This window comes from Hevea brasiliensis, chromosome 7 (assembly GCF_030052815.1).
Source record: "Hevea brasiliensis isolate MT/VB/25A 57/8 chromosome 7, ASM3005281v1, whole genome shotgun sequence".
Lineage (NCBI taxonomy): Eukaryota > Viridiplantae > Streptophyta > Magnoliopsida > Malpighiales > Euphorbiaceae > Hevea > Hevea brasiliensis.
In genome coordinates this window covers 3285652-3352530 of record NC_079499.1, presented here as the reverse complement: position 1 = coordinate 3352530, position 66879 = coordinate 3285652, and the positions used below count along the sequence as shown (strand labels likewise).

Here is a 66879-nt window from a genome sequence, read left to right as displayed (position 1 = left end):
TAGAGCACTGGCACTCGAATTAACCAGGTTAGACCAGGCGTAAGGGTGCCTAACACCTTCCCTTACGTACCCACTATCCGAACCTAGACATTGGGCTATGGTAATGACGGTTGTGGAAACTCTGCAAGGAGTAAGTTGCCATCCATGACCCTCGGAAGAAACATCGAATATGTCGGTTATTACCGGGTGGCGACTCCTGTCTATCTATGCCTTCGTGGCATAAATCCTTAGTACCGTGGTAGTGTTATGGGAAGACGGTACTTACCAGTGGTTTGATTCTATTAGGATTATATGAAGTGCATGTCTAGGAAATGCTGTCTAAGGAGGTGGTACTTAAGTGAGACCATTGTGACTCCACTATCTTTCCTGGGCATTACCTGGTGCATTTTATATAATTCTAATGGATGATATTTCGCCTCACGCCCCACCCCCACACATATTCAAATCAAAAGAGACCTTTTATATTGGAATTTTAAAAATTTTAAAAGAAAAAAAAGCATCTCATTGCTTTACGATTTAACTTAAGGATTCGAATTCTAATTAAAAAGTTAAGAATTTATCTACTTATCAATTAAGGTAACTTCATAGTTAAAAACATAATAGAGTTTGAGACAATATGGGAAAGAGTGAGACTACATAATGCGTTAATAGACACATAAATTTAATTATATATAACACCTTTGAAAAAAATTAAGACTATAATTTGAATTTTAACATAAAATTTTCATTTTGTTAATAAAGATGATATATTAAACTTTTAATTATTAACTTTTTTTTAATTATCCCAAATTTGTAATTAGAAAAAAAATAGAGATAAATTTCGTTAAAATTATATATTTAAAATCTCTAAATTTTATATAAATTCATTAAATTATATTATTTCACAATAAGTAAAATAGCATCACATCAATTAAACTAGAGTAAAACAAAATTTATATTCTTTCTTTTTTTTTTTCCAAAAAATATTGGCAATAAATTGAAATTCTTACTCTATATGATTAATTGAATAATATTTCACAAAGCCAAATGCCTTTTACCTAAATGCAAATGAGCAGAATTCTCAATTTTAGGGAGACATTATTAATTAAAATCCTCTCGACATTTATTAATGCTCACACTTACATTATTATTTTTACAAAATTAAATTAAAAAAAATCTCAATTTTTTCAATTTTATAACACTTCAGTCTTTTAAAATATTAATAATATGTTGTTTCGAACAATATTTTGTCTTTGAGTTTTTAATATTTAAGTACTATTTAATTTAATTTTAAAAAATAAAAATGGAAGTATACGTAGATTTTATTAATATTACTGTTAGAAGAAAGAATACAAGTAATGAAGGAAAGGATTGTGTATTTGTCTGTGTCACATTTACAGAGATATTACATCTATTTATACATGAGAATATGAACTAATTTGGACAACAATAATAATTGCTATAATTATGCTACACAAATCTCCTATAATCATCTGATTCTTTGTAATTATGTTACACAAATCTCCTATAATCATGCTGATTCTTTGTAATTATGCTAACACCCCCTCAAACTCAAGGTGGTATACAGTGCCAACTTGAGTTTGCTTAAGAGATCTGAAGCGGCGGGAGGATGCGTTTTGGTGAATATATCAGCGGTTTGGTGTGACAGAGAGACAGGAATCAAACATATGGTGCCATGAGCAACATGATGGCGTACAAAATGACAATCAATTTCGATGTGTTTGATACGCTCATGAAATACATCATTATGAGAAATCGTATGGCACTTCTATTATCGCAATGAAGTATTGTGGCGGAAGAATGAGTGATACCCAAATCGATTAATAACCACCGTAACCAAAGTAATTCGGATGTAGCATCGGCAGAGCACGATATTGATTACGTGCTAGAACGTGCAACAACAGTTTGCTTTTTGCTACGCCAAGAGATAAGAGAATTACCCAAGAAGAAACAATAACCAGTTGTAGAGCGACGATCCGCCGGATCACCATTGTCCAATCAGATCGAGTAGCGGATAATACTAGGGAGGAGGTAGCGGAAAAGTGCAAACCATGAAAAAGAGTGCTTTTGATATAACGAAGGATTCGAAGTACTGCAGAGAAATGAGTTGAGCGAGGAGCAGACATAAACTGGCTGACCAGGTGAACAGCATATGAAATATCAGGTCGAGTAACTGTGAGATAAACAAGACTCCCGACAAGCTGTCGATATAAAGTAGGATCATCAAGAGGAGTGCCATCAAGAGGTGTAAGTTTGCAATTGAGCTCCAATGGGGTTGATCATGTTTGCTATCGATGATGCTTTCGAGAAAGTAAGTCGGATGCATACTTGGCTTGAGATAGATAATAGCCATCAGAATTTTGAGAAACTTCAAGACCCAAAAAATAGCTGAGAGAACCCAGGTCTTTCATTTCAAAATGTTGATTGAGATAATGTTGTAACTCTAAAATACCAGATGAATCATCTCCTGTTATTATCATATCATCAACATAAAGCAGCAGAAGAACAATACCACTGTCAGTTCGACGAGTGAATAATGCAGAATCATGTGGACTAGAGAGAAAACCAAGTTGAGTAAGAGTGGAACTAAATTTGGCAAACCAGGCCCTGGGAGCTTGTTTTAATCCATATAAGGCTCGCCGAAGTTTGCAAACCTTATGAGGAGAATGATAACCAGGAGGAGGATGCATATAAACCTCTTACATTAAATCACCATGAAGAAAAGCATTTTTAACATCCATCGGAAAAGTTTCCATTTACGAACTGCAGCAATAGCTAAGAGATCGCGAATAGATGTTAATCGGACCACTTTGGAGCAAAAGTTTCTTCATAGTCGATACCATACTCTTGAGTATACCCTTTGGCTACTAAGCGAGCTTTGTAGCGTTCAATAGTTCCATCGAGCGGGTCTTGATTTTGTAAATCCATTTGCAACCAATAGGGGTCATGTTTGGTGGAAGATCAACTAAATCCCAAGTATGAGTTTTCTCTAAAGCCTGAAGTTCATCATTCATACCTTGCTGACAAAGAGGGTCAGTACATGCCTCACGATAAGAATGAGGCTAATGAAGGGTTGAAATAGTAGAGTAACAATGAAAATCGAGAAGATAATGAGGAGTTTCTCTTACACGGGTAGAAACGACGAAGAGTAGTGCTAGGAGGAGATGCAGCGTAGGTCTGGATCAACAAGCGGTCTTGATTCAACGAGGCGGTGTAGTTGGGCTAATATTGAGCACATCACAATCACTGGATCGGGACTTGGAAACGACTCTTTGGAGGAGTCGGTGAAAATAGAGAGTCGGTATTGTGAGTGATGAAATTTGGAAAGAGAAGAGAACATAGTATTTTCCCAAAAGGTAACATGACGAGAGATCGTAACTTATTAGAAGCAGGATCCCAACAACGATACCCTTTGTGTTCAATGCCATAACCAAGAAAACAACATAGACGAGCACGGGGTTCTAATTTGGTATGTTCATGAGGTTGTAAAAGAACAAAAGAAACACATCCAAAAAGTTTAAGGATGGAATAGTCAGGAGGTTATCCAAACAACTTTTCAAAAGGAGATAAATTATGAAGAACCAAGGTAGGAAGGCGATTAATAACATAAGCGCATGAAAAGTGCTTCTCCCCAAAATTTTTACGGACATGAGGCGGAAAGAAGAAGAGTGCGTCTGAGAATCAAGAATATGGCGATGCTTGCGTTGGCTCGCCCATTCTGTTGAGAGGTGTGAGGACAAGAACGTTGAACAACGGTGCCTTGTTGACTAAGAAATCGAAGTAAAGAAGAATCCGATATTCCATGGCATTATGCATTGGAGAATTTTAATGTCACAAGAGAACTGAGTTTTAATCATTTTTGCAAATGTGATGTAAATTTGTGATAACTCAGATCGATGTTTCAAAAAATATATCCAAGTAAACCGAGAATAATCATCAATAAATATTACAAAATAACGAAAACCATTTCTTGAAGAAATAGGAGAAGGACCCCAAATGTCGAATGAATTAAACCAAAAGGAGTGTATCAAGTAGTATTATTATGAGAAAAAGATAATGCAAGTTGTTTTGCAAGCTGACAATTTAAACAATTAAATGACTCAAACTTAGTAGATCATAATAATCCACGAGAAATTAAAGGTTGAATTTCTTGGTAGAAGCATGACCAAGGCAGAAGATGCCATTGGTGAATGGAGGAATTAGGGATTGTAGCTGCAGACACAAATCTCGAGGAAGATGTAAAGATGTAAGCTCAAATAATCGACCCACTCTGCGACCCTCCCCAAGAATCTGTCCGTTTGTGGATCCTGTGCACTGGACACCATGGTGAGAAAAATAACATTTAGTCCTCTTTCACTGGCCCGACCAACGAAATAAGATTGACTGCCAAATTAGGGATATAATAGGTGTCAGGGAGATGAATATTTGAGGTAGACACATGACCGGTATGTGTGATGTTCATTTTAGTACCATTTGCAGTATGGATTGGTGGTAAGGAAGATACAGGTTTTGCAGAAGACAAGAATTTAAGATTAGTGGTCATATGATTACAACATGCGAGTCAAAAGCCAATAAGAATTACCGGAGTGGCGGACATGGCGGCGGGAGAATTAGAAGAGATAACTGTTTGAATAGTGCCTCAAGATCACTCATGGTGATGGCGGTAGAGCCCTCGATGCGACAAGCAGTGTGAGAGGAAGATCGGGCTTTGAGACATTCTTGAATTTAGAATGCCCTCCTTTTGATCTTGGAGGCGTGTGGGACAATGTTCAAGAATATGACCGTAACCATGACAATATCGCATTTTATGGTAGGACAATATGCAAAAGCATGACCAATTTGATTACAATTCTTACGAGTTGATTGCCGATTTACGATGTGAGGATCGAGTAGTTGCAAGAGCGACTTCAAATTGAGGAGTTTTATCCAAAGCGAGGCGAGTCTCTTCAAAAATAATCTCTTGAATAGCGGTTTCCAATGATGGGAGTGGATTTCGATGTAGCGAGGGCCTCGAGCGGCCTCATATTCGATCGAAGAGCCATTAGAACTTGAATGAGATGAAGATGATCTTCACCGATTTTGGCACGAGATATTTGATTCCAAATAGGTTGGACACGGGCAAGAAAATCATTCATGATTGACTGCTTCTTGTTTCAGATTATGAAGAGTAGTCCACAACCGATAATAGTGGGCAAGTCCGGTGGTGCGATATCGATTAGCCAAAAAATCCCAGATTTCTTTTGCAGAGTCATAATTAGCAAACTGGATGTGGATGGATGAGACAGAGGTATTGCGAAACCAGGTGATGATCTGATGATTTTTACTATCCCAATCCTCAAGGCGGTCGACAAATTTTGCATCGGTTTCATCGTTCTCTCTTGTCGTAGCGATGATATCTCCGGTAACAATACGCCAAAGCTTGCGACCTATCAAAAAACTTTTCATTCCTTGAACCCAAAGATTATAGTTAGAACCAGTCAGAACTGTTGCAATAGGTTTTGAAATATCAGATTTCTCCATTGATAACAAGATGAGGAGAAAAAAAAATGGTATAATAATAGGTATGAAAGAATGAACCAGAACAGGTTGTAGAGAGAGCAGAGAGACCCCAAAAAACTAGAAATAAAAGCTTTATGGCTCTGATACCATGTTAGAAGAAAGAATACAAGTAATGAAGGAAAGGATTGTGTATTTATGCATGTCACATTTACAGAGATATTACATCTATTTATACATGAGAATATGAACTAATTTGGACAACAATAATAATTGCTATAATTATGCTACACAAATCTCCTATAATCATGCTGATTGCTGTAATTATGTTACACAAATCTCCTATAATCATGCTGATTGCTGTAATTATGCTAACAATTACCAAGCTGATAAATATACGAAAGTGAATCGAAGTGGAAGAAGAAGAGAAAAACAAAAATCTCTGTGGAATAGTGTTGCTTGAGTTGGATTTTGATCAAGTGCAGCACTTTAACAAGCCATTAACACAATAAGCTTGATTTAGTTTAGTGATTAAAAGCATAACACTCGTTTAACAGGCGTTAACTTTAAATCTTTGCTTATCATTCCCTATGTATGTATAAACAAAGCCATTGACACCGTATTAGGTGAAATCCAAGAAAAGAGAAGAAGAGAAAAATTGTGTTGGATACTGCTTAAATGGTGGTTCAATTCTACTAGAATTTTTTTTTTCGTCTGTATAAACAACTTTAGAAAGACAAAATATGGATTGGGGGTTCAATTGTATAAGAAAAGAAGAAATCATGCATTGGTTTCCTCAAGCACAAACTCATAACGTAGTAAATGGGGTTACTCTCTGGTCTCTATTCTTCACTTTTCCCAAATAAGAAGTATTTGGCTAGAATGGGCAGAGCTTTAATTCCATTCTCATTGACAACCTTTAATCTAGCTAGAAAATTAAAAATTAGATAAATCAAGACAAGATTTAAAAGTGTATATACGAATTTAAATTTAGGAAAAGCAAGATTTTGAAGTATTCGGTACGAATTCTTGAATGATTATAAATAAAAATAAAATTTATAATTGTAAAAAGTTTCAGCAAAGAACAATAAATTTGAGATACTAACACATTAAAATTAAAGCTTAATTTTTTCTGGAGGAATTAAAAGCTTAAATTTGAGAAGCAGACATTTACATTCATAATTAAAAAAATAAAGAAAAATAATAAATTTGGAAATATTAAGACACTAAAGCTTAATGCCACAAAGTGTAATAATCTGGTGGTAGGTCTTTGATGTTAAATGTATTCAATCTCTATTTGATTTAGTATTAATATTTACAGATTAAATATTATCTCCATTTAATATGTGAGTTGTAACACCCCAAAATTTTAAATTTTATGAGCATTTTTGGTATTTTATTTTATTTAAATTATAGGAATTTTTTTTTTGAGATTTTTCGGATTTTAAAAATCGGGTTCGATTTTCCGAAAATATAAACTTTGATGATTTTTAAAAATTAATTTAAAGACCACGTGGCAAAACTAAAAATATATTTGGAGTCTACGTATTTTTCTGAGTTTTCTGAAATTTTTTCGGAATTTTTGGACCTCGTTTTTGGTCCCGAGGCAGAGTAAAAATTCAAAATTTTGTATCTTGAATCGGACCGGTCGAATCGGACCGGCCTTTTCCTTTTTCTTCTTTCCTTCCCCCCGCGCGCGACCTCTCTTCCTTCTCTCTCTCTTTTCTCTCTCCTCCTGCCCCTCTGGCGACCACCTCCCCACCACCCAGTAGGCCAGGCGCCACCCGACCTCCCGGCCAGTGTGCGCCGCTAAGCAGGAAAATGCGCGCGAACTCCCTGAACTCCCTCCCTCGCGCGCGCGGTGTTTCGACTTCTCCAGCCAAAATCCGGCCGATCCGGCCACCAATCGGACCGGGTCTTGTGTCTAAAATCATCTACTCGACGAGAGCTTTCCATAGACACCAAGAACACCGAAATCCATCGAGCGGTTTGTCCGATTTTTGCTCGGGAAGATTTTAGCCCATTTCGACTTTTGGGCTAGATTTCTCGAAAATCGTGAATCCCACGAGAAAACCGAGGGTACCAGTACGCTCCACTCGTCGAGAGCTTCGCGGCGACATAAATTTCGAATTTTTCCGACACCGTTTTTCGGTGGGTCCCACGGAACTTCGCAGTGTTTTTCTGAGCATTTAATGAGCTTAGAAAATTCTGAAAAATTTATGTACTAACCCCCGTGTTATGGGCTTCGTGTAAGTATCCTCAATTCACGGAAATTCGACAGTTGACCGGATCTGTGAATTTCCGGCCAGACAGACCCGTTACCGGAAAAGTCTCCGAATTGGATCGAGGTTTTGGCTATCCCCCCATTGTCAGACGTCCCGAGCGCGTCCCCGAAGTCGGAATCGGCAAAGGTAAACCCGAACCTTGCTTTTTCGTAATTTTCTAGTGCTTAAATAGGATTAAAAATCCATAAAATGTTCGTGGTAGCTTAGAAAATTATGATTCTTTTTGCAATCGCTTAGTAATGTTGCTAAGGACCGCGGGGCAAAGTTTTAGAATTTTTAGAACTTATTTGGGCAGTTTTTGCAAAAATGGTCAATTATAAGGACTAAATTGAAATTTTATATATTGTGATGGATGATTGATTTAATGGGCCCAGGAGGGGCTGTGTGATGTGATTGAGTTGTGGATATATGAATTGTGAGTATAGAAGTGTATTTTGAGCCCTTTTGCAGGTTGGGTATGTCCTAGGTATAGGGGAGACTCTGCCGGATTTTCGGCACGACTTAGGACGTATTGGTCTTTTTTTTTGTTTGTATTGAGTCAGATTTATTAAATGATTGTAATAAAATTATCAGGTGAGCCGGGACAGCCTTCTTCCTCCGCCCAGCCGCCTCAGTGACCACCGTCAAGTCTGTGAGTAAAAAATTAATTTTAATTGTAATTTCACTATTATTATATGTTCAAGCATGCCCATGCATCACTTATATGCATATATTTATGTAGTTAAACTCTAGGCACGAATTATGTTGCATTGATAACTGTTAAAGTGTCATGATGTTGTTGTGGTAATTTGGAGCAGCGTGCGTGCGTTGGTGTGCGTGTGATGTGGTGTGGACTATGGACAGGACAGGTAGTCACGGCTTGAGTTCTTCGCTGGGACCCCCGATTTGGTTTATTAAGCGAAAGTCTGGCTTGAGTTCTTCGCTGGCACCAGGTTGGATTTAAGAGAGCTGTATAGGGGATCAGCTCCCATATATTATGATTGATGCTACGGGTGCGTGAGTACTCCAAATTACCTTTTTGATGTTATGATGTGAAAATGTTGTTGATGTTGCATTTCACTCTACATGGTGCATTAGTTTTAGATAGTTATAGAGATTATGGTTAAAATTGATATTTTACTCTCTGAGTCGAACGCTCACTCCTGTTCAAAAATTTTTCCAGGCCACAGGAGGATATTTTTGAGGTTAACCTGCTTTCTCCCTCGCAGGTCGATTACTAATATTTGTATAAACTTGTTAAATCTTAGAATTTCCGCATGTGTTAGAAATGTTTATTTAATTTGGGTCTGTAACCTAAATTATTATTTTAGACCTGTAAACTTAATATTATATGCATGTTTGATGGATTGGATGAGGGAGCTGAGCTCCCATTTATTTTTTATGCTGATGAGTATGTGGAGGGTGAGCTGAGCTCCCCAATTGAGTATTTATTGTGTTTACAGGTCGGGTGAGTCGAAAACTCCCCGTTGAAAAGTCCATTTTATGGCCAGACTCTGTCCGTTTGGTTTCTTGAATTTGGGCCCAAATGGGCCTTAGAGTTGGGTTAATGAACAGTTAGGCTTACTACGGGCCTCGGGGGCTTTAGGCTGGCCCAGGTCCTAGTGCCGGTCCGGCCCATGGGTTGGGTCGTGACAGATGTGGTATCAGAGCTTAGGCTCCAGATTCTTAGGGAATGTTTGTCTAAAGTGTTGGGAAGAGTCTACTAGGAGTCACATGTGGAAAAAAAAAAAAAATAGGGTCCACATTCGTCTTGCATTGTCGTCTTTGCTTCTAGTTTCTGCTTCATATATTGTGTGTAAATATGAGTCTATAGAGCTGTGTAATGTGCAGTTTTGAATTTTGTGGGCTAATGCTGCTGAATTTCAGGAAAATGCGTAGAAGCAGGAGAGCCACTTGCACGAGCGGATGTGCTGACGAGGTGTCAGCACAGGATGAGGCGCCTGCCCCGAGGAGGCGGGGTAGGAGGCCTAAAGCTGCTCAAGTAGAGGAGCAGCCACCCCCAGTACAGGATCAGTCCTTTATGGCACAGGGTCCCATGGACCCAATGGCAGCTACTCTAGCTGGGTTATAGAGAACCATCGACATGATGGTGCAATATATGGTCCACCCTCCACAGCAGCAGCAGTCCACCGCACCAAGAGGGGAACCTTATAAACAGATAATTAATTTCAAGAAGTTGGTGCCTGGAACTTATGATGTGTCAGACGATGCATATCGGTTTTTAGATTCCTGACGGCGAGAGCAGTCTGATTGGCTGATAGAAGGCGATAGAGTGTATGCGGCATGTCATGGGGCCTATGCCTGACAATGGATGAATGACTACGTGTTACCGGATGGAGGGTTTGACATGGGCTCGGTTGTGGAACTTTTATCAATCGGTTTGTGCGTAAAGCTTGAGATCGAAGCGGTGGGTCTTTGAGGCCTTAAGACGAGAATGGCAGTGCAGTAGATGAATATGCTCTGCAATTTCTGGAATTGAGCAGATATGCCCCTGCAGCAGTAGCTACAGAAACTATGAAGGTGAAGAGATTTCTAAAGGGGCTTGACAGGAGGTATGCAAACCTGGCCATGATGTCTGATCAGTCTTTTGATGTGGTGGTTGATCGAGCCAGACAGATTGAGATTAGCTATGCTGCGGATGACAGCGGGAGAGCAAAGAAAAATAGAGCAGAGGGTTCCTCAGGTGTCCCTTCCATGGGTACTTCGGACAGTGGTGGCCAGAGTAATTACAGAGGAAAAAGTAGGAACAAGAAGAGTGGTTTTAGACACAAACCTCGAGGATTCATACCAGGGTACGGATCCAGCAGTGGTCACAGTTCAGGGTACAGCAGTTCTGGGTCTAGTTCAGGATCCTCCTTGGCACCTTGTGCACAGTGTGGAAGAGGACATTCAAGACCTTGTTTGATGGGTTCAGGAGTATGTTTCAGGTGTGGCCAACCAGGTCACTTTGCTAGGGAATGCCCCGTGTTCAATGAGCCACAGATGGGGTCACAGGGTTCTGTTGCAAATGTTCCACGCCAGTTGTATCCGGGTGCTTCTAACATGGCAGGCAGTCAGTTCAGTGGCCAACAGGGCCGAGGACAAGGGGGACGTGGATTTGGAGGCAAATCAGGAGGTAGAAGTCGATGTCGGGTTACGCCACTCAGGGTAGGGGTCAAGCTCGGGTTTTCACCCTGACCCACCAGGATGCTCAGGCTTCCAATGCAGTTGTGGCAGGTATTCTTCTGGTCTGTTCTTATGAGGCTCGTGTTTTGATAGATCCGGGTGCTACGCACTCATTTGTCTCCCCTGTGTTTGCCATGAGGTTGGGTAGAAACCCTACAACCTTAGGATGTCCTTTGTCGGTAGCTACCCCACTTAGTGACAACATAGATGTAGACATGGTTTTTCCGGGTAGCCCAGTAGTAGTGGATGGAAAGATCCTCCCAGCAGACTTGGTTCCTCTACCAGTAATGGATTTCGATGTAATCTTGGGGATGGATTGGTTGGCAACTCATTATGCCACTTTAGACTGCAGGAACAAGAAGGTGTATTTCCACATACCTGGTGTGGAAGAGTTTAGCTTTGATGTTTACAGGAGCGTGGCTCCATATAATTTGGTGTCAGCAATTAGTGCTAGAAAAATGTTGAGGCGTGGATGCCAAGGGTATTTGGCATTGGTGAGGGATACATCTATAGAAGGTGTCAGCATGGAAAATGTTCCTGTTGTCAGAGAATTTATGGATGTCTTCCCAGAGGAGCTTCCAGGGTTGCCACCAAAAAGGGGAATAGAGTTTTGCATTGATGTTGTTCCGGGTACAAACCCCATATCAATGCCACCTTACAGGATGGCCCCAGCAGAATTGAAAGAGTTAAAGGAGCAACTACAGGAGCTGCTGGACAAAGGTTTCATACGTCCGAGCACTTCACCCTGGGGTGCTCCTGTTCTATTTGTGAGAAAGAAGGATGGGTCATTGAGGTTGTGTATCGACTACAGACAATTTGAACAAGGTGGTATGAAGAACATGTATCCACTTCCTCGGATCGATTATTTGTTTGATCAGCTCAAATGAGCTAGATACTTTTCCAAGATAGACTGCGATCGGGCTACCATCGATTGAGAATCAGGAATGAGGACGTGTCCAAAACGGCTTTCAGGACAAGATATGGTCATTATGAGTTCTTGGTGATGTCTTTTGGACTCACTAATGCACCAGCAGCCTTCATGGACTTGATGACCTGTTCAAGCCATTTTTGGACCGTTTTGTCATCGTATTCATAGATGACATTTTGGTGTACTCTCGGACCGAGGAAGAACACGTGTGGCACTTGAGGATGGTGTTGCAGACGTTGAGGGAGCACCAGCTATATGCCAAATTTTTGAAATGTGAATTTTGGATAGAAAGCATCTCATTCTTGGGACACGTGGTTTCTAGTGACGGCATTCAAGTGGATCCCAAGAAAATTGAAGTCAGAATCGATTGGCTTAGGCCTACAACGATCACGAGGTGCGAAGTTTTCGGGTTTAGCTGGCTACTATAGGCGTTTTGTACAAGATTTCTCCGGGATAGCGGCTCCCTAACTAAGTTGACCAGGGAAGAATGTTCCATTCATTTGGACAGATATTTGTGAGGTGAGTTTCCAGAAGCTTAAGGAGTGTCTAACCACTGCCCCTGTGTTGACACTACCTGTGAGTGGTGAAGGATACACCGTGTATTGTGACGCCTCCAGAGTTGGCCTAGGGTGTGTTTTGATGCAAAATGGAAAGGTAGTGGCTTATGCTTCCAGCGACTAAAGAGGCATGAGCGAACTACCCCACCCATGATTTGGAAATGGCGGTTGTAGTCTTTGCACTTAAAATGCGGAGACACTACGTATGGTGAAGTGTGCGAGATATACACTGACCATAAGATTTTGAAGTACATCGTCCAATATATGGATGTAAACTTGAGGCAGTGGAGATGGATGGAGCTTACGAAAGACTATGATTGCACCATCGGTACCACCACAGGAAGGCCAATGTTGTAGCAGATGCTTTGAGCGAGAAAATCTTACAGCGATTTAGCGCACATTTCAGTAGAGAAGAGACCATTGATTCAGGAGGTACATGAGTTGATGGATCAAGGTTTAATCCTAGATCTTTTAGATGAGGGGGTATTGTTGGCTCATTTTTCAGTGAGGCCAGACTTGAGGGATAGAGTTAGAGTTTCCCAGCACAGAGACCAACAATTGATGAAGATCATAGAAAAAGTACAGCAAGGTGAAGGTAGTGAGTTTGGATTTGCCAATGATGGCGCCCTAGTGCAGGGTTCTAGGATGTGTGTGCCCGATGTGGACAACCTCAGGAATGAAATCATGCGAGAGGCACACTACACACTGTACAGTGTCCACCCAGGTTCCACCAAGATGTACCATGATGTGGAAGATAGCTATTGGTGGAATGGCATGAAGAGAGACATAGCAGACTTTGTGTCCAAGTGCTTGACTTGTCAGAAGGTGAAGTTTGAACACCAGAGACCGTCAGGGAAGCTGCAAGAGCTCCCTATCCCAGAATGGAAGTGGGAAATGATTACTATGGATTTTGTGACTGGGTTGCCTCGTACCACGCGAGGATATGATTCGATATGGGTAATTGTAGACCACTTGACCAAATCAACTCACTTCTTACCTGTGAAGACTACATATTCTGTGGCACAGTATGCCCGGCTCTACATTCGAGAAATAGTCAGATTGCATGGAGTTTCGGCTTCCATAATATCTGACAGAGGGCCCCAGTTCACTTCTCGGTTTTGGAGAAAGTTGCAGGAGGCACTTGGCACACAGTTAAACTTTAGTACGGCTTTCCACTCTCAGACAGACGGACAGTCCGAAAGGACAATCCAAACACTAGAAGACATGCTTCGCATGAGTGTCTTGGATTTTGGAGGTTAATGGGATGAGCAGCTAGCTTTGGTGGAGTTTGCCTACAACAACAGTTATCACTCCAGCATAGGGATGGCACCCTATGAGGCATTATATGGAAGAAAGTGTAGGTCTCCTCTGTGTTAGATGGAAATGGGAGAAGCGAGGGTGCATGACGTAGATCTAGTGCAGTACACTTCAGAGATAGCTCCTTTGATCAGGGAACGATTGAAAACAGCTTTCAGTAGACAGAAGAGTTATGCAGACCCCAGATGGAGGGATGTGGAGTTTGCAGTGGGCGACTATGTATTCCTGAAGGTTTCTCCAATGAAGGGAGTCATGAGATTTGAAAAGAAGGGCAAGTTGGCACCTCGGTATATTGGACCTTTTGAGGTTACTGATAGAGTTGGAGCAGTTGCCTACCGGTTGGAGCTACCACCCAACCTTTCTCACGTTCATCCCGTGTTTCACATCTCCATGCTCAGGAAATACATTCTAGATCCTTCTCATGTACTACAGCCGGATGTGATAGAGCTAAAAGAGAACTTGACATTTGAGGAGCAGCCTGTAGCCATAGTGGACTACCAAGTGAGACAGCTGAGATCAAAACAGATCCCTATGGTTAAGGTTTTGTGGAGGAGTCAGTTAGTGGAAGAGTGCACTTGGGAGTCAGAACGGGACATGCGTAGCAAGTACCCTTATTTGTTCAATGTATAATCATGTGCTTTATTCTGCCTTGTATAAAAATTCGAGGACTAATTTTCTGTAAGGGGGGAAGAATGTAACACCCCAAAATTTTAAATTTTATGAGCATTTTTGGTATTTTAATTTTATTTAAATTATAGGATTTTTTTTTGAGATTTTTCGGATTTTAAAAATCCGGTTCGATTTTCCGAAAATATAAACTTTGATGATTTTAAAAAATTAATTTAAAGATCACGTGGCAAAACTAAAAATATATTTGGAGTCTACGTATTTTTGAGTTTTACAAATTTTTGAAATTTTTGGACCTCGTTTTCGGTCCCGAGGCAGAGTAAAAATTCAAAATTTTGTATCTTGAATCGGATCGGCCGAATCGAACTGGACCGGATCGGACCGGTCGAATCGGACTGGCCTTTTCCTTTTTCTTCTTTCCTTCCCCGCGCGCGCGACCTCTCATCCTTCTCTCTCTCTTTTCTCTCTCCTCCTGCCCCTGCCGCCGGCCAGCCACCTCCCCTTGCCACCCCAGCCGACCGGCGCTGCCACCCAGCCTCCCCAGCCAGCCGGCCGCCGCCCCAAACGGCCGGAAAACGCGCGCGAACTCCCTCCCTCGCGCGCGCGGCGTTTCGACTTCCCCGGCCAAAATCCGGCCGATCCGGCCACCAATCGGACCGGGTCTTGTGTCTAAAATCATCTACTCGACGAGAGCTTTCCATAGACACCAAGAATACCGAAATCCATCGAGCGGTTTGTTTGATTTTTGCTCGGGAAGATTTTAGCCCATTTCGACTTTTGGGCTAGATTTCTCGAAAATGTTTGTCTCGACTTTCGGGAAGATTGCTTAAATAGGATTAAAAATCCATAAAATGTTCGTGGTAGCTTAGAAAATTATGATTCTTTTTGCAATAGCTTAGTAATGTTGCTAAGGACCGTAGGGCAAAGTTTTAGAATTTTTAGAACTTATTTGGGCAGTTTTTGCAAAAATGGTCAATTATAAGGACTAAATTGAAATTTTATATATTGTGATGGATGATTGATTTGATGGGCCCAGGAGGGGCTGTGTGATGTGATTGAGTTGTGGATATATGGATTGTGAGTATAGAAGTGTGTTTTGAGCCCTTTTGCAGGTTGGGTAGGTCCTAGGTATAGGGGAGACTCTGCCGGATTTTCGGCACGACTTAGGACGTATTGGTCTTTTTCTTTGTTTGTATTGAGTCAGATTTATTAAATGATTGTAATAAAATTGTCAGGTGAGCCGGGACAGCCTTCTTCCTCCGCCCAGCCGCCTCAGTGACCACCGTCAAGTCTGTGAGTAAAATATTAATTTTAATTGTAATTTCACTATTATTATATGTTCAAGCATGCCCATGCATCACTTATATGCATATATTTATGTAGTTAAACTCTAGGCACGAATTATGTTGCATTGATAACTGTTAAAGTGCCATGATGTTGTTGTGGTAATTTGGAGCAGTGTGCGTGCGTTGGTGTGCGTGTGATGTGGTGTGGACTATGGACAGGACGGGTAGTCACGGCTTGAGTTCTTCGCTGGGACCCGATCCTTCGGGGGGTAGTCACGGCTTGAGTTCTTCGCTGGGACCCCCGATTTGGTTTATTAAGCGAAAGTCCGGCTTGAGTTCTTCGCTGGCACCAGGTTGGATTTAAGAGAGCTGTATAGGGGATCAGCTCCCATATATTACGATTGATGCTACAGGGTGCGTGAGTGCTCCAAATTACCTTTTTGATGTTATGATGTGAAAATGTTGTTGATGTTGCATTTCACTCTACAGGGTGCATTAGTTTTAGATAGTTATAGAGATTATGGTTAAAATTGATATTTTACTTTCTGAGTCGAACGTTCACTCCTGTTCAAAAATTTTTCCAGGCCACAGGAGGATATTTTTGAGGTTAACCTGCTTTCTCCCTCGCAGGTCGATTACTAATGTTTGTATAAACTTGTTAAATCTTAGAATTTCCGCATGTGTTAGAAATGTTTATTTGATTTGGGTCTGTAACCTAAATTATTATTTTGAACCTGTAAACTTAATATTATATGCATGTTTGATGGATTGGATGAGGGAGCTGAGCTCCCATTTATTTTTTATGCTGATGAGTATGTGGAGGGTGAGCTGAGCTCCCCAATTGAGTATTTATTGTGTTTACAGGTCGGGTGAGTCGAAAACTCCCCGTTGGAAAGTCCATTTTATGGCCGGACTCTGTCCGTTTGGTTTCTTGAATTTGGGCCCAAATGGGCCTTAGAGTTGGGTTAATGAACAGTTAGGCTTACTACGGGCCTCGGTGGCTTTAGGCTGGCCCAGGTCCTAGTGCCGGTCCGACCCATGGGTTGGGTCGTGACATGAGTAGATCGACTGCACACTTTAAGATACATCTCTAGTTCGGTAGTTATTTTTTCTAGAGGATGAAGTAAATTAGAAACAATGAAATTATTTTAACTGCGAAACCTAAGTCTAAAGAGAACAATCACATAAGAAATCCTTTTTTGTAATTAAAAAAATTAATATTTTTATAATCCAAGTATGTATTTACCTTGTAATTTGAGAAATTTTAATTTTTACACTCTACTTTTTAAAATAATAATAATAATAATAATAATAATAATAATAATAATAATAATAATAATAATAATAATATGTAAATTGTTGGCAGATTGAAATAAAAAAAAGAAAATATTTGCAACTCCTATATATTAGAAAAAAAGAAAAGAAAAAGAAAATCATGCATTATTTTCTAATGATAAGTCTTATTTGCTTGTTGCTGCCTTTATTCCTCTCTTTTCCAGATGGGAATCTGCTGGACTGGGATGAGCATGACTGTACTTGTATTTTACTTTTATTTTTATTTTATTATCTTTAAATAATTAGTTAGAGCAGTAATATAATTTAGTAACAATGTTCTTTTAAAAGGTTCCCACTAGGTCTACCTTAAAGACCCAAAAGCGTCAGGCTGTCCTGAATTAAGAAAACCCCAAAGGTCCCTTGCCTTACCTTCATATATCTGTTGTTGAAGAAATTATTATACAATGGTAGCCCAGCCTAATACATATATATTAGTCTTTGTGTATCTTCATATATCTTCATAAATAAAATGGCATTTAGTCTTAGTATGAGTTCAGGTGGGAGCCAATTATATAAAGAAAATGGCAATTAGTCCCGTTAACAGTTGCTAATTGCAGAGCAGAAGTCCCATCCACGCCTTTGGTTTTTTAATTGTCAGAGAACTCGCTCACAGTCGTTTCCCTGTACTTGGGAGGATTCTCTTCTGATAACAGCTTCTGAATAGGACCATAGAGTCTTGGTTTTGGCTTAGAAGTTGTGCTATAACGAAGTCAGCCACAGATATTCTTGGTTGTACACTGTTTGCCAGCGCCCTATGCATCACGGTTTTAAACTTATCGTTGATGAGAGCTGAAAGATCAACAAGGAAAAAAAAAATAACTATAATATTAACCATAGCAAGCCCAAAATTTATTAGCATGAGATTTATTGATGATGGAAAATTTGTGTCTCCAGGCCTAGAAATCTATATAGTTGTGAGCATTTCTTGACATAGACCTGTAGTCAGATACTATCCAATGTTAACCAGTAGAGCCATTGGCCTGTGAGGGACTTCAATCCACCGATTCTGATGGAGAACTTGCAGGCCACCAAATATGGTCCTGTAGAAGCACTGTGAAGAAGCCAATATCTCCATATATATGCTTGCTTGCGCCCAAGTTTATTTCTGGTCGGGTCATGCTCTATAGTAATTTCCCAGAATGGCAAACCCCTTACTGCAATCCATGCACGTCCTTCAAGTGGTTTGGATTCAGACCAGAGCCTCCGAAAATAATTCAAGCAATAAATTTCCTAATATCATTACTTCCTTGGAGATCTCCATTCGTGCATCTCTATAATACATAATTCTTATTATAAGTAAAATACAACTTAGCATTTCAAAGTTCAGTTTATGTCAAATTCATCTCCAAGCTCAACAAATTAATAAAACCTGCAAAAGAAACAGGTCATTCTCGGTTGTGATAGCCTGATAGGAATAGTTCCAAGCCTATTGACTTGCTTGCAAAGCGAGTGGAAGCTCCTAGGCCTTTCTCAGAGCCCTTAACAACGCAGGCCCCAAAACCATACCAAGCAAATCCCTAGTTGCGCTAGTAAAGGAAGGGGACGGACCATTTCGTCAAAGTAGCAAGATGGTAATAATTTCTAAATTAAATTTATAGATGACGTTGGATTAATGACTCAATAATTGAATATTTATTTTGTAATATTAATATTTAAAGTCCTCCTCATATATATTCAGCTTTGAGTATGAACGCACTAATTCTTGAGGCCTGTCTACAATATAAAATAAAAATGATAAAAAAGGATATGGATTAATTAATTAAAATTATTTTATAATAATATAATTATAATAAAAATAAATGGAGGAAGGAAGGAGGAAGGAGCATCTGTCTTCTTGAGGATTTTTCTCGGAGTTTTTACGCAGAGCTCTAATTGGCCCAACTTTCTTCTTGCCAAAGCAAAAAATATATAACGTTTCTTGTCCAGTGTTTCTTATCCAATCTTCTATATATAGTCCTTCACCTTCCCTCATCTAGCACAAACTATTTTCTTTTCACTTCCAATCTCATCAAACCTCTGTACCTCAGAGCAAACAGCAGACATGGCTAATGGTGATTCTCATGATTTTGCTTCTCTCCTCTCTTCTTCTGAGAGGGATTTCCTCATTCGAAACAACGGTGATCAGGTCACCTCACTCACCCTTTCTTTCTTTCTCGTTATTGTCTGATTGATTGTTGTTGTTGGTGTTGTGTGGGAAGACATATACTTTTAGTTTCTACCTGACTTTGTTTTTACTAGGTTTCTTTCTGCTACGTGAGATTACTTGTATGAAGACTGTTTTCTTTGTTTTTGTGAGTAGTGATTAACGGATTTATTTGTATTGATTCTCTGTGTAAATAGTAGCAATCGTTTCGATTGATTTGAGTTCTTATTAGTGTCGAAAAGTTTAGGCCAACTTAATAAACTCAGATTTTTGTCGATTAGAAAAGGGGGGTTGATTACACTTACACTTGTTATTCGATGTTTGAGGGCAATGACTATTTCTTGGGGAGACTTGTGATCATTGAAATTTTTAAACTTGAAAGTTTGGTCTATCCCTTCAGCCGAACGCTAGGTGGGATTGGATTCTCAACTGTGCAACGCTTTGAGGAATGTACTTGGATGGTCTGTTGAAAACCTAGACTAGAGTTAAAAGTAATTATAGATCATTTTGAGCTCCAATTGTGTATAAAGTTTTAACATTTGCTTGATCATTCTGTCAAGTATAAATTAGTTTTGATGGACTCAGTTTTATTAGGATTGAACCATGAGAGTTCTTTTTTTTTAATTGGTTTTATAAGCGGCCTTGATTTTAGTTGACTAGTGAATGCATATCTTGCATTTAAGCAAGAAAGGAGTTTATTAACAAAATAATTACTGTAGCTTCAGTTCATGTTGCTGGGATGAATGAGGTGTCATTTATAAAATTCTACACTTTACAGGTTAAGATTGACAGCTTGAAGGGAAAGAAGCTGGCATTATATTTTTCAGCATCATGGTGTGGCCCATGTCAGCAATTCACCCCAACCTTGGTGGAGGCTTACAATGAACTTGCACCAAAAGGTGACTTTGAGATTGTTTTCATCTCAGCCGATGAAGATGATGAATCATTCAAAAATTATTTTTTGAAGATGCCATGGCTTGCAATTCCGTTCTCTGATTCAGAGATACGCGATCACTTGGATGAGCTATTCAAGGTGCAGGGAATACCCCACCTTGTGATCCTTGATGAAAGTGGGAAAGTTTCATGTGAAAGTGGTGTTGAGATCATTCAGGAGTATGGAGTTGAAGGTTATCCTTTTACACCAGAAAAGATCAAAGAATTAAAAGAGCAAGAAGAAGAAGCCAGAAGGAATCAACCTTTGAGATCTATCTTGGTTTTCCATTCACGTGACTATCTAATTTCATCCGATGGAAAGAAGGTTAGCTTGATTATTAGGCTTGTTATTTGAAATGCATGAATTTGTGTAGATGGTCTGATATCCATTAGTTTTCAGCTGACACGGTGTTCTTTTCTTTATGTGGTAGATACCTGTCTCTGAACTTGAAGGGAAGACAGTAGGCCTGTATTTCTCATTGTCTTCATACAAATCGTGTGTTGATTTTACTCGAAAGCTTGCTGAAGTTTATGAGAAATTGAAAGCACAGGGAGAGAAATTTGAAGTCGTGTTCATTTCACTGGATGATGATGAAGAAGCTTTCCAGCAATCCTTAGCAAACAAACCCTGGTTAGCATTGCCTTTCAAGGACAAGTGCTGTGGGAAGTTAGTCCGGTATTTTGAACTCTCAACTGTGCCCACTCTGGTTGTTATTGGACCAGATGGAAAAACTCTCCATTCCAATGTTGCTGAAGCCATTGAAGAATATGGAATTCAGGCATACCCTTTCACCCCTGAAAAGTTTGCAGAGCTTGCGGAGATAGAGAAAGCCAAAGAAGCTGCCCAAACCCTGGAATCAGTTTTGGTTTCAGGGGACTGGAATTTTGTCATTGCGAAAGATGGAGCAAAGGTAAAATCCTTCTTCTTAAATGCTCAACTCTATATAAGCACCATCTAGTAATATCTCCTTTAACTAATTTCATGCCCCACAGTTTGAGGTTCTCAATTTCATGCTTTTGTATTGTGGCTAATGATAAACATTTGTCTTCTGTTTCAGATTCTGGTGTCTGATCTGGTTGGGAAGAACATGCTCCTTTATTTCTCAGCACATTGGTGCCCTCCATGCCGAGCCTTTCTGCCTACGCTCATTAAAGCATACCAAGAGATTAAGGCAAAAGATGATGCATTTGAAGTGATTTTCATCTCTAGTGACAGAGACCAAGCCTCTTTTGATGAATACTTTGCAGAGATGCCATGGTTGGCACTTCCCTTTGGAGATGAGAGGAAGGCATCATTAAGTCGCAAATTCAAGGTTCGAGGCATACCCATGCTTGTAGCTCTTGGGCCAACTGGCCGAACTATCACCAAAGAAGCCAGAATGCTTGTTATGCTTCATGGTGCTGATGCTTATCCCTTCACTGATGAGCATTTGAAGGAGATGGAAGCAAAATATGAGGAGATGGCAAAGGGGTTGCCTGAGAAGATTAAACATGCACTTCATGAGGAACATGAACTAGTGCTTGCTCGTCGAATGGTTTATAGTTGTGATGGATGTGGCAAAGGAGGAAATATCTGGTCCTTCTACTGTGAAGAGTGCGACTTTGATCTTCATCCAAAATGTGCACTGAAAGAAGGTGAGGAAACTAAAGATGATGAAAAGGATGAATCAAAACCTGGAGAAGGATGGGCCTGTGACGGGGAGGTCTGTTACAAAGCCTGAGAAATCAGTGTTTTAATGTTTTTAGCTGAGCTCAACTGATCAATAAATATGTAAATATTCATGTGTTTTTTTCAGCTTTTGCTTGTTTTCCTCTTATAGTATGCTGATCTTTGAAGGACACCTCTGCTCATATGCTTTGGAGGTATCTCTTGAGATGAATCTTGTGTATTACGTTGCTATCAATGAAGTCATTTGCATTAAAAAAATTCCTGCCTTTTCCCTCATCTCTGTGTGCTCATGGAAGCAATGTAGTAGGGCTAGTTAGGGGTTCCGAACAGGTGATATGAGTTACAAAAAAGGGTGGGTGTAACAAGATACGTGTTGTAAAAATCCAGTTTGAATTTTGTGAGTTGAGCAAGTTCCCCTTAAAAAAAAAAATCAATGCCAGCACTAGGATTCAAACCTTGGACTCATGAAGAAAGCTGCAAGTTTTCTCTAACATTCCAAGTTTCATGTAACAAATGGTACTCATATTTGTTTTATATAATATATTTAATTTTAAACTATTAATCTTTGCTTTTATTGATTTTTTGAAACTTTTAGGATCCGTTTAGTGTTAATATTTAAACTATTGTTAAAGAAAAAAAACCTTAACACTTTAGTTAAAAGAAAATGAGCTGTCCGATTTTCTGATGATCAGGTACGAATTTAATCTCTTCGAACCTGCAGGAAAGCTGTAAAATATTTAGAAGAATAACCTGAACAGGTAATGAAAACACCTGAGAGTTGATAGCCTTAATAACCACTTCTTAATCTTCTTCCAACATGACTTTTGATACACCCAGAGATGAAGCCAGAAGAGGGGCTTCCTTGCAAGCCATACTTTCCAGAATAAAAGGGTCGAAAACAGCAGGATACAGGATAAATGAGGCATCTCCGATCATAACATGACTTGTAATGTCCCTAGCTACTGCTGCTATTACCCCCTGCTATTTCTTTGGTCTACTGTAGCATCAAAATTCAGTTTGATAACGTTCTCCGGGGGAGGATTCCAAGAGGTAATTGGCTGCACTAGAGGAATGTGTGGAAGAGGATCACTTGAAGCTGTTAAAAGGAATTCTCCTTTATAAAGTCTTTGAAATGACTTCTTGCCAAGTCAGAAACTGCTGGTTGAAGATGAGAGTATTTTTTGCTTTCCAAATATGCCAAAAGAATAAAAATAAAAGTTGCTTGAGATCAGTTCCCTCTGGATGGTTGGAGAGAAAAGAACACATGTTTGTCCAGCAATTCATTAGATGTACCGTTTACTAAGGATGACCGAAATCTCAATGGAGAACTGACACAAATAGCAGATACTCGTGGACAAGTTGTATAGATGATTTCAGATATTAATATTGTTTGAACAAAAACTGTAATAGTACTGATAATTTGATGATGAGATTTATCACAAATTTGAATTCAATGGGTGAAGCGAATGAATGGGCTGAGGGAGTAAGATGGGTTTATTCGAGATAAGACTAAACATTGCTAAAATGTTAGAATTAATTAATTAGTAGTTAGTCCTTTATTGAAAGCTTATTAAATTTTTTATAATATTTAAATATACGACTGTGATTAGATCTATTTATAAATAAATTATTAAATTTATTTAATGCATATATATTTTTATTAAAAAAAATGTGAGTTTTATTTTGTAAAATTCAAAATTGAACAACTTGTTGTGATTATTAGTTGGTGTATCATTTCTATTTTCTATTTTTTATTTTTTATTTATCAAAACAAAACCCTTTAGAGTTGTGCCCTCTGCCAATGGAATTGACTCAGACGTGAATAAAAAAAAAAAAAGACTTGCTTGGATAACTTAGCCACCAAGTCTAAAAAATCAAATAAAATAAACAACCCTCAATTAGCCCCGGAGGTACAACTTAATTATTCTTAATTTTTATCCTATTTAACCTAAAAATTTTGATTCATATCCAATTTAAGTATAATCTCTCAAATTTATGTCGCAACACCATTTATTTTTATTTTTTTTTAAATTAAAATATTTTTTATATTTTATAATTAATTAAATTAAAATATAAAATATAATTTTATTATTTAATATTATTAATTAAAATTAAATATAAAAAATATTATTTTTATATTTTCATATAATTAATTAAAAATAAAACAACAATAATAACTATACTTAACTAATTATAATTATTTAATTAATATTAAAAAAATAATTAACTATGTTAAAAAATAAAAAAAATAATTAACTAAGTAATTAACATTAAAAAAATAGAAACTAATAAAAAAAAGTAACTCACACATCAAATGGTGAGTGAGTTATATATTCTTTAATTTTAAGTAAAATTAAATATAAATCAAAATTTTAATACTAAATTAGATTAGGAGTTAAAATATATTAAATTAGAGCTCCCTAATAAATGCATGAACGAATTAAATTTTATTTAAAAAAAATTTAAATGTACTTAGCAATCTAGTAAATAAAATAAAGAAGAAAAATATTATATTTTATGATTTCTTTTATTTAATATTTATTTTATGAGATTCACATATTAAATAATTATATTTTATATATTTATATTTTAAATTATAATAGATTAAGATTGTTTAATAAATTAATATTATTTAATAATGTCCGGATTGTTTAATTTAGCTTTAATTGAAATAATTTTTGGGATGGGACATAAAGAAGCTTTGAGGTTTATAATCCTCCACTAAAAAAAGGCCAACGAGAAATTAGATCATGCAACTTCAGACTCCGCTGTGCAAGTAAAATAAGTTTCGTTCACAAAAGTCTCCCCACCACTGTGGAGGAGAAAGAAATTTGTTGTAATGGTGTTTGAAAAATGAAGAGAGAACAAGAAAAGTAAAATTGTGAACTGAATCTTAGCCGTCCATTAGATTGATAGTTATTGCGATTTGGATATGGTAGCACCTTGTTTGAAGGAGTTCATGGGGTAAATTACCAAGGGGGTGATAATGAAAAATTAAATTACCAAAAGGGTGTGGATTGTAAATTATTTATTAAAAATGGGTGAAAGTTGATGACTTGACAAGCAGAGAGAGACTCAATTATGATCAGCGTCTATGGACTAAAATAAAATTAACTTAATTATGTAGACTAAAATGAAAAAAAAAATAATTCAAAACGAAGGACGCTACTCTAGGTAGTGACCCACGCTGCATTTTTAACCCTAACAAGAAATTATAATGAAAACAGAAAAAAAAAAAAATCTACTGTAAGTAGGTGCTACCATAGGTAGCGACCAAGTCAAGGTGTATGGCGTAAAATGCAAAACCAAGTATCATTCATGCAGAAGTGAATTGAAAAAAAAAAAAGATTGGCGTGAAAAAAAAAGTGATCTGAAAAAAAAAAGTCTGGCATGAAAAAAGAAAAGTCTGACGTGAACTGAAATGGGCAGCTGGGCGCTACCCATGGTTGCGTTTAGCTGTATTATCTTGTCAACTAGCCAGACTCTACCATAGGTAGCGTCCAGCGGTGTCCCTTTCAAATGCAATCCCAACACGCACAATCACATCTCGCATTCCCTCATGTCCCACAGCAAAAGCCAGATAGACTCTACTTATAGTAGCGTCTCTCGCCCTCTATATAACCCTCCCTCTCAATGTCTCCTTTTATTTTATGCACCAGTTCTCTCCAATTTTTGAAGGTACGTGTATTGTGCATGTGTGTGTGTGTGTGTATATATATATATTTTTTTTAATTTATGTATAGTGATAATTTTTGTAGTAGTTAAATATTTTTTAAAATTTAATAATGAAATAAAATATTATGTAATAATTATAATAGTGTGGTTAATAATTTGTATTAGTAAAAATGAAAAAAATATTACTAATGAAATTTAAATATTATGCTGTAAAATTTAAGTTAGAAAAAATTATTAGGTTTAGGGTATAAATTTATGTGTAAAGAAGGTAATAAAATAGTTAAAAATAGGAAAAAAAATAAATTATTAATGATTTGAATATATATTTAGAAATTTTTAGAGGGAAAAAAATAGGATGAAATTAATATGAATGTAACACCCCTCTTAGAATTGGATAGTATTATCCGCTTTGGCCCAACGGACCTCACGACTTTATCCTTTGGACCACTTCTTTGAGGCCCAAAAGCGGGCTATCCAGGTTAGAGGTTTGCCACCTTATAAGGCCCTTCACTTTCCCCTCCCTTTCTGATGTGGGACTCGATTCATTCCTGCCTCTTATTTGGACAAGGTCACCAGCAAGCCTTATGCCTCCTACAGGATTGCTCCAGTCGTGATCTTCCTTTTTGCACGGAATGTTACAGGCCCACTAGCTTCTGCCTGGTTTGTCCCTGAATCACACCGTACTAAGAGAGGTCGACTCTGATACCATATTATAACGCTCCTCTTGGAACTGAATAGTATTGTTCGCTTTGGCCCAATGGACCTCACAGGTTTGTCCTTTGAACAAGCCCAAACGAGCTATTTAGATTAGAAGTTTACCACCTTATAAGGGCCTTCACTTTTTCCTCCCTTTTCGATGTGAGACTCAATTCATTCCTGCCCCCTATTTGGACAAGGTCATCGATGAACCTTATCCCTCACAGAAGCTCGCTTCAGTCGAGATCTTTCTTTCCACACGGGATGTTACAATGAAATGTAATTTTTTAGTTGTAAATAATGAAAAAATATTAAAAGTAAAATAAGTTTAAAAAAATGATTAGGTTTTTCTTTTTTGTAATGTGTATTATATTATTTGGTAAAAGTAATTAGGTAAAATGTAGATAAAGTAATAAATATTTTTAAGAAAAATAATATATTATTTTTTAGAGTATTTAAAATAAAATGAGATAAATTAATATTATTAAAAAAATTAAGTTTGTAGTATAATTGTCATATATTATTAGATTTAGGAAAATAGGATAAAATCTATATATGTATTATTTTTTATGTGTAATAAATTTAATAGTGTGGTAAAAAGTTTGTATTAATAAAAATATAAAAATAAAAATTATTATTAGTGAAAATGATATATCATGCTGTGAAATTAAAATTAGGAAAAACATGGGATGCCTTCTAATATTTCACACTAGCTGAGGGGCACGCCAAACGAGGAAATATTTCTATTGATGTGCATTAGCCTTGGTCGCTACCATATATAGCACCTTGCTGCACGAAATTTTTTTAATTATTTTTTGTATTTTCACTTCAGTAACTTTCACGCCAAACGAGAAAGAGAGAATATGTCAAACGTGTGCCTTGGTTGCTACCAATGGTAACACCTACCTGCAGTGGATTTTTTTTTTTTTTTTTCTGTTTTTACTTCGGTAGCTTTCATGCTGGATGAGAAAAGAGAATCTAGTAGACACATCTTAGTCGCTACCTATAGTAACACCTATCTACAGTAGATTTTTTTTTTATTTTTTATTTTATTCTCATCATAATTTCTGGTCAGGGTCAAACATGCAGTGTTGATCGCTACCTAGGGTAGCGTCTTGGGTTTTGAAATTTTTTTTTTTCATTTTAGCCCACATAAATTAAGTTAATTTCATTTTAGACTCTAAACGTTGGTCATAGTTGAGTCTCTCTCTCTCTCTCTCTCTCTATATGCCAAGTCATCAACTTTCACCCCTTTGTGGTAAATAATTTATAACCCACCCCTTTTCGATAATTTAATTTTTCATTATCACCATCTTAGTAATTTGCCCCACTTCATGCGTCGATTAAACACATGGATTCATTACATTTATCTAGACCAATTTATTATAAATTTAAGATATAAAATATATGATAAAATTCATTTATTAAATACATAAGTCTTATATTGGGTAAAGAATTTCCCTATATTTCATTGTCTCATAGGAAAGAAGAACCAACACACATACCAAGTCTACCTATTGCTTCTGAGAGGAAAAAAATGGCCAACGAGCTCATTGGTGATGTTTCTGTTGGGAACTTAGAAGAGTTTTTACAAAATTCAAACACTGAAAGATAACAGATAAGCACAAAAGTTTTCTGCTAGAAACTTCTCTCTGCTATGTCTTTATTTGATACCAAGACTGCCTATTAAATAGGCAAAAAAAGATAACAATAACAAACTAATTCAGAAAAATAAGGAATCACTTAACATCATGCGCATGACTCAAATAACAAAAAAGAAAACATGGAACACAGCAGGAAAATAGGAACAGAAAAAACTAAAGTTTGAATCAGTTCTCAACACCCCCCCCCCCCCCCCCCCTTGATTCAAACTTGCAGACTCCAATATGAGCTCTTAAGTATTCATGCTTGCTTATGAAAAGTGACTTTGTAAGACTATCAGCTGCTTGCTCATTTGTACTGCAATACTTCAAGGCTATTACTCCATCTTTTACAAGATCGCGAATAAAGTGAGCCCAAATGTCGATATACTTCGTTCTTCCATGATGGACTGGATCTTTTGACATTGCAATTGCAGCCTTGTTGTCACAAAAAATTTCAGTTGCTTCTTTTTATTCCTGACCAAGATCTGATAAAAGTCATCTCAACCAAATTGCTTGACATGCTAATGAAGTTGCAGCCACGTATTCAGCTTCTGAGGATGATAGTGCAGTGGTTGCTTGTTTTTTTGAGCTCCACGAAATTGCTCCTGATCCAAGACTGAAAATGTACCCTGAAGTGCTTTTCCTATCGTCCATGCAGCCTGCCCAATCACTGTCAGTAAACCCAAGTAATTTGTGATTTGATTCATAACCATACCATATACCAAAGTCAATTGTTCCTGCTACATAACGCAAAATTCTTTTTGCTGCTCCAAAATGATGCTTTGAAGGAAAGTGCATGAATCTTGAGATCACTCCCACTGAGAATGCAATGTCTGGTCTTGTGTGTGTCAAGTAGATTAGTCCACCAACCAAACTCCTAAAGATTTTTTCATTCATTGATCCAGTTCCATCATCAACTTGTAACTTTTCATTCACATTCATGGGTGTGGCTGCCGTTTTACAATTTTCCATGTTGAATCGTTTAAGAAGATCTGCACCATATTTTCTTTGTGAGATGAACACTCCTCCTTTAGCCTGTTTCACTTCAATTCCAAGAAAGTAATGCAATAGACCCAAATCTGACATTTCAAATTCCTTCTTCATGTATAGTCGAAATTCATCAATGAGAGAGGGAGATGAACCCATATATATTATGTCATTAACATAGAGACAAACGAAAAGGAAATTTTTATCTTGCATTTTTGTGTAGAGGGTGGGTTCATTCTTACTTCTTTCAAAGCCATTCTGCAAGAAATATGAATCAATTTTTGCATACCAAGCCCGAGGTGCTTGCTTTAGGCCATATAAGGCTTTCCTCAACTTGTAAACCTGTTCTTCTTTTCCAGAAACAATGAAGCCTTCTGGTTGTGAAACATAAACTTCTTCTTCTAATTCTCCATTTAAAAAAGTAGATTTAACATCAAACTGATATATAGGCCAATTTAATTGAGCAGCTAAGGCAAGTAAGGTTCTTACAGTCTCAAACCGAGCAACAGGAGAAAATGTATCTTCATAATCCACACCTTGTTGATGTGAGTATCCCTTTGCTACCAATTGTGCTTTGTGCTTCTGTATACTCCCATCTGCATGAAACTTTGTTCTGAAAATCCATTTTACACCAATGGCCTTCTTGCCTTTGGGAAGATCCACCAACTCCCAAGTCTTATTGTTTTGAATTGCTGCAAGTTCTTCATTCATTGCTTTTGTCCATTCTTCTTTCTCTGCTGCTTCTTCAAAGGTAGTTGGATCAGCCACATACATAGCTTGTGTTGTTGTATAGATTTCTATTAGAGGCCTTGTCTTTTGTGGAGGAGTATCATCGGATGAACTTTGTGGCGAGGAGGAGCTATTTCCTGGACTTGTCAAGGCTGACATGCTTGGGGAAGCTGAAGTTGAGGGAGATCTTGGAGGTGTTTGCAATTGTCTTTCATTTAAATGAGCCTCCATGCTTGTTGGAACTTCAAATTGCATTCCATTTTCACTTTCATGCCATTCCCATCGTGCTTCTTCATCAAAGATAACATCCCTGCTAATGATTACCATACTATTGATAGGATTGTATAGTCTATAGGCTTTGGTGTTAGAACAGTAACCCATAAAAATACATTTGACGGATTTCTCATCAAGCTTACTGCTTTTATGGGAGTCAACCAATGCATATGCAATGCAACCAAAGATTCTTAGATGACTTACCCAAGGTCTCCTTCTCGTCCAGGCTTCATATGGTGTTTGATTTGGTACTGTTCTTGTTGGGGACAAATTTAATATATAAACTGTTGTAGCCACCGCTTCTCCCCAAAATTGATTCGGTAATCCTTTTGCTTGTAACATGCTTCTTGCCATCTCAACTACCGTACAATTCTTTCGTTCTGCCACCCCGTTTTGCTCAGGTGTATATGGTGCTGTCAGCTCCCTATGTGTCCCATGCTCTTCACAGAAATCATTGAAATCTTTGGAGGTAAATTCGCCACCTCTATCAGTTCGTAACACCTTGATACACTTGCCACTTTGCTTCTCTACTAGCGCTTTAAACCTCTTTAATGCTCCAAAAGCTTCAGATTTGAGTTGAAGAAAATACACCCAGCTCATTTTGCTATAGTCATCTGTAAACAACAAGAAATACCGACTTCCTCCAAAGGATTCAGTTTTCATAGGGCCACATAGATCAGCATGCATAAGTTCTAGACTACTTGAAGCTCTCCATGATCTACCAATAGGAAATGGTTTTTTACTTTGTTTCCCATATACACATGCATCACACAAATCTACCGATTCAATGTTAGGTAACCCAGACACCATTTCTTTTTGATGTAGCAATTTTAAACCTTTCATGTTCAAGTGCCCATATCTTAAATGCCACAATTTAAATTCATTTTTTCCTTTAACAGCTAAAGCATGCTTTTCAATACAAGAGATTTCAAGAGGAAACAGCTTGTTTTGAGTCATGCATACCTCAACTACAATCTGGTTTGTTTTCTGATCTTTGATCACGCATGAAGAGTTTTCGAACTGTATTGAGAAGCCGTTAGCCACCAATTGTCCTACGCTCAATAAATTTTGCGTTAGACTGGGAACAAAAAACACGTTGTGTAGAAGCTTTGTATCTCCACCGCTATTGACTGCTACAATGCCTCTTCCTTCCACTTGCATTTGTTTATCATCTCCAAGCCTCACCTTGATCTTATAAGATTCATCTAGCTCTTTAAACAACGAACGCAGACCTGTCATATGGTTAGAAAAACCACTATCCAGAAACCAAATGTTACTTGAAACTTCTATTTTTTCAAGTTTAGCCATAAAAAGCTTAAATTCCTCCTCTTCTTTCTCCTCCTCTGCATAATTCAATTGTTGATCTTTGTACCAACAATCAGCTTTTATATGACCATATCTCTTGCAGTGATAACATTGAATGCCATTCTTGTTATTTCTTTGCTCATTGGACTGCCTTTGTTGCCTGTCAAATTGACCTCTGCCTCTTCATTTGCCACGGCCATGATCACGGAATCCTCCTCTTCCACGGGTCCAAGGCTGTTCATCATACTGATTGAAGTTTTCTTATTTGTTTGAAGATTCTCCCTTCACATGAAAAGCCTTCTCTTCACTTTGTTCCATTGTGCGGTTCAATCTTGCTTCATGTGCTTGTAAGGATCCCATCAATTGTTCAAATGAAAATACAGACATATCCTTGGATTCCTCTATGGCAATGACGAAGTGATCAAATTTCGGGGTCAGACTCCTTAGAACGTTTGCAATAATTGTTTAATCCTCAATTGTCTCACCAAAGGATCTCATTTTGCTAACAATTGCAGAGATCCTAGAGAGGAAGTCCTGCACTGACTCCTCTTTCTTCATGATTGATGTCTCAAAATCTCGACGAAGAGACTGCAATTTTATAGCAATAACTTTTGCATCCCCTTGAAACTCCTTTTGCAAAATTCTCCAGGCTTCCCTTGCTGTAGTTGCTGTCATAATCCTTGAAAATATGTTCTCATGTACTGCTTGTTGAATAAAGAACAGGGCCTTCGAATCCCTCTTCTTGTTCTCTTTCAGCTGAGCTTCATCATCTGGATCAGTGTATCCATTCTCATCCAAATCCCAAAGGTCTTGAGATTTAAACAAAGTCTTCATCTTAATACTCCAGAATTCGTACTTCTCTCCATTGAAGACAGGTATAAGAGGCTGAGAGGAAGAGATAGTGTTTGCTGCCATCGCTCAATCTCTCGTATTTCTCTCGTAACTCACTTTTCTCAATCGCCCAGTGCAAGAGCCAACCTGGCTCTGATACCACTTTTGTTGGGAGCTTAGAAGAGTTTTTACAAAATTTAAGCACTGAAAGATAACAGATAAGCACAAAAGTTTTCTGCTAGAAACTTCTCTCTGCTATGTCTTTATTTGATACTAAGATTACCTATTAAATAGGCAAAAAAAGATAACAATAACAAACTAATTCAAAAAAATAAGGAATCACTTAACATCATGCGCATGACTCAAATAACAAAAAAGAAAACATGGAACACAGCAGGAAAATAGGAACAGAAAAAACTGAAGTTTGAATCAGTTCTCAACAGTTTCTCATGACGTATTTTCACTTCTCTTTGTAGAAGACAGAGACTTTCTGATCCGTAACATCAACGATGTAAAGAATGTTATCTTGGTTATTAGGCTTGTTATTTGATTATTAGGCTTGTTATTTGAAATGCATGAATTTGTGTAGATGGTCTAATATCCATTAGTTTTCAGCTGACATGATGTTCTTTTCTTTATGTGATAGATACCTATCTCTGAACTTGTAAGGAAGATAGTAGGCCTGTATTTCTCATTGTCTTCATGCAAATCGTGTGATGATTTTACTCCAAAGCTTGCTAAATTTTATGAGAAACTGAAAGCACAGAGAGAGAACTTTGAGGTAATGTTAATTTCAGTGGGTAATGATGAAGAAGCTTTCGAACAATCCTTAGCAAACACACCCTAGTTAGCATTGCATTGCCTTTCAAGGACAAGTGCTGTGAGAAGTTAGTCCAGTATTTTGAACTCTCAACTGTGCCCACTTGGGTTGTTATTAGACCAGATGGAAAAACTCTCCATTCCAATGTTGCTGAAGCCATTGAAGAACATGGAATTCAGGCACACCTTTTCACCGCTGAAAAGTTTGCAGAGCTTGCAGAGATAGAGAAAGCCACAGAAGCTGCCTAAACCCTAGAATCAGTTTTGGTTTCAGGGGACCGAAATTTTTCATTGCGAAAGATGGAGCAAAGGTAAAATCCTACTTCTTAAATGTTCAACTCTGTATAAGCAGCATCTAGTATATCTCCTTTAACTAATTTCATGCCCACAGTCTAAGGTTCTGAATTTCATGCTTTTGTTTTGTGGCTAATGATAACATTGGTCTTCTGTTTTAGATTTTGGTGTCTGATCTGGTTGGGAAGAACATCGTCCTTTATTTCTCAACATATTGGTGCCCTCCATGTCGAGCATTTTTGCCTACGCTCATTAAAGCATGCCAAGAGATTAAGGCTAAAAGATGATTCATTTGAAATGATTTTCATCTCTAGTGACAGAGACCAAGCCTCTTTTGATGAATACTTTGTAGAGATGCCATGGTTGGCACTTTCCCTTTCTAGATGAGAGAAATGCATCATTAAGTCGCAAATTCAAGGTTCAAGGCATATCAATGCTTGTAACTTTTAGGCCAACTGGCCGAACCATCACAAAAGAAGCCAAAATGCTTGTTATGCTTCATGGTGCTGATGCTTATACCTTCATTGATGAGCATTTGAAGGAGATGGAAGCAAAATAAGAGGAGATATCAATGGGGTTAGCTGAGAAGATTAAACATGCACTTCATGAGGATCATGAACTAGTGCTTGCTCATCGAATGGTTTATAATTGTAATGGATGTGGCGAAGGAGGAAATATTTGGTCCTTCTACTATGAAGAGTGCGACTTTAATCTTCAACCAAAATGTGCTTGAAAGAAGGTGAGAAAACTAAAGATGATGAGAGAGTGTTAGAATCTAATTCAAACATATTTGATTTAGTCTTCATTTTTTAAATTGTTGCATTTCAAATTTTAAGTAGTGATGTAATCTTAACTAATGGTTGAGATTTAGATGGGATTTTTATTTTATTTTATTAGAGCTAAGTGCTATATAAATAGTACATCAATTAAGATTGTCTACAGAGTTATACAAAAAGTGTTCTTTATTCTTCTGCATTAATTTTTTATTCCAACAGTGGTATCAAAGCCTCACTTATCCTATGGGCAAACCTTTAAGTCCTTGATTGTAACGTCCCGAGAATTCTGAGCTCTAAATAATATTATTTTTGGTCTGTGAATAGTATTATTCAAAGTCAACTCGAGGACTAAAAATGAGATAGAAATTAATTAAGATAAGCAGAATAAAAATCGAAGTAACCATCGGGTTATGGACTTAATAGATATTATTGAAAAAATGGACTATAACCTGATGAAGGACATTTTAGTTAATTCACTTTAAGAGTTAATTTTTAATGGAAATGTTAATTAAATTAAGTGAGATTGATATATTTAAATGGGATCTAATTAACCAAAAGGAGTATAAAATAATTAGACTATTATAATTAGAATTAGAAATTACTAATAAAAATATTATAAAATTTAATAATTATAATTAGAATTAAAATTAAATTTATTTAAATATTTATGCACATAAGACAAACCTATTAATTTAAGAGACAACTCATCATACCACCTCATCACACCATCATTCATCTCCATCTTCTTCTTCTTCCTACCCTTGCCGTCCCCTTCTCTCTCTCTAATCCTCCATTGAAGCTTCATTTCCAAGCTTTGACACCCATAAATTCCTTCATAATTTTTATAGGAAATTGAGAGAAAACCTTGAATTGAGCTTTGATTTGAAGAAAGCAAGCAAGAATTCTTAGGAATTTGGAAGATTAGTGAAAAATGAGTGTTGGCCAATTGAGGTAAGTTGTGATTTAAGTTTATTTAATTGTGAATTTATGGAATTCAAGTTTGATTGTGGAGATTTCTATGAAAATTGATTGAAATTATGAATGTTATGGAAGGAAAGAGTTTTGGTTGAGAGACCAAGAAGGAGAAGCAAAGGTTTTGGTGAATTAAAGGTTGATTGAAAGTGATTAGGGCTTGAAATCAAGATTAGTGCTAAAAAATTCCTTGAATTTTCAAAGTTATTGCTAAGTAAGTTAAGGTTTTTATGCAATTAGAGTTTCTATTGTATGAAGCCTATTTAATGCTATTATACTTGTATTATGACTATTTGATGTGTATTTATTGAGAAACATTAATGATATGGTGAATAGATTAAATGAATTTTGTATTGTGCATTAAGTGGGAATTCTGGACAGCTTGAGTCCAGTGGAATTAAGTGCCTATAACTTGAGCTATATAACTCTAATTGATGTGAAACCAATGACAAATTAAAGATAAGACAATATACTAAAACTTTCATGAAAATAAGTTATCCTAATTCTATGTGTAGATACCTTGAATAATTACTAGAAGTTGAGTCATACAACCTGGAACCCAGGTGCAGGGCATCTTAAACAATCCGGAGTAGAATTGGTATAGCTCACCCTAGGAAACACCAAATGAGGTGATTCTTAGTTTGTTGAAAAGCTAAGACATAAAGAAACAACTTTTCTGTAGAACAAAATGATAAATTCTAATTGTAACTTGTTCAAATCTAGGTTTCAAAAACTGCCCAGAACCTATTCTGCAATTAGTAAAGTAGTACATCTGAACCCGTCCTGTTTACTTAGACATAACTCATTGTACATAATTCCAAATGAGGTAAATTTTATCTTGTTAGAAAGCTAAGACATAGAGAAACAACTTTCATGAAGAACCCTTGACCTGAAACTAACTGAAAGATACCTGAATTATGGTTGGAATCTAGTAATGCAAACTGAAATCTTGGAAAATGATTAAAGGAATAAAACATACTAAATTGGGCATAACTTACTCTCCAAAACTCCAAATTTAGTAATTTTTAAACCTGTGCAATCCTGAGACGCGGGAGAACAATTCATATGAAGACCATGATGCTAAATTATGACTGTAACCTATTCAAAATTGCTTGAAAAAGTGAGTCGAGAAATTTGCCTGGATTCTAGAAGTGACATGAAAATTGGAAATTGGTCATCGGAACAGTTTTGGCAAAATGGCTATAACTCAAACTACACAAATGCAAATTAAATGATTTTAAAGCCAAAATAAACATAAGACATAGATCTACAATTCTTATAAAAAAGGTATGGCCTAATTCCTATTGTACCTTAGCCAAATCTATTAAGGAAGTTGAGGTATCAAACCTAGAATTTATGAAATAAAAGTATAATTGTTTAAAATATGAATTGAATGCCAATGGCATGTTAAGCATGAATGGCATATGAAAATGTGTTTAGAACCTATGTTCCCATGATGAATAAGATAATGATGAAATGATGAAATAATGAGAACCTTGAATTGCTAATAATAATAAACTATGGAAACCCAATATTTTATCTATTTTTTTATTTTAATTATCTAACAATAATTTAAAATATTTATATAAAAAAAATAAAGAATATTTTATTGGATGGCCTATTTATTTATTTTTATATATATTATTTTTTTAAAATAAATATATATCTGTAATCTGAACAACCCAGTTCAATAATAACTCTTATCTCATTCTATACCTAATAGAACTCTTCAAATATATATACCCTAATCATCTATTTCTGCTAAACTTTGCTCTCAAAGCCTGTTTATCACCTCATTTTTCTACAAAATACTTTCAACATGTATTCTCATCATCTTTCATTAGTTTTATATATATATTTACGATTTATAATCTGATGTGCGCAGAGAATTCATAAATTTTTACTTTTTTGTTCATCACCTTGAATTCTATTTTCAAGGTAAAAATTCCCTTTCTTTATTCAATAATGAGTGAATTTGATTTTATTTTCTTTCCTTGAATTGTTACAACTACTTTAGAAATTCATTTTTTTTTTCTTTAACCATTGGTATTGAATTGGGTTGATAATGATTACTGTGGAACAAAAACCTTGAATTTAGATTATATATATATATATTGTTAAAGTTATTATTATATTATTTTTTTTTACTTTATATATATATATATATATTTTTAAATTAATCTATTTTTATTAATTTCATTATTATTATTATTATTATTATTATTAACTTTGATTTTAAAATAAAATTTTTACATTCAATGGGTTTATCATATTAGTTTAATTGATTAAGTTTTTGCTATATTTTGAGTATGTAGGAGATTCGAATATTCAATCTATCAGTTGAAATTGTCTCTCTTCCATTGAGTATAACTATTGTTTTGGAGGTTCTAGGTGAGTGGTAATTATAGTGCATAACACCGTTTTAGTCCCTTTTAAAATTTTTTAGCATTAAAATTGTTATTAAATGAAATTTTAAATCAATATTTTAATTGCATGTGATTTTTTAGAGTTTTATTTTATTATTAAATTTTATTCCAATTTTGATTAAATAATTGATTTTGTCAATTATCTCTGCATTAGAGCCATTAGAATTCCGGGAACAGGCCTTTAACGTCTTTTATATTGATTGATATCTAATTGTGGAATTCATAGATGTGTTACGTGAAATTGATTTGAGATTGATTTGATCTTGTTGATTCTCTGAAATTATTGAAATAAACCATTGGAATTACACTGTCAGTTATTGTTCATTATCTGAAATCTTTGGGTTGATTTTGATTGATTTTTGGAAATTGATTTTCTATTTTGAATTGGTACCTATACCCAGTATCTATATCTGATAATTGGCCTCGCCGTGTGGATGATCACGGTATTAGGTTGCATTATTGAGTCATGCATCATTGCAATTTATGGTTTGCATTAGTATCATATGCATTGATATCTGTGAAGGAGGAGGAAAGTATCTAATATCTGGTAGCGCGCTTACCATCTGGCCTTTGGTGATATGGGGTATCATCACCCTAGTGTACTGTACCATAAAATTTTATTGAATGAATTTCTTTTATTTATATATTTTATGAAATTATTTTATTAATGATTTTGATAGCATGAGCATGATTTTATGGGATAGAAAATTTATTGCGAATTAATCAAGCGTCTGCCTGTTCCAGTTCTGTTGTGTGCTATAATTATCATTCACTGAGCATTAGCTCAAACTACGTTTTCTCTATCTGTTGTCTATTTCAGATCAGTAGAATTCTGCAGCTGATTCAAATATTCAGTCCATTTTCTAGAGAAGGATAATCATTGATTTGTTTTCATAGTATGCCCGAATTCATGTTTCATCGGGCTAATAATTAGTTTAGTTTATTGAATAGTTTAAGTTTTCATTTAAAATCTGTAGAGACTCTGCAGTTTACTTATGTGATATTTATGATTTTTATTCAGTATTTTATTTATTTGGATTTTGTCTTTTTTTTTTTTATTAGTAAGTGACAATATATTTATTCAAGATACTCTGATAAGGCTTGCATAATTTAAGAATACTTAAATTTTGCGCCCGTCACGGCTCAGAATTTTGGGTCGTGACATAAACTAGCCAGAGTATGCCTAGACAGTAGTGCATGGGTTGGATAGATTGGTATGCCAAGAATGGGCGAAATTAGTAGTACTGCCAATGGCTTTTATGCCCGGATACAATTGGCAGGCACCGAGTGTCCGATATGGTTATCCCTTATTCATGATTTCTTTGAATAATCATTGGCAGGCACCGAGTGTCCAATATAATTATTTCTATGCCTTTTATGCCCAATTATATAGCATACCCGGCAGGTACCGATGTGTCCGACGGTATGACGACCTGAGGTATCGAGTGTTCTGTGCCAGTAGAACCCGTATATCTAGTACAAACAGTCCTGTTAAAGGTTACTTTGGGTACCGAAATAAATTAAAAAATTTGAATATCGAAATAAAGAAAAGGAAAGATCCTATGAAAATAAATATTTCCAAAGATCATGAAAATATGGAAATATGCAAAAACGAGAGAAAAATATTGTGAAAGGCATCCAAAATAGTTACGCAATTAAACAAATAAAATGACTATAAAATTTTGATGTTATAAAATTCTATAATCTTTTAAATGACTCCTCAAGCAGTTCCAGGCGATAAGACTCAGTGGATTTGGACAGAGATTTTGAAACTGATCTACAGTAGTGGTCTTTTTCAACTCATCACATCATTTTGGTAGAGATTATTTGCTCACGGTAGTGCTTTATAGTATGTATACTGTAATTAAAGACAAAGCTTGTAATTAAATTTTGAAATGTATAATAAATGTACACATTTTCTAAATGAATGAAATGAAGGAAATTTATGTATAGAAATGGATGTGAATAGATAAAGAAATATGAGTGTGATGTTGAAATTGATATATATTTGAGATTCCCAATATGGATTATTTTAACAGATCAATTTTTTAACAGGTAAAATGTTAAAAATACGAGGAAACTCTTACAGTTTTCTATTTAAAATTTTCTTAATTAAATAATGATAAAATTAAATTGATCATCAATTAAATATGATAAGATTATGTGCTTTGGCACAGGATATGACATTCCTTTGCTTGGCTGCACTGTAGATCAGGTAAGGGGTGTTACATTGATTCACCAATGATCTCAACTAATTTCTCCTTGTCTTCACCCCTTATATTTTCAAGAGAAAATTATCAAATATGGGCTATCAAAATGAAGTCCTATTTACAAGCTTTTGATTTATGGGATTCAGTAGAAAATAATAATGATCCTACTCGACTATCAGAAAATCCAACTCTTGCTCAAATAAAAATTGAAAATGACGAGAGAACTAAGAAATACAAGGCAAAAACTTGTATAGAATCTTCAGTTTCTGAAACCATTTTCATAAAGATTATGACTTGTGAAAATGTAAAAGAAGCTTGGGATTTGCTCAAGGAGGAGTATGAAGGCAATGTCAAACAAGATTCATGCAAATTTTAAATCTCAAAAGAGAATTTGAGATTCAAAAAATGAAAGAGTCTGAAAATGTCAAAGATTATTGCACTATGCTTGTGTCCATAGCCAACAAAATTAGACTACCTGGTGAAGAATTTCTTGACAAAAGAATTGTTGAAAAAATATTTGTTAGCCTCCCTAAGAAGTTTGAGCAAAAATTTTCCTCACTTGAGGTTCATGCAAAATTTTCACAAATAATTGTTACAGAATTAATTGATACTTTGTAGGCTGTAGAGCAAAGAAGAGCAATCTGACAAGAAGGGACAAGAAGGAACAATTGAGGGAGCCTTTCTAGCAGCAAAGTCAGCCACAAAGAAAAAATTTCCACAATGTGGTATTTGCAAAAAGTTTAACCATGAAGAAAAGAATTGTTGGCATAAAGGCAAACCAAAATGTTTTTAATTGTAAAAAATTTGGACATTTGTTAAAAGATTGCAAGTTTAAAAATGAAGAAGCAAATTCAGCACAAGAGGAAGAATCTCTTTTTTGAAGTTTGGAGAGAAGTGCTCCAAGAAAATTAGAAGCAAATGTTGGTGAGAAATGCATCAACAAATAGTGATAAGTGCACCAAAATTGTTAGTTGAAAAGAAGTGCTCTAAACACAAATTTGTCGAATGGAGAGAAGTGCTCCAACACCCAAATTGCCAGATGGAGAGAAGTGCTCCAATCAAATAAATAAATAAATAAATAAATTATTTTGAGTCCATGTTTGAATTAAGGGAGAGAATGTTAGAATCTAATTTAAACATGTTTAATTTAGTCTTCATTTTTTAAATTGTTGCATTTCAAATTTTAAGTAGTGATCTAATCTTAATTAATGGTTGAGATTTAGATGGAATTTTTATTTTATTTTGTTAGATTTAAGTGCTATATAAATTGTATATCAATTAAGATTATTTACAGAGTTGGACAGAGAGTTTCTTTCTATTCAATAAAAATGTTCTTTATTCTTCCACATTAATTTTTTATTCAAATAGAGAGGGATGGGTCTGTGATGGGGAGGCCTGTTACAAAGCCTGAGAAATCAGGTTATTTTTGGTATAGTATAATGTAATGTAGTCAAAGTAGTAATATAATATAATCGTTATTATATTCCTATGTTTGATTATAAAATAAAAATATAACTATATACAGTGGTGGCAGCGTAATAGTGGTGAAAAAGAAATAGTCATAATTATATTTTTTTGGTATGTAATAATAATTATAGTACTTTAAATATAATTGATTATTAGTTAAAAAAAATATAATTGATTATATTATATAATTTTCATTCTATTATATCAAATTTTTTTGTCATCAAACAACTTAATCAAATATGTAATATAATTATGATACATTACAACTTTGATTACATCATACTAAACATATTCTCAGTGTTTTGATGTCATTTAGCTGAGCTTAACTGATCAATAAATATATAAATATTAATGTGTTTTTGTTTAAGCATTTGCTTGTTTTCCTTTTATAGTATGCTGATCTTTGAAGGACACCTCAGTTCATATGCTCAGGAGGTATCTCTTTTGATGAATCATGCGTATTACGTTGCATTGAAAAATTCCTGCGCTTCTCCCTCATCTGTGTTTGCTCATGGAAGCACATGCATTAGGCCAAGTTAGGGGTTCCAAACTGGTGATTTGAGTTACAAAACAGGGTAGGTGTAACAAGACATGTGTTGTAAAATCCCATTTTGAATTTTGTGAGTTGAGCAGGTTCCCCCTAAAAAAAAAAAAATACAGGCCAGCACTAGGATTCAAGTCTGGGACTCATGAAGAAAGCTACAAGTTTTCTCAACCATGCCAAGTTTCGTGTAACAAATGGTACTCATATTTGTTTCATACAATATTTTAATTTAAATTATTTAATTTTAAACTCTTAAATTCTTTGGTTTTTACTGATTTTTTAAAATTTTTAGCATCCGTTTAGCATTAACATTTGAACTGTTGTTAAATTTAATTTTAACATGTATGAATTATTCGAATTTTAAAGTAGTTAAATAATTTTTCTAAATTAGTTTTTGATAATATCTGAGGTTGTGCACATGTGCAAAGCAAGCTTGTTCATGTTCCTATCATTTGTATGTTTGGCTTTTGATATAATTTAGTTGCTTGGGCCAACTTGTTTCAGAGTACTACAATTATTCCTTTTTTATCATTTATGGTGAGAAAATTATATTATTTTATGTAGAACATTATATAAAATGACAATTCAATAATTAATAGTTATATAAATGATTTCATATATTAATATTATTTATAGTAGTTATAATTTGATGATTGGAATATCACAAACTTAAATTAAATAAGTAAAGATAAATAAGTGAATTAAAATAAATATTCATAACGAATAAGATAGGTTTACTTTGAGTCAGATCAACTATTATTAAAATATTAAAATTAATTAATTATTTTTATAAGCTCATTAATTTTTTTTATTAGTTTTAGTACAAGACTCTTGATGTGATCTACTTATAAATAAATTATTAAATTCATTCTATACATATGCATTTTTATTAAAAAAAATGTGAGTTCTATTTTGTAAAATTCAAAATTGAACAACTTGTTGTGATTAGTTGGTGTATCATTTTTATTTTCTATTTTTTATTTTTTTTTAATTTATCAAAACAAAACCCTATAGTGTTGTGCCCACTGCCAGCGGAATTGACTCAGAAGTGAATAAAGGAAGCTTGCTTTGGATATCTTAGCCACCAAGTCTATAAAAAAGAAATTTACTTAGCAATCCAGCGGATAAACCAAAGAATAAAAATATTATATTTCATTGTCTTATAGGAAAGAAGAATCAACCCGCATACCAAGTCTACCTATTGTTCCTGCGAGAAAAAAATGGCTAACGAGCTCGTTGGTGATGTTTCTCATGATCTGTTTTCACTTCTCTCCGCAGAAGACAGAGACTTTCTGATCCGTAACAACGGCGATCAGGTATTCTTTCTATGTACACATATACTGTTCAAGTCTTTTCTTGTTTTCTTGACCAGAGTATGCATAATTAGTGCCCAGATCGATGAACTCGGTAAATGAAGTATATATATATGTATAAATGCTTTTTGATTGTTTCGGTTGGCTGGCTTGCTTCTTAAATGTTGGAATTGTCTAGTTGTAGATGAATCAAGCGATATAACCAAAATATATTAATTTTTGACATACTTGTAGGTTAAGATCAGCAGCTTGGTTGGAAAGATTGTGGGATTATATTTCTCTGCCTCATGGTGTGGACCATGTCGACATTTCACACCCAACTTGGTGGAAGTCTATGAGAAGCTCTCATCAAAAGGCGATTTTGAAGTAGTTTTCATTTCTTCTGATAGGGATGATGAATCTTTCAATGGTTACTTCTCCAAAATGCCTTGGCTTGCCGTTCCATTTTCTGATCAGGAAATCCGAAAACGCCTTAAGGAGTTGTTTAAAGTGAGGGGGATTCCTAGTCTTGTCATTCTTGACACTGATGGGAAGGTTTCTTGTGATCAAGGGGTCAAGATCGTCAGGGACTATGGAGCTGAGGGGTATCCATTTACCCCTGAAAGACTTGACTATTTTAGACAGGAAGAAGAGAATGCTAAGAAGAATCAGACCTTGAGCTCCATCTTGGTTTCAAGCTCGCGCGATTATCTGATTTCAAAGGATGGAACGAAGGTATAATATTTGCAAAGATACTTTACTAATTTGGGGGGTTAATACTTTACTAATTTGGGGGTTAACTTTTTAAAATTCAATTTTTACCTATGAACTTTTATATATTTTTTTAAAAAAAATTATTTGCCCCTTAAATTTTTAAAATTAAATTATATCCATAAATTTTAGTATCGTTTATGCCTCTAATATATTTATATATTTTTTTAATCTTTGCACTTTTATGTAAATTCCATTAATAATTTTTAGATTATTTAATTTTACTCTCTTAATATTTTATATTTTTATTTTAATCTCTATATTTTTATCAAAATTTCATTTAAACATTTTTTTTTTGTTTTTATTTTTAAGTCTAAACATAAATTTCTGATTCTACCCTGAATGTAGCTTTATGTTGACGGGTGAAGAGTTATGGTTTGCATTGGCAGGTTGCAGTGTCTGAGATTGAAGGGAAAATGGTAGGTTTGTACTTCTCAGTTGCTTCTCACCGGCGGTGCCTCGAATTCACTCCCAAACTTGTGGATGTATATAAAAAGCTCAAGGAGAAAGGAGAGAACTTTGAGGTGGTGCTGATATCTATAGACTATGATGAGAAGGAATTCAAGCAAAGTCTTGAAACAATCCCTTGGTTAGCAATACCATTTGAGGACAAGTGCCGTGAGAAATTAGCACGTTACTTTGAGCTCAGAGCCCTTCCTACTCTGGTCATAATTGGGCAAGATGGAAAGACTTTGAACCCAAATGTAGCTGAGCTTATTGAAGATCATGGCATTGAAGCCTACCCATTTACACCAGAAAAGTTGGTTGAACTTGCTGAGATTGAGAAGGCAAGACTTGAAGCACAGACACTAGAGTCTGTTTTGGTTCATGGAGATAAAGATTTTGTGATAGAAAAGAGCGGTTCCAAGGTAAAATCCCTTGTTATTGCCTGCCTGCAAAACCTTCATCATGAATTAAACTTCGTAAATTGAATCTTACCAACAATTGAATTATTCTTGGTCAGGTTGCTGTATCAGAACTAGTTGGAAAGAATGTTCTCCTCTATTTCTCAGCAAAATGGTGCCCACCCTGTCGAGCCTTTTTACCCAAGCTAATTGAAGCATACCATGAAATCAAGGCGAAGGACAATGCATTTGAGGTAATCTTCATCTCAAGTGACCGCGATCAATCTTCGTTCGATGAATTCTATTCAGAAATGCCTTGGTTAGCTCTTCCATTCGGTGATGAAAGGAAAACAATCCTGCAACGAAAATTCAAAATAAAAGGTATTCCTGCAGCCATAGCCATCAGCCCCAAAGGGCAGACAATAACTAAGGAAGCAAGAGAACACCTAGCAGCTTATGGAGCAGATGCATATCCATTCACTGAGGATCACCTGAAGCAACTAGAAGAAAAGCTGGAGGAAACAGCAAAGGCGTGGCCTGAGAAACTGAAACATGAACTTCATTCTCAGCACGAGCTTACTCGCACAAAACGCAGTGGATATGTGTGCAATGGCTGTAGGGAGATGGGATACCTCTACTCTTTCTATTGTAGGCAATGCGACTTTGATCTCCACCCCAAGTGTGCTTTAAAGAAAGAGGAAAAAGGCGAGGCTGAAAAGGGAAAGGAGGGATGGACGTGCGATGGAGATGTGTGCCGAAAGGCCTGAGAAATTAAGCATATAGAGAGTTGCTCTGGATGCATGCTGCTTGCCCTCAATAATTTCTCGTGTGTATGTGAAACTTATCCTTAAAACTGGTGTGTATCTATTAAACTTTCCAGTATTTCTGTTCTGAAACTTTATCCTAATGTGATTAAGAAATAGATTATTATTATTATTATTATTATTATTATTATGTTGTTGTTTTTTTGAAATTTTTTTTCATGTGTTTTCAATGCTAAAATTAATTTATTTTAATATCGGGGAAGGAGATTATACCTCACCCTTAATTAAAATAATTAACAAGAATTATATATATATTTTTTAAATAGATCATTCTTTCAAAAATGGTATTTCAATGATTTATTTCTTAAATAGATCACAAAGCTTTTTTGAAATATAAATTTTTATTGAAATTTATCCTAATTAATATAAATTTTTATCGAAATTTGTCCTAATAATGTAATATTGGATAGGCAAGTGTTTGAAAGATTAAAAAAATAAACTTATTTTCTAGCCTGACTTTTTTTTTGGGTGCAGGCATGTACTCATCATATTAATTTAAATTTGAATTCACACCCTCTAATTCTCTTATTAAAAAAAATATATATATATATATATATATATATATATATTAATCCTACAATTTTAAAATAAAAATACAGCAACCAACTATGTTTGAAGTCAGACTTTATAATTATAAAATTTTAAATTCTGGCCTTAATTAAAGCTAAATATACTAAGCAAAGTTTCAAAATAAACCATTGCTAAATATTTCTTTATAATCTCTTTTTAGATGCTCAATTCAATTAAACTTTATTAAATAAATTTAAATATTAAATTAAAATTTTATATGTTAAGTGATTATTATTTAAATTTATTTATATAAATAATTAATTAAATATAAAATACGTATAATTTTTTTAAAATATTTATAAACTTTAATAAAGTATAATTTAAATAAATAAAATTTATATATTTTATGAAAATATTAAAATTTTAAAATATAAATTATTAATAAAAAATATTTTATATAAATTATTATTTTTTTAATAAAAAATTAAAAAAATGGGGATTCGACTACTATTTTAAATAATTTAAATATATTTTAATTAATTTTAAAATCATTTTGATTATTAAAAATAATAATTAGGTTGAAATTCCGGTAAATTTATCTTCAAGTTTATCTCATCTGTTTTTATATGTAAATTAAACGTCTGGACAATCAAAATCGAGAAATCAGAAAAAGAAGATCAGTGCTTGATATAAAAAGAAAAAAAAAATTTCAATGATGGTCTCGACATTGCCAGCTTGCCCAGGAACTTAGAGCAGTAACAGTTCCACGTGGATGGACACAAAACACCCATGTGAGAAAAAGATAGCCATCAGATTCCGTCCTCCTAAGCTGGTGGAAACTTCGGAAGTGGACGGTCAAAAAAAGGCAGCTTGCTGCTTTTCTCTCTTTGGATTTTGCCATTTTCACAATTTGCAATTTGCGTTTGCATCTCGTGCTGACCAACCTTTGGATTATCAATAAGAAAAGTATAGGACTTGAATAAGGGAGGGAGGCAGGAGATTCCACAATTCTTGGGATATTCTTGTGGTTTTAAATCCCATCTGTAAGTCAATCCATTCTCTCTACATTATTAAATTCCTAATGTTGTTCTAATTCTTGCCTTTTTTTGATTCTCTGTTTGGATTTCTTTCATGAGCTGTTATGGTTGATTGTGGTTATTAAAGTTATTCTCTTGATTTTGTTGCCACCTTGGAGGATGATTTGATTGCTTAGTGCTTATAAATTATAATTTGCATTTGTTTGTTTTTTGAATATATTTACCTCGGTTTGTAATAGAAAGCTCTAAACGGTAATTGGGTTTCACTGATATGTGATTAATGACTTTTAGCGTTCTATTACTTGCTTGCTTGACTTGGAATTAGAAATTAAGCACTGTTATAATTTGATTGGAGTCTCGTACATGTCTGTCTAACAGTTGTTTTATGAAATTTTGTAACTGGGTGGTTGTTTGTTTACACCATGTACTAGATTAAACTGTAGTTTATTGTTTCACTTAACAAAAGCACTTGAAAACTTTACTCATCTTTGTGGTGAGTAATGGAGATTTCGTTGTAGAACAATTCAGTTGGTCATTTTCACTCTTAGCTTAGCGCATGATTTTTCTCACTGATATGATTCAATCTTGAATATTTGTATCTAATGTATTTTCTGTCCTCTATAATACATCTGCTCTCTCTCAAAAAATTTTGGAAATTTGAGTAGCCTAGGTCAACAGCAAATCTATATCTTGCATAAGATGGAAAAGAGAAAAACAAAATCAAATAAACTCCCATTTGCATTCATTTCAGGCTTTAATGGGTGAGACAGATATGAAAGGGACGAGCATGGAAGCCCCCAACACCAACAGCATGGGAAATGGTGTGCACAGGGCATTTGATCCATCATTTCTTGTACAGCTACCAAACAAGCTTCAAAATTGTTTAAAGGTTTTTCATTTTATTATAGAACTATATATGATAAATTATTGAATGTAGGAGTTAGAGGTGAAAAGTAAAATTCAATTTTTGTTACAGTCACAGCTCAGGAAATTAGCAAAAGATAAAGAGGAATCACCCTCAGTGAGGAAGGAAGAAGGATCAGCTACTGCTTTGAGGATTGATCTTGAGAGGCAATTACAATCTTGGAGAGAAAATCCTTCCTGGGTTGATCAGCCTCCAGAGATAAAGGTAAGGGAGAGTCAAGCGGAGAAAAGATGCTATTTTCTATAGACTTTATTTTCTTAGAATCAGGGATAATTGGCTTGAAATATGGATCAATAGTAAGAGAAAAAAGCAATTGAAACATTTTAGATGTATCGTATTCTTCTTGAAAAACTTTCAGACACTTTGCACATATTTCATTACTTCCGTATGGAGGGTTTTGATGTGAGATGGTGTACGTTGTATAGTTTATGATGTTATGTATGATCAACTTAATAGTTCCCAAGCCACAGGGTTGATTAAGTTACAGTATGCCTGGAGGTGACATTGTTCTTGGCAGGTCAGTGTACCAAAAGGTTCTCTGTGCAGCCTTAATGTGAACGTTAATGTTGGTTTGCCTCCAGATGCGGTATATGATATTGTGACTGACCCTGACAATAGGAGAGTTTTCAAAAACATCAAGGTAAATTGAATGTCTCATTCTATATTCTTTCTTCTTAATTAGCAAATGTGATTCCTCAAAACTTATTAGGTAGTCAAAGTTAGATATTCTATTTTTAATTCTTTGTAAATTGTTTTATATTTCACAATACTTCTTCTTGTGACTATTTTTTCTCATTTGAAAATTTTAGCATTTCATCACAAATTCTATCTAGATTTTGAGGGCAAAAACTAATTTCTGTGCAGGAAGTGATATCGAGGAAAGTTCTGCTTGATGAAGGTCCAAGGCAGCTAGTTGAATTGGAACAAGCAGCTATATGGAAATTTCTTTGGTGGTCTGGGACTATTTCAGTTCATGTTTTAGTTGATCAGAACAGACAAGATCTGACGGTAAGGGTTTATGTTTCTCTTTACACTATTGTGGTTGTTGCTACAACCAAGATGAACTGTGTTTAACCCTGCCCACTGAGGAAAGCTCATTTGTATTGCCTATTATGTTAGCCCTATATGTTTAAATAATTTCTTGATATAAGAAGCAGATCTAGTCTTAATTTCTGATGTTGGAATGCTCAGAAGCAAGGGTGTGTTATTGGAAAGCAGAGATTTGGTATTGAAATTATTATATTGGATCGATTTGCTCCTTTTATTTACATTGGGTGCACTTCGGATGCCTTTCTGACAACAAATTCTCTATTCATTCAAGATAATTTAATAGTTTTTGTAGTTCTTTTGGTAGTAAATGAAACCTACAAATTCATTGCCAAGGAAACTGATAAATTTATTCTTTTGGGAGTTCGTTTCCAAAAATGAGGCTGGCTGATTTACCTCTCCCGAGCCTTATAATGCTCCTATAATTCTACTTGATTAGGGTATCTTTTTCTACCTTGTACATTAGCTCTTCCAATGCCATTGATATTTGATTTTCCATCCCATCCTCAACTTTTTCTGTTGCTCCCTGAATTTTGTGATATAGTTTTGTGGCTCCAGGTCTTATTGGTAAATATATTCTGTATCCAATTGGTTATGGTAAACACAGAAAAATGCATCCAAGCAGATTGATGATTCTCTCATATCTGGTGATATGCTTGACAGATGAAATTCAAGCAAGTGCAAACCGGGTTCATGAAAAAATTTGAAGGATGCTGGAGGGTAGAACCTGTGTTCGTTGATGAATGCGTCTGCCATCCATTCAAACCTAAAACATGGATAGACTATTATTCATGTACAGAAGGCAAAGGAAGAATAGGATCAAAGGTGAGCTTGGAGCAGATAATCCAGCCAACACTAGTTCCACCACCACCCATTTCCTGGTATCTAAGAGGAATCACCTCTAGGACCACTGAAATGATTGTAAATGATCTGATTGCTGAAGCTGCCAGAATCAGAGGGGATTTTAGTACTGCAGCGTCCAAAGGATCTGAAACATCTAAGGACTTTGATTACGAACACCAAAATTATAAGTTATGTGGTATTAAAGAGAGATGGGCACAGCATAGGAGAAATGCAAAGAGACGTCGAAGAAGATTGTTGACTGCTGAATGATCTAATTGATGGTTAAGTTTTGTTCTGCATTTCCGTCCCATTTTCTTGTAATACGGAGCTGCATAGCAATACTTATCAAATATTTATCTATCTAAAGATTGTAATTCTTTTCCAGTACTCAACTGTTAGGTTGTGTCAATTAATCGTAATCCCAGCTCAAAATCAGCAGATGATACAATTGTCTGAGCAAGTGCACTGCTGCTACCAGTTGAGAACGCTGCTACTCTCTACTGCTCTTTTGTTTTTTTGGATGTTGCTTTCACAAGTAATTTGTCAACCCCAGTTTTCTATACTCTTTCATTTGCTATGTATGTTATTAAAAGATGATTTAAGCATATAAGCTCCTTAAACATGCTTGAAAATCTGCCATTCAGTTGTCTAGAGCAGGATTAATCAAGTCGATACCCAGCTGCTTGCTGTCCCAATTGGACGGCAGACAACACTTATGGCTTTTGCTTCCCGCTGTAAAGACTAGAGAGAGGTTTATACATAAGGTCATTTGGTATTGCACCCTACGGTCTCCCCCTCGTACATGGGACGACGAACAAAATCCTATTGGAGGCTTCTAAGGACGGCACTTGCAGTTGTTTTGTTCCCAGGCAATGACCAATGAGATGCAAGTCTTTGGAGAAAGCCAACTATCCTCTAATCTGACGAAATTTTCTTTACATTCAAGTGCATATGGCCTAAGTAAATGGAAATTACAGTTTTGTTACATAGTAGATTACTGTAACACTACAAAGAAGATTGGAAATTTACAGTAGTTTTGGCATATCAGTTGGTGTATAAGTTCATAATTGAAAGAAGAGGGGGATGGGGTTAATGGGGGGAACCAATGATGTAAGAAAACGATTCTACTAAACAATTAAGTTACAGGGTTTATTTCAATCTAAAGAACATAGTTGCAAATTACAACAAAATCTAGACATGTTGCACAAGCACTCAGGCAAAGAAACAAGGTTTATTTTCTCTCCTTGATCTCTCTTTTATGCGTATTAGTCCTATGATCTTCCTTATTGGTCCTGGCACGTTTCAACTATGTTACACATTCTACAAATTTCTGTAACCTGCACAAGGGGCTAGAGGCTACCAACAATGTATTACTCGTACCTCAGTGCGTGAAAGAAAGTCACTGACAAAGTTAAGCTGTATAGACACTGCACTGCATACTTTCATTATCATTCAAATCCGCATTTCGTGGGTTATACTTGGGATCTGCAGCATACGATGCACTGACTGGGATTTCAATGGATTCATTACATACCAAGTCATCAAGCCTGTTCTTTGCATAGCTCACGTATGCACCTAGAGCTCCCAGAAACCCTTCATGCCGCAAAAACATTGCTTTTGCCTCCCCTTTAGACCTTAGAAAATTCAAAGGAAAAAGAAAATTGTTAAGCATTCTTAGAAGAAAGCAATGAGAGCAGCACGCAAAGAACAAGTGTGTGTGTTTATATATAATGCATTATGGGAACTTCAGAATGTTTTCATGTTATTTCACCTTCATTTGCTATGATTGGTACTTCATGTACTTCATTTTCCATTTGACTTTTCATTTACCATGATTCATGGAATCATTATTTCTTAAATTTTTTCTATTACAAGTTTCATTTCCTAATTTCTAGTTGCAACTCCATCAACAACAGTAAGGATGTATACTATGCCTGGAATATGATACTCATTAACAGGATATGAACTCCACCTCAACTTCTCTACAGCCCCAAAAAGCTCTCTGCCAAAAGATGCAAAGCAACTTCCTTCCCAATGAACTATATTTTACAATTTAGATGTCAACAAATGGAATGCAGTCCTAGAAAATTACCAGAAATGAACTGCAACTGAAATTGTGTCCATAGTATAGGGTTGACCCTGTATGAAAAATCCTCCAAAAAATATCCTCTTGAGCCCAAATTGGAGCGCATTCAAGTAAGCAATCTAGAAGCAGAGAGATAAAAATAGGCTATGAGAAACATTATGCAAATTACAAATAACCCATGGCATCCCTATTAATTTGATTGACTGATACTGGAGATAAAGCTGATAACAGATATATATATATATATATATATATATATATATATATATATATATATATATATATTGGCATGGGACTGCTTCAATCATCAATTTTCATTTTCCCAGAAAGAGCTCTGAAGACCATGCTTGACAACATAATATTCAATCTGCCACACACAAGAGACCTGTCAAACTGAAACTTACCTGCCCAATATTATTTGAAATCATTCTAAGAAGAGACCGGGCGACGTCTTCAGGTTTGTAATCTTCAAGCTCTTTATAGTCAGAAACAGCCTTCCCAAAGCTTGATGCAATAGTTGTTGATGAAAGGCCAATCTGTCATCATAATAAATACATGATAATGCAGTTAAACATGCTATAGGATGGGAAACAACAAGGAAAGCAGGAGATTGCTGTACACCTGAGTGAACGCATAAAAATGATGAATGAAAATATATGAAGCAGCATAGACTCGTCATCCCAAAGTTAATACCTTTGAATAATCCATTCCACCATAGATGTCTCCGACAAGCATGTCTATCACTCGGTTATTTCCCCTATAACTTAGCTCCAACAATTCATCAAAACTAAGAAAACATTTACATCCTCCAATGAGAAACCACATACGGAGGGAATATAACATTACAGAAAGGGGAGAAAAAGAGTCAAATTACCTCTTGCATTTTGTTAGTAACCTTCCCAAACCCCAAAAGGTGCCACCTCCAACATTTGTTCCGCTAACTCGTTCAAATTTGCCATCTCCATCCACCTATATAATAATATAACCACAGGCCTGAATATTTAATAAATTAAAATATAAAAAAGGTTGAAAGTTTAGATGTACAAAATAAATAATTGTAAATGAAACTAATCTAATTGAATAAGAGTACCTTAATCATGCTAACACCAGATCCTATATTCACAAGTAGATATGGGTACAGATCATTTTGGTCAATCTGCATAAATTCCTTCTCACCACCCACGTATGTATAAGCTTCACGATGAACTGCCTACTCAAAGAACAATCATAATATAGGTTAAACATTTGTAAGATAAACAAGGAACTATTGGGAAAATTGACAATAAAACAATTAAGCGCTCATTTAGATAGGTGTACATTTGAAATGAAATTAGACTTGAATTTATGTTTCAAGTTGGAAATGATAAAAAATAAATATTAATGTCAAATTCAAACACCCCTTCATTTCAAATTCTCATCCATCCAAATGAATCCTAAAAAAAATTAAAATGCTATGATAGTGATGTATGCATGCAGTACCGAACAAGCACACCATCATCCCACCTCTAACACTCACATGCAAAAAGAACCTTTTCTTTTGCTTGAGGAGTGAAGGAGATGCGGGGCACAGCTATACACTGAAATTTCCAACACCAACTGTAGCTGTGTTATGCCATCATCTTCATTAGCTATTCTTTTAGATGCATGGATAATGAAAAAGAAATAAGAATCAGAAGTTATGAACTACTTTTTTAAGATGAATATATGAACAACAATATAAGAATATTACTTGCTTTACCCTCTCTGAATGATAAGAACCTAGAACAGGATCAATTATTCATATTCTCATAACTAAAACATATATTTGCTAAAGAGATATGGATTAGACAACTGCTATACTCAGAATAAACTGCCTTATCAATTTTCACCAAAATAAAGAATATACCAATTTCTAGGAGATTTGGGTTAGACAACTGCTATACTAAGAATAAACTACCTTAACAATTTTGACCAAAATAAACAGTGTACCACCTTATCAAATAGTCACCTAATGTATAATGCAACTTGAAGAAGATTAGTCTTCCAATGCTTCAATAGCTTGCTGGAACTGCATGTATTAATGACATTCAAACCATATCGAATGTCTCTGACATAGATATATTGTTCAATAAAAAAATTGATTCAATGCTCAATTGTCAAGTCACATATTCCCTGCATGCTGCGCAATTAATATATGGAAACACTCATACAGCAATCATGAGATGTAAGCTTAAAAAACCGTATTCACGTTTTTTACAAAAAGAAAGAAAGAAAATAAAAACTACAGAAGATATGCATAATCTACAAAATGTTATTAAAAAAAACCTCAATGCAAAAAAATGATCTAGAAAATTACGTGGAGACAACATATATTTATGTGGATGTACAATAGAAGCAAACAAGTTACGAAAGGGTCAAGATAGATTGAAGGCAGGAAACTCTGTCCAACCAAAGGACTTCGTAATCTTCAAAGAAATCTGCAAGCTTGTTCATACCAAATATATGTGGCTTTAAGATCTCACCTTAAGCAAAAAATTTGCTCCTGCCACAAGACAATCCATTTCATCTTCCTTGTCAAGATCAATCCCAAGCTTTTCTCTGAAAAGCTCAGCAAACTTGTGTGCCCCACCACCTGTGGCCTTCACACAGACAGTAATAGTTAAAAGATTTGCATAATTTAAAAGTACACACTACAGGCTCAAAAATGTTTACTACATTAAATAACAGTGCCAGTGCATGAAACACTAGACAATATGCCAAAGTTCATATTCATATAGCCATAGAACTGAAACACCTATAGGTAACTTTGACTAAAATTTTCTGAAATATGTCACTATTTTGGCTTGATATTTAGTTTGAATACACCATGCATTGAAGCAAGGAATTGAAAGGCATTAAGTGATCAGTAGAGCTAAGAAGGAAAATAAGGGCTTATAGATAGAGCGAATATTGTCACCAACAAACAGTTCAAAAGTGCATTTATTCATCAATTATTTTTGCTTAAATTATGACAGAAAGACCTAGCTTCTAGCACATCTAGTCATTAGCTTCTTCAAAAATCACAGTTTGGCAATGCCCAAAAATTACTCATACAGTCATACCTTAATTAAGTTCTTGTCCTTGGCAAGATTTCTACAACGCTGGAAACCTGAGTTCATCTTCATTTATGAGCAAATGAACAGCAGCAGCCAAAAAAGAAAAAGAAAAAGAAAATAAAAAAGTGAATATGAAACAACTATAGTGAGTAATAGCCACAAAATTTGTTATCCACCAGGTTATTGGAAGTATTTTTTTTATATAATTAAAGATTTAAATAATTTTCAAAGTTACTTTTTGTTTAATCAGATCATACCCTTTTCTAAAGTAGTACTCTCCAAACATATAGAGAGACACACACATACACACTGCTGGATCCAGTATAGGGGCACTGGGTGCAATCGGCCCCACTGACCCCGCTTAATTTTTTAGATATATTACTTTTAATGGTATTTCACCCCTCTAAAATTTTAGGTTTGCTCCCGCTGAATTTTTAAACTTTCCCCCAAAGTAATTTTGCTCTCACTTACACCACCCATTCCTTTTGATATTTCATTTTGATAATATCTTGCCCCAATAAAATTTTAGGTTTGCACCATTAAATGTTTAAATTTGGTCCCAAAGTAATTTTGCCCCCACTCACTCCACCCATTTCTTTAGATATTTCAATTCAATAATATTTTATCCCATTAAAATTTTAGATTCGTCCCCACTGATTTTTAAATTTACTTCAATGTAATTGATATTAAGTGTATATATATACATAACCACTCACTCACTCACTCACACACACACACACACACACACACACACACACACACATACATGTACAGATATTTTGCTCCCACTGACAAATATTTCTGGATCTGCCACAGCGCACGCGCACACACACAAAAAAATTCACAAAATGCATTTACATATAATGGATCATGCAGATTCCTAATTCTCCCTAATAATAACAAACTGGTTTGGAATTTTTTTTTTTCTTTTGTGATTTGAAAATCCACCCCTTTTTGGCAGCCCTAGAGATGCTGGTACTCCCATTGTCATTTTAAAATTATTTTTGAATTGATCCCTAAGCAGCCCAAAGCAACCAAACCAAAGTGCTAATTCGTTATGCTGACTCAAAGAAGCTTGTTTTCCAACTGAACAAGCTAATCTCAAGCTCAGCAGTAAGTTTGACAACATAGCCATGCATAAAATAGAATCATACAACTCTGAAGCAGATCCAATGGATGCATTATTCTAAAAAACCAGCAAATTTTAGTTCATGAACAAACTTGAGCCCAACCAGGGCATAAATAACAAACTTGAAAAGATTGATTGAGAGACTCAATCAAGAACAGACTCAGCCTCTTGAATTCCAACTCTAAACAAGCTGAGGTGCAGCTATTTCCACCCAAAACTGAGAAAAAAAAATATATTGTATAAATCAAGCCACTAATGGATTCAAATCTATTAACAATCCGACATCAGCTAGGAAATACATCCAGAGTCGCAATAAATAGAAACCCATAAACAAAATACATACCACCAAGGTGAAGTTTCTTGGAACTAATAAACTCCAAGCAATCATTGATGTTCCTCGTCTCAAACTTTGCAAAATGGAGTCTTCCTTCAAGGATAGGATGTTTGCCACTTTTGGAAACTCCAAGAGTATTATTTGCAGAGCTATCCCATTCATGATCAATACAATCATCTCTACTTGTTGAGAAATAAACCACCTTGATCAGAGTTCCTGGAAGCAAGAATTTGTTATCATAGTGAAACAAACCACAAGTAAAATAATCATTTAGCAAGAGTAGCGTGCATTTTTCACGTCACTTAAATGCTTCTCCTCATATTCCAACTAAAAAATGGAATCATATAAAAAGCAATGAAAAGACACAATTCAAGATAGAGAAGAAAGAAATGTAACAAGTCACTGTTGAAGGAACGCAAATTCCATGCAATAGAGAAATAAAATTAAAAAGTAAACCAAAGTGAAGCAAACTTGAATTAAAGAAAAAAAAAAATAACACAGATTTTAGAAGCTGCAAGATCACCTCCAATATCGAGGGCCAAATGAGATATTTGACCAAAGGAATGGCTGGGTTCTGAATTCCCTTCAATTTGATCGCGTCTTTGATCCATTTTCCTCTCTTTTTCTATAAAGAAATTGAAGTGGGTCTTCTCCAAGTACCACAGAGAGTTGAAGTTAAATATCCAGAAACTAAAACTACCCTTCCTCCAGCACCTAACCCATCGTTGACCCACTATAATAATGGCAGTTTCTTATTCGCAGAACACAGTTTTCGTCGAAAAGACAATTACTTGCATTCAATTTAGAAAGAAAAATCGATGAAAAAGCGCAGTTTTTTGTCCCGCTCTATAAATTTGTTTTCTTTGATTTTCCTTGGTTTTTGTTACCCTTCTCCTTTGACTTCTCTTACCCCTGTTTGGACATGGAAAAGTGGGGGAGAAGGAAAATAAATTATGAAAAATAAAAGAATTTCCGCTTTCTCTTATTTTAAAAAAATATAGAAAAAAAAAAGAAAATAAATATTATATCTTTTATTTATTTTCTCCTCAAAATAAATAAAAGAGGAAGGATTTTATATTTAACAGTTTTCAATTATTTATTTATTATTTATTATTTATTTTTATGAGATAAAAATTAAATACAATTATAAAATAAAAATAAAATGATAATTTCAACTTTTTTTTTCATTTCTTTTCTTTCCAAATCCAAATACAAAATTTCCTTGTATTATTTTCCTTGCCTAATTTATTAATTAATTAAAAAATTATAATTAATTGATTGATAAATTAAATTCATTGGTTTGTTAATTTATCAATAATAAAAACTAATCAACTTTACTTGAATAATATTAAAATCACCTTTAAAATTATTTAATTTTAAATTTAAATGCCAATTAAAATTAATTATAATTAATTTGAATTCAAAAAATTTATTAATTGAAAAATTAAAATTTTTTTATATAATGAAATATAATTTAAAATTTAAGGACACAATTTAATTTTATATATATAAAAAAATAAATAAAATAATTAAAACACTGGTGTGATGAATTATGAACTATTTTTCATGATATAAATGGGAATGAAAGAGTCCACTGCCTTTGTAAATATCGAATTTGTCAATTTCTCATTTATTTAACGTAGAAATCTATCAACCATTTTATTAGCACCTTTTTTTTATTTTGTTGGTGATAAATTTAAATGCTATGAATATCAATTTTTTTAATATAAATAATTTAATTTCATCAATTTTATTGGAATTAAAATTATTCTTCAATCCTTATTTACAAAATTAAAGGTCCATTTGGTAATATTTTTGTTTTTTTATTTTTCATTTTACAAAACCAAAAAAACTGCTTTTATTTTCAAATTTTAATTTTGAAAAATCATTTTTTTATCTTTTAAATTCACTTTTTATTAGCAATAAATAATCTTAATATTTTTAAATTAAAAAATTTTTTGTTCATGATTTTACAGGGAAAAAACTTTCATCAAATCTCACTATACTCATTAAATTCAATAATAAAAAATAAAATTATATGTAATAAAAATTATATGTAATACAATAATTTCTTTTATTAAGAAAATTCTGTACACTATAAATTTAAGACACCATCATGTAAAACTCATATATTAAATAAGTAAATCTCATTATATATTTTATATCTTAGATTCGCGATGAGCCGAATATATGTTAGAAAGATCTTTCCTTTATTATTGTGAATAATTTTAAGATTATACAAAATAAAATTATTTTTTTAAATTATTTTTTTTTAAATAAATATAATGATACCAAACATGTCCTAAAATTTTAAATTTAATATTTCTCATAATAATATGGGAGAATTAAATATTATTAAATATTTCATTGAGTTATAGGTCTTAAAAGTTGATATGAAAAATGGAGTCGAGAGTGAAAGTTGTTTGATTTTGAGAGCTAATTAATGCCACCTGATAGCTTTCATGTGCTATAAAAGGTTTTGACAAACATACATATATAAGAAAATTTGTTATCGAAAAATAAAAAAATGAATTTTGAGTTTATTTGTTAATTTTTCTTACAAGATCAATTGGATTATTTATTAAAGGTGTAGTCATTAGAGTTTAAATTAGTGAACATTTATTTAATAATTATAAAAATCCTTATCATATACGTTATGGGATGGAAAATTTAAGCATTATAAATAAATAAACTGAGCAGAATATTAGTTAATTGAATTATTCCCACTTAATGCCAATGTATGTTTTCCTTAATCTTAGTCCTATATTCAATCTAAGAGTGTTCGATTTCAGTTTAGTTCAGAATTTACCTAGGAACTAGAATTTCAAAATTTTGGTACTGTTCCAGTTCGGTTCTTCATTGTTTCAGTTTCAGTTCGGTACAGTTCTCAGTTCTTCGGTTTCTGTTCTGTTCGGTACGATTTCAATTTGGTTCTCAGTTCTTAAAATAATTTTATATAATTATTTTCTTAAAAAGTCATACTTGAATTAATATTTAACTTTTGAATTGAGTTATTAATACATAATATATCATATAATATATTTTTTAGCTATACATAAATTATATAATCTTTAATTATAAGGTGCATGTATAACTTATTATTAAATATATTATATAATATAATAGTATATCATATAATATACATTTTAACTATTTATTAATCATATAATATTTAACTATAATATATAAATATAATTAAGAATTAATATATATATATATATATATAAGATAATAGTGTATTTATAATTAAGAATAATAAGGTAATTTAATATATTTATAACTAAAATTATTAAGAAAATATAGAAAAATAAAATGTAATATTAAGTTATATTTAGTTCATAATTATATATACATATATAAGTATATCTAATTATATTGAAAGTATATAATAGATCTTAAAAAAATATAAAAAAACATGTATATAAATTCGGTTCTGATTTGATTCGATTTCGGTAATGTTCTAGTTTGATTCTTAGTGAAAAATCAGAACTGAATCAAAGTATCAAAATAAATTCGATTCAGTACAGTTTCTGTCAGTTCGATACAATTCTTCAATTTGGTTTGGTTCTCCAAGAAACGTGCACAGCCCTACTTCAACCCCTCCCTCTCCATGTGTGCTACTAAATACATAATTGAATGTGAATGGAATGATATGAATGATCATTCATTTCATATAGCTGGTTTTTCCCATTTAATTTAATTTCCTTAATTTATTAAAAGGTGAGGATGAATTTAGTTACTTGGATTGCCAATCATATCTTTTGCATTGAACATTTAATCAACTACTGAGACAGACATACCTACAATTAAAAGTTTTGGCGGCACACATTAAAGAATTTTCTGAGACCAGCCTGGAAACATGCTAATTCTTGAACACCTGACTGCCTACTTATAAGTGAATAATAGTGGCAAGATTTAAATTTCACATCTTTTAGAAAAAGAGATTTTGGTATCTTGTTTACTATTCAATGCTCAATTTCCATTAGGAATGAGTTTTAAGTTTAATAGTATTAGAATCATTTTTAGAATCAAATTTTTATCACTTAAATTGAATGTCATGTTCACATATTTACACTTAATGAGATGTGATGTGTCAATTTTTCAAGACTTTACATCCAATTAAACTGATATAAATAACTTTTGGGTCCTAAATCACTTCCCCATAATATTAATCTAAGTTATTTAGTAATTAACAACTAAAATTATATATATTTATTAATATTTTCTTGGTTCAAGCTTAGGATATTACAAATTTTCCCACTAAATTTTGTGACATCCTGTTGCAAGACCTATATTGATGTTGTGTTAGATTGGGTACAATTGCTAAGTTAAGACTAAACTCTTGGATATTGTGTGAGATGTGTTATATCAGATACAATTATTAAGTCAAGATTGAACCCTTAGATATTGTGATTTACTAATATCTTGGACCACTCCACCTTATCTCTAATTACAAGTAACTTTTTTCTTGTAGCCCACTAACTTCACAAAATTTTTTAATTTAAAATAGCCCTGATGTTAATTATAATATCCAGTTGAATTGATTAAATAACTTCTAAACCCCAAACTAATGACTCAAAATGTTAAGTTTTTTTTTATATATATATATATAATTGATATTTTCATTGCTCTCTTTTTTTTCGTTTTTTTTCCCCCTCTTTGGCGGTATATTCTTTCAGGGAGTTCCTTGTTCAGGAATCTATCATCAAGCAGCCACCCAATTTGAGATTATTAGGTATTTTTAATGTATATATTTTCTTTCATAATTATATAAGATCTATTTTAAATTTGAAGACTGTCTCAAGTAGAATTATTTTTAAAAATTTAAAGAGTAAATTTATTTAAAAAATAAAATTTAAAATACAGTCAATAATAAGTGGGATTATCTTTTTTATATATATATAAATTATTAATAATATGACTAATTTGCATTTAATCGTTATAATTTTTGTAATATCTAATGTTTAATAGATTACAATAAGGTGAAATAATACATAGCTGTAAGTATGTATTTTATCTGTGTGTGAAAAAGTTGCTCAAATATATATTCAGAGGCCAAAGTTACACATTCTTTTGTCCACACTTTATAAGTATTTTGTGTGAAGTTGGGTCACACAAGGGGAAAAAAAGGCCATGTAGCCTCCAAAAAAGAAAAATTAAAGGTGTAACCAAACTTTAATATATTCTCTCAAGGGCCATGGCCAATGATATATATTTATTATTCAAGCAGCAGAAGGGGCAGAGAGGTAGGAAATGGTAGGCTCAGGCATGGATGCCATAATGGATTTCCTCGAGAAAGTTTCTTCTTCTGCTGCTACTGAGTTTTCATGCTTCAAATCAAGCGACTTGTCGTTGTATATATCCCACCATTTTTTCACTAGCATCTTGATGTCCTCCCTGTCCATGTTAGCTTCCTTCCCAGTATACCTCCACGGCTTTGAACCCTGTATAAATTTCCCTTAATTTGGATCGATTAAAGAACAAAGCCTACTCAATTAAAATTAGCATAAAATTAACAAAGAATTGAATTAAAAGGAATAAGATCATGAGACTACGCACGGCAGCACAGTAATGGGCCACCTTCACCTTTTCCACCTCCACGTTCTCAGGATGGCGCCACAACATGGCTAAAACCAGGTTGTAAACCAGAGGAAGTGGCTTGTAAGTCTTCTCGAAGAACATATTCAAGAAATCCTGTCATTTCAATTTGTTCCATCAAAGAAAATTAAATTAACGTAATGAATGTACTTTTATCTATAGAAACTATATATTGTATTGGTGACTAGATTAATAGGGTAAACTTACTTGCTCTGCAAAGGGTGTTGGAGGGGTGATCTTGAGAGTGTGAAGAAGATTGTCGTAGGTCAAACGGCTAGGCTCGAAAACGAACATACCAGCGTTGAAGTACAAGGGAGGAGGAGAGCCCATCTCTGCAGGCCATGGGACCCTATCAGGTCGCTGCTGGCAGTAACCAATGGAGTGTTGAAGGGAGTAGCTCCATGTTTTCTCACAGAAGCAATCCATCACTGCATAGAAGTAGCCATCTGGTGTGTCGAACAGATGGTCTATATTCTCGAACACTTGAATATCCGCATCCAAATACATCATCTTGCTGTACTCCTCAAACTGTAACATTAACACGTAATTAGATTTTGGCTAATTAAGCAAGACTGGTTCTAATTAATGTCATTTTAAGCATGTCTCAATTTGCAAAATGATTATAGCTTGTCCAGAGAAAGTTGTGGTGCACGTGCATGCATGGCGACCCTTACATCTTTGTCCTCTATATCGGTATAGCACAACACGTGCCTTTTTTTCCCCATTCTAATTAAAAAATGAATGATTTTATCTGATCGAATGTCTGTCTTGTAATGTCAGAAATTAAGATTCAGATGACCGTTTTCACCTTAATTTTTTCAGAATTAAGTAAGAAAGAAAAAAAAAATTAATGATTTTTATTTGGTTTAATGATATATACTTACATTCCATATCCGGAGCTTGGAATAGTTGATGACATAGTAGGCCATGGCAAACTGAATCTGGTTTTCAGGAGGATAAATAGGCTCAATCTCACGAACTATGCAGCCTTGAGACCTCAATATTTGGCGGTGTTCCTCTGGCACATCAGCCAAGATTGCAACCACAAGGGGGTATGCACTCTTCACCTTGCGTAAACCCTTAGCCAATCCGACCACCCCTTTGACATAATCCCCATTACCAGCTAAAAATGTCACATAGGCCCTCTTGGAGTAGCCTGTGTTAAGCGTGGAGACCTTCCCTGAACCTGAAAACACATCTCCAGGCACTTCTGGGGCCATAACTCTCAATTTAGATAGAGTTTTTGTAAGTTCAATGGAGGATTTTGGGCAGAGGCTAATAGGAATGATGGGAAAGTTAAAAACCAGCAACACTAAGGATAACAACCTATACTAACCTTTTGTTCCTAACTTCTTCAATGCTAGCCTTGGCCTCCTTAAGTAGAGGTAAAATGTGGAGTAATTAAATTCATGCTAAATGAACTCTAAATGAGACACAAATGCAAGCTCATGTTGGTTTTGTCATATATATATATATATATATATATATCACACCCCATCAAATCTCAACCGTTTATCCATTTTGTTGATAAGGCTAGATGAATGGTAGCTAAACGGTTGAGATTTGATGGGGTGTGATATATAGCTAAACGGTTGAGATTTGATGGGGTGTGATATATATATATATATATATATATATATATATAGCTACCATTCATCTAGCCTTATCAACAAAATGGATAAACGGTTGAGATTTGATGGGGTGTGATCATATACAATCAATTGAGATTGATACCATTAAATTAAATTTTATATTTTCACTCATTTACTGTGTAGAGGAAAATGCAAAGGCAGCAAATTAAGTGGGAGTCATTTTCCTGGGAAAACATAACTAAGGAAGGTTAATGAGCATCAAGGTTATTGCAATATTAGTACATTTTGAAAGCTTCTTGATATATATTGTGTTGATTAATCCATAGAACTTCTGAAATTATCTGTAGTTGAATGATGAATTCTCAAATTTGAATTTCAGAAATAAATAAATTTAAAAAAAAGTTTAAATGAAAAATAGATTTTTAGATTGATTATATAATGTAATTTATGTGTTATTAATTAGGATTGCTGTACAATAGCAAGAGAATTTTTTATTAGTAATGAAATGGACACATCGATCTAAATCTGGTCGATAGACCTTCTCACGACACATATTCTAAATGTGATATGTCAATTGAAAAAATAAAAAAATTTTGCCTAGATTGAGTCCATTATAGACTCAAGAGATAAACATGTACGTCCCATGTATTTAATAACTAGATCCTACCATATATATTGTATTTTGAATTTATGGTGAACCGAGTCTAAATAAAAAAAATCCTAAAAAAAATTAATAGAAGGTACAACTTATTTAGAATTAAGGCTTAATTATTGTTGCTATCGTGGTTACTTGCACATGATTTAAACTTCTCTAGTTTGGAATAAAGTAACCAATTACGTGCTATAAGCAAAACTGTAAGCAAGTAACCAATTGCTAAAAAATGTAATAAAGTAAATCAGTGTGGAAATGAAGACAAGAATCACTCACTCAAGCAAAGTACAAATTCATTTGAAGCAAGAAAGAAGAAGCATCAATGGAGATTTACAATATGCTTTTATCATGTTGGTGTGTTTTTATAACTAATATTATCCCTTTTTTAGCCTTTTTACTGTGCAGACTCAATGTTGGTTTGTTATGTTAGCTTCCTTCTAATTCTATTCTACATATGAATCCATTCCACTGATTATGGGATTTGCTTTTCTTTTCCATTACTTTTGTAAAGCTAACCAAATGCTTTTGTTAAGACTTGTTTTAGAAATTGAGATTCCAAACTAATATTATTGTCATCAGCTGGGGAAAAGTAAAATATATAGGAATTATATAATCTTAACTTGACTTCGCAAAATTAAGAAGGAGAGATTAAAACATCTTGCACCGAACGGTGCAATTATTCAACGTGGATGAGGAAAGGACTAAAATGCTAAGGTAATTAGTGGCTGAGTTAAAAATTAGCTAGAGTTTACTATTATTTAAGCATGAAATTAAGCTTGATGGTAGGGGTGGCAATTTTGGACACGATCCACGAACACGACACGAATACGACATGAAAATATAGGGTTTGAGTTAGGTTTATTTGTGTTCGTGTCGAATTTGTATCGACCAATTTATGACACGATTATAATCGTGTCGTATCACGGGTTAATCCACTAAATCAACTTGACACATTTATGACACGATTTAATATTTGCGTCACGTGTTGACCCGTGACTCACTAACCCATTTGACCCACTATGACCTATAAACCCACTCATGTAGCATTTTAAATGGGTTAAGTAGTATCAAATCGTGTTAAATGAGTTATTTCTTGTTGAATACACCTAATACAATTTAATATTAATCGTATTATGTCTTGTAACCCATATAATAAAAGGGTCATATTCATATTTAAATTTTTAACACGATTTGTTAATCATGTCGTGTTCGTGTCAACATTAATCGTATTCGTGTCGCATGTTAATACAACATGAATATGACCCGTCAGCTCGAATTGTCACCCCTAATTGATGGTATGATCTTCTCAACATGTAGAAGAAAAGGAAAAAAGAAGACAAGAAATACATTTAAAGGGAAAACAATGTTCAACAAAGTGATCATACACAGAGTTGAGTACTGAATAGTGAACTAATTAAAGAATGTTTAAGCAAAGGTTCGTAAAATGTGATAATTAATATTTAATTTGGATTTACAGAAACTTTAAAATGATCCTTTATAGCCCCACATGTTAATTTTTAACTAAGAAAAAATAATTAAGAAAATATTCAAAGAAGATGACATCACTGCCGACGATTCAATATTAATTTAAAAGTTTACAAGTTATGCCTGCTATAATTTAGAATTTAAATTATTATTTATTTAATTAGAGTTTAAATTTATACTTTTTTTAATAAAAGAAAGTTATTAAATTATAAAATTAAAAAAAAGAAAATATATATATATATATATATATTGATATAAATGCAATAAATATTTATAAGCATATGAATAAATTAAATTTTTTTATTAAAAATGTGAAATGGCTTTCCTATTTCCCATTTCATAAAAGAAAGAAAAAAAAAACAATTATTAATCATGTCCCACCATATAAAAAAAGGGAGAATTTATTTTCACCTACAAAAAATATATATATATATTCCTTTGAGTCTTATGTCTTACATTAGCACCGTCCTTACATAAGCTTTTGGAAGGATAAACAAATGGCATGAATCAAATTCAATATAGAAAGAAAAAGAAAAAGATTACTTTAAAAAAAAAATCTCTAATCAAATAAATAATAATAATAATAATAAAGTTTAAATATACCATTATACTCTTAGTAAGTTTTGAATCAAATAAGTTTCTGAATCTTTTAATAAGAATAAATAAATTTACACCTAATAAAATATTATTTAATTTTTGATTAAAGTACAAGATCTTATTTGATTTTTGTATGTGTATTAAATCTTTAACTAAAGATCAGATGTGTATTAAATCTTCAACTAAAAGATCAAATGGAAGGAGGATAAAGAAATGAGCATGATTCATGAAAATGATGAAAAATGGATCAGCTCGATAAAAATAAAAATAAAAAGATTTAATCTTTGAAAATTGGATTAATTATTAAAAAAATGTGAACAAAAATTATTTATAATTATAGTGTGAATTTGAAACTATTTATAAAAGTAATGTTTGCTTTAAAAAATACCGTTGATAATAGAGGTTTTAAAGAAAGGTTTATAGCAAAGAAAACGCTACTCCCAATAGAAATTCAAATGCATCAAAGTTTGTATAAGAGGCTCTGTAAATAATATTTCTTTATTTCTAAAAATGCCACTATAAATAGAGCTTTCTTTAACACATCAAATCACCAAATGTAAGGTTAATACTCTTAAAAATGCCACTCCCAATAGAATTTTCAAATGCGTCAAAGTTTGTTGTATAAGAGACTCTGTAGATAATATTTCTTTGTTTCTAAAAATGTCACTACAAATAGAGCTTTTTTTAACACGTCAAATCACTGAATGTGAGGTTAATGCTCTTGAAAACGTCAATGGAAGCAGCTTTTTCATAGTCATGTCACGTTACTTCCTATAACTTCTGCATATCTAGTACGACACAATTATTGGAGAGTGATTGGAGACAAAATAGCTTATGAAAACACTATTGG

At 34.4% G+C, this 66879-nt stretch overlaps 5 protein-coding genes and 1 pseudogene across 9 annotated transcripts; 4 read left to right on the top strand and 2 right to left on the bottom strand.

Moving 5' to 3' along the window:
• The first annotated feature begins 18798 nt into the window (after positions 1 to 18798).
• Positions 18799 to 22017, top strand: LOC110639028 (probable nucleoredoxin 1). The gene is made up of 4 exons (XM_021789793.2): positions 18799 to 19121; positions 19918 to 20397; positions 20504 to 20983; positions 21131 to 22017. The coding sequence occupies exons 1-4, from the start codon at positions 19038 to 19040 to the stop codon at positions 21791 to 21793; spliced, it is 1707 nt and encodes a 568-aa protein (XP_021645485.2). The 5' UTR covers positions 18799 to 19037; the 3' UTR covers positions 21794 to 22017.
• A 10312-nt stretch (positions 22018 to 32329) lies between these two features.
• On the top strand, positions 32330 to 33886 carry LOC110641634 (probable nucleoredoxin 1; annotated as a pseudogene).
• An 8592-nt stretch (positions 33887 to 42478) lies between these two features.
• Positions 42479 to 45241, top strand: LOC110641633 (probable nucleoredoxin 1). The gene is made up of 4 exons (XM_021793434.2): positions 42479 to 42704; positions 42936 to 43415; positions 43841 to 44320; positions 44416 to 45241. The coding sequence occupies exons 1-4, from the start codon at positions 42609 to 42611 to the stop codon at positions 45061 to 45063; spliced, it is 1704 nt and encodes a 567-aa protein (XP_021649126.2). The 5' UTR covers positions 42479 to 42608; the 3' UTR covers positions 45064 to 45241.
• Positions 45242 to 46413: 1172 nt separating this feature from the next.
• LOC110641631 (uncharacterized) lies at positions 46414 to 50042 on the top strand. 2 transcript variants are annotated; one of them, XM_021793431.2, is made up of 6 exons: positions 46423 to 46673; positions 47419 to 47556; positions 47644 to 47796; positions 48110 to 48232; positions 48457 to 48600; positions 49303 to 50042. In XM_021793431.2, the coding sequence occupies exons 2-6, from the start codon at positions 47425 to 47427 to the stop codon at positions 49750 to 49752; spliced, it is 1002 nt and encodes a 333-aa protein (XP_021649123.2). In that variant the 5' UTR covers positions 46423 to 46673; positions 47419 to 47424; the 3' UTR covers positions 49753 to 50042. The 2 variants fall into 2 exon arrangements, with proteins under 2 accessions (XP_058005717.1, XP_021649123.2); XM_058149734.1 differs by lacking the exon at positions 48110 to 48232 and having other exon boundaries at positions 46414 to 46673.
• Positions 50043 to 50591: 549 nt separating this feature from the next.
• Positions 50592 to 57129, bottom strand: LOC110641630 (pantothenate kinase 1). 4 transcript variants are annotated; one of them, XM_058149733.1, is made up of 12 exons: positions 56629 to 57129; positions 56115 to 56321; positions 55894 to 55988; positions 54649 to 54705; positions 54070 to 54186; positions 52659 to 52778; positions 52443 to 52537; positions 52262 to 52355; positions 51973 to 52104; positions 51575 to 51687; positions 50863 to 51116; positions 50592 to 50774 (listed from the first exon to the last, which is right to left on the bottom strand). In XM_058149733.1, exons 1-11 carry the CDS (start codon positions 56714 to 56716, stop codon positions 50894 to 50896), a joined length of 1341 nt encoding a protein of 446 aa, XP_058005716.1. In that variant the 5' UTR covers positions 56717 to 57129; the 3' UTR covers positions 50592 to 50774; positions 50863 to 50893. The 4 variants fall into 4 exon arrangements, with proteins under 4 accessions (XP_058005716.1, XP_058005715.1, XP_021649122.2 ...); XM_058149732.1 differs by having other exon boundaries at positions 50592 to 51116; XM_021793430.2 differs by lacking the exon at positions 55894 to 55988 and having other exon boundaries at positions 50592 to 51116; positions 56629 to 57128.
• Positions 57130 to 61130: 4001 nt separating this feature from the next.
• On the bottom strand, positions 61131 to 63127 carry LOC110641639 (galactinol synthase 1-like). The gene is made up of 4 exons (XM_021793442.2): positions 62588 to 63127; positions 61911 to 62231; positions 61665 to 61799; positions 61131 to 61549 (listed from the first exon to the last, which is right to left on the bottom strand). The coding sequence occupies exons 1-4, from the start codon at positions 62921 to 62923 to the stop codon at positions 61328 to 61330; spliced, it is 1014 nt and encodes a 337-aa protein (XP_021649134.2). The 5' UTR covers positions 62924 to 63127; the 3' UTR covers positions 61131 to 61327.
• Between the last annotated feature and the right edge of the window lie 3752 nt (positions 63128 to 66879).

What these genes read in the sequence shown, in the direction of transcription:
- LOC110641630 (XM_058149732.1), bottom strand. Translation starts at nt 56,716, where the DNA reads ATGGATCAAAGACGCGATCAAATTGAAGGGAATTCAGAACCCAGCCAT. An exon ending in CTCTCAATCAATCTTTTCAA is followed by an intron (nt 54,706 to 55,893) that starts GTTTGTTATTTA and finishes TCATAAATGAAG; the next exon opens with ATGAACTCAGGTTTCCAGCG. An exon ending in TTTCAAATAATATTGGGCAG is followed by an intron (nt 51,688 to 51,972) that starts GTAAGTTTCAGT and finishes CTCTGCTTCTAG; the next exon opens with ATTGCTTACTTGAATGCGCT.
- LOC110641639 (XM_021793442.2), bottom strand. Translation starts at nt 62,923, where the DNA reads ATGGCCCCAGAAGTGCCTGGAGATGTGTTTTCAGGTTCAGGGAAGGTC. An exon ending in CCAAGCTCCGGATATGGAAT is followed by an intron (nt 62,232 to 62,587) that starts GTAAGTATATAT and finishes TTAATGTTACAG; the next exon opens with TTTGAGGAGTACAGCAAGAT. An exon ending in CAACACCCTTTGCAGAGCAA is followed by an intron (nt 61,800 to 61,910) that starts GTAAGTTTACCC and finishes TTGAAATGACAG; the next exon opens with GATTTCTTGAATATGTTCTT.
- LOC110639028 (XM_021789793.2), top strand. Translation starts at nt 19,038, where the DNA reads ATGGCTAATGGTGATTCTCATGATTTTGCTTCTCTCCTCTCTTCTTCT. An exon ending in TTCGAAACAACGGTGATCAG is followed by an intron (nt 19,122 to 19,917) that starts GTCACCTCACTC and finishes TACACTTTACAG; the next exon opens with GTTAAGATTGACAGCTTGAA. An exon ending in TTTCATCCGATGGAAAGAAG is followed by an intron (nt 20,398 to 20,503) that starts GTTAGCTTGATT and finishes TTTATGTGGTAG; the next exon opens with ATACCTGTCTCTGAACTTGA.
- LOC110641633 (XM_021793434.2), top strand. Translation starts at nt 42,609, where the DNA reads ATGGCTAACGAGCTCGTTGGTGATGTTTCTCATGATCTGTTTTCACTT. An exon ending in TCCGTAACAACGGCGATCAG is followed by an intron (nt 42,705 to 42,935) that starts GTATTCTTTCTA and finishes ACATACTTGTAG; the next exon opens with GTTAAGATCAGCAGCTTGGT. An exon ending in TAGAAAAGAGCGGTTCCAAG is followed by an intron (nt 44,321 to 44,415) that starts GTAAAATCCCTT and finishes ATTCTTGGTCAG; the next exon opens with GTTGCTGTATCAGAACTAGT.
- LOC110641631 (XM_021793431.2), top strand. Translation starts at nt 47,425, where the DNA reads ATGGGTGAGACAGATATGAAAGGGACGAGCATGGAAGCCCCCAACACC. An exon ending in GAGTTTTCAAAAACATCAAG is followed by an intron (nt 48,233 to 48,456) that starts GTAAATTGAATG and finishes ATTTCTGTGCAG; the next exon opens with GAAGTGATATCGAGGAAAGT. An exon ending in AGAACAGACAAGATCTGACG is followed by an intron (nt 48,601 to 49,302) that starts GTAAGGGTTTAT and finishes TATGCTTGACAG; the next exon opens with ATGAAATTCAAGCAAGTGCA.